This window comes from Somniosus microcephalus, unplaced genomic scaffold, assembly GCF_052327205.1.
Source record: "Somniosus microcephalus isolate GS21.2 unplaced genomic scaffold, FLI_Smic_1.0 unresolved_chr6, whole genome shotgun sequence".
Lineage (NCBI taxonomy): Eukaryota > Metazoa > Chordata > Chondrichthyes > Squaliformes > Somniosidae > Somniosus > Somniosus microcephalus.
In genome coordinates this window covers 12,077,094-12,147,821 of record NW_028225184.1, presented here as the reverse complement: position 1 = coordinate 12,147,821, position 70,728 = coordinate 12,077,094, and the positions used below count along the sequence as shown (strand labels likewise).

Below are 70,728 nucleotides of genomic sequence, written 5' to 3'. Positions count from 1 at the left end.
GTAACCTCCTCCAGCCCCTACACCCCTCCCAATCTCTGTAACCTCCTCCAGCCCCTACACCCCTCCCTATCTCTGTAACCTCCTCCAGCCCCTACAACCCTCCCTATTTCTGTAACCTCCTCCAGCCCTACAACCTTCCCTATCTCTGTAACCTCCTCCATGGCCCTCGCCCCCCTCCCTATCACTGTAACCTCCTCCAGCCCCTACACCCCTCCCTATCTCTGTAACCCTCTCCAGCCCCTACAACCCTCCCTATCTCTGTAACCTCCTCCAGCCCCTACACCCCTCCCTAGCTCTGTAACCTTCTCCAGCCCCTACAACCCTCCCTATCTCTGTAACCTCCTCCAGCCCCTACAACCCTCCCTATCTCTGTAACCTCCTCCAGCCCCCACAACCCTCCGAGATCTCTGCGCTCCTCCAATTCTGTCTTCTCGAGCATCCCCCGATTTCTATCGCTCCACCATTGGCGGCCGTGCCTTCAGCTGCCTGGGCCCTGAGCTCTGGAATTCCCTCCCTAAACCTCTCCGCCTCTCTCTCCTCCTTTAAGACGCTCCTTAAAACCTCCCTCTTTGACCCAGCTTTTGGTCACCTGTCCTAATATCTCCTGATGTGGCTCGATGTCAAATTCTGTTTGATAATCGCTCCTGTGAAGTACCTTGGGATGGTTTACAACGTTAAGGGCTCTGTTATTGAGTGTGTGTACAGATGGACCAATAGATGGCGGTCTATTCATACTTAATAACGTTCAGTTCTGGGCACCAGACCTCAGGAAGTCAATATTGGCCTTCGAGGGAGTGCAGGTAACATTCGCGCCACACAGGTGCCAGGCAATGACCATCTCCAACAAGCGAGAGTCTAACCACCTCCCCTTGACATTCAACGGCATTACCATCGCCGAATCCCCCACCATCAACATCCTGGTGGGTCACCATTGACGATACAAAGATGGGAGGGAAAGCAGTGAGTGAGGAGGACATAAAAAACCTGCAAAAGGACATAGACAGGCTAAGTGAGTGGGCAGAGATTTGGCAGATGCAATATAATGTCGGAAAGTGTGAGGTTTATGCACTTTGGCAGAAAAAATCAAAGAGCAAGTTATTATCTAAATGGAGCGAAACTGCAAAGTGCTACAGTACAAAGGGATCTGGGGGTCCTGGTGCATGAAACACAGAAGGTTAGGATGCAGGTGCAGCAGGTGATCAGGAAGGCCAATGGAATCTTGGCTTTTATTGCAAGGGGGATGGAGTATAAAAACAGGGAAGTCTTGCTGCAGTTATACAGGGTACTGGTGAGGCCACACCTGGAATACTGCGTACAGTTTTGGTTTCCATATTTAAGAAAAGATATACTTGCTCTCGAGGCGGTTCAGAGAAGGTTCACTCGGTTGATTCCGGAGATGAGGGGATGGACATATGAGGAGAGGTTGAGTAGATTGGGACTCTACTCATTGGAGTTCAGAAGAATGAGAGGCGATCTTATCGAAACATATAAGATTGTGAGGGGGCTTGATCGGGTGGATGCGGTGAGGATGTTTCCACTGATGGGTGAGACTAGAACTAGGGGGCATAATCTTAGAATAAGGGGCTGCCCTTTCAAAACTGAGATGAGGAGAAACTTCTTCACTCAGAGGGTAGTAAATCTATGGAATTTGCTACCCCAGGGAGCTGTGGAAGCTGCGACATTAAATAAATTTAAAACGGAGATAGACATTGTCCTATCAGATAAGGGAATTAGGGGTTACGGGGAGAGGGCAGGGAAGTGGAGGTGAGTCTAGGTTCGGATCAGCCATGATCCTATTGAATGGCGGAGCAGGGCCGAGGGGCCGTATGGCCTACTCCTGCTCCTACTTCTTATGTTCTTATGTTCTTAAACTGAACTGGACCAGCCATATAAATACTGTGGCTACAAGAGCAGGTCAGAGGCTGGGTATTCTGCGGCGAGTGTCTCACCTCCTGACTCCCCAAAGCCTTTCCACCATCTACAAGGCACAAGTCGGGAGTGTGATGGAATACTCTCCACTTGCCTGGATGAGTGCAGCTCCAACAACACTCAAGAAGCTCGACACCATCCAGGACAAAGCAGCCCGTGTGACTGGCAACCCATCCACCACCTTAAGCATCCACTCCCTCCACCACCGGCGCACCGTGGCTGCAGTGTGTACCATTTCCATATCCCTGTGACCCCTGGTTCTGGTCTCCCCCGCCATCATAAACATCCTTCCTGCATCTAGTCTGTCCAGGCCTGACAGAATTTTATAGGTTTCGATGAGATCCCCTCTCAATCTTCTAAACTCCAGTGAGTAGAAGCCCAATCGACACAATCTCTCCTCATACGCCAATCCTGCCATCCCAGGTATCAGCCTGGTGAATCTTCGCTGCACTCCTTCCATGGCAAGAACGTCCTTCCTCAGGTAAGGCGACCAAAACTGCACACAATACTCAAGGTGCGGTCTCACCAAGGCCCTGTACAACTGCAGCAAGACAATCGTGTTCCTGTACTCGAATCCTCTCATTCCGAAGGCCAACATACCATTTGCCTTCTTAACCGCCTGCTGCACCTGCATGCTTACCTTCAGCGACTGGTGCACAAGGACACCCAGGTCTCTTTGCACTTCCCCTTCTCCCAATCTATTGCCATTCAAATAATAATCTGCCTTCCTGTTTTTGCCATCACAGTGGATAACCTCACATTTATCCACATTTTAGTGCATTTGCCATGTTTCTGCCCAATCACCCAAACTGTCCAAATCGTACTGGAGTTTCACGACATCCTCTTCACAGCGTACCCTCCCACCCAGCTTTGTGTCGTCTGCAAATTTGGAGATATTACATCCAATTCCCTCGTCCAGACCATTAATATATATTGTGAACAGCTGGGGTCCTAGGACCGATCCTTGCGGTACCCCACTAGTCACTGCCTGCCACTCGGAAAATGACCCGTTTATTCCAACTCTTTACTTTCTGTCCGTCAACCAGTTCTCTATCCAAGTCAATACCTTGCCCCCAATCCCATGTGCCTTAATTTTGCACGCTAAATTCTGTGGCGAGTGTCTCACCTCCTGACTCCCCAAAGCCTTTCCACCATCGACAAGGCACAAGTCAGGAGTGTGATGGAATACTCTCCACTTGCCTGGATGAGTGCAGCTCCCAACAACACTCAAGAAGCTCGACACCATTCAGGATAAAGCAGCCCGCTTGATTGACAGCCCATCGTATGAGAAGAGATTGAGTAAACTAGGCCTGTATTCTCTTGAATTCAGAAGAGGATTTGAGTATAAGAGTACAGATGTCTTACTGCAATTATATAGGGCCTTGGTGAGACCACACCTGGAGTACTGTGTGCAGTTTTGGTCACCTTACCCAAGGAAGGATATACTTGCCAAAGAGGGCGTGCAACGAAGGTTCACGAGATTGATTCCTGGGAAGGCGGGTCTGTCGTATGAGAGGAGATTGAGTAAATTAGGCCTCCATTCTCTTGAATTCAGAAGAATGAGAGGGGATCTCATTGAAGCATACAAAATTCTTACAGGGCTTGATAGGATGGATGCTGGGAGAATGTTTCCCTCAGCTGGGGAGTCTAGAACCAGGGGCCACAGCCTCTGGATAAGGGGCCGGCCATTCAGGACTGAGATGAGAAGACATTTCTTCACACAGAGGGTGGTGAATCTTTGGCACTCTCTACCCCAGAGGGCTGTGGAGACTCAGACATTGGGTATATTCAAAACAGAAGTTGAATGGGCCTCCTCCTGTTCCTGTGTAACAGGCTCGAGGGGTTGAATGGGCCTCCTCCTGTTCCTGTGTAACAGGCTCGAGGGGCTGAATGGGCCTCCTCCTGTTCCTGTGTAACAGGCTCGAGAGGCTGAATGGGCCTCCTCCTGTTCCTGTGTAACAGGCTCGAGGGGCTGAATGGGCCTCCTCCTGTTCCTGTGTAACAGGCTCGAGGGGCTGAATGGGCCTCCTCCTGTTCCTGTGTAACAGGCTCGAGGGGCTGAATGGGCCTCCTCCTGTTCCTGTGTAACAGGCTCGAGGGGACTGAATGGGCCTCCTCCTGTTCCTGTGTAACAGGCTCGAGGGGCTGAATGGGCCTCCTCCTGTTCCTGTGTAATAGGCTCGAGGGGCTGAATGGGCCTCCTCCTGTTCCTGTGTAACAGGCTCGAGGGGGCTGAATGAGCCTCCTCCTGTTCCTGTGTAAGAGGCTCGATGGGGCTGAATGGGCCTCCTCCTGTTCCTGTGTAACAGGCTCGAGGGGCTGAATGGGCCTCCTCCTGTTCCTGTGTAACAGGCTCGAGGGGCTGAATGGGCCTCCTCCTGTTCCTGTGTAATAGGCTCGAGGGGCTGAATGGGCCTCCTCCTGTTCCTGTGTAACAGGCTCGAGGGGGCTGAATGGGCCTCCTCCTGTTCCCGTGTAACAGGCTCGAGGGGGCTGAATGGGCCTCCTCCTGTTCCTGTGTAACATACTTGATGGGCTGAATGGGCCTCCTCCTGTTCCTGTGTAACAGGCTCGAGGGGTTGAATGGGCCTCCTCCTGTTCCTGTGTAACAGGCTCGAGGGGCTGAATGGGCCTCCTCCTGTTCCTGTGTAATAGGCTCGAGGGGCTGAATGGGCCTCCTCCTGTTCCTGTGTAACAGGCTCGAGGGGGCTGAATGGGCCTCCTCCTGTTCCCGTGTAACAGGCTCGAGGGGGCTGAATGGGCCTCCTCCTGTTCCTGTGTAACATACTTAAGGGGCTGAATGGGCCTCCTCCTGTTCCTGTGTAACAGGCTCGAGGGGTTGAATGGGCCTCCTCCTGTTCCTGTGTAACAGGCTCGAGGGGCTGAATGGGCCTCCTCCTGTTCCTGTGTAACAGGCTCGAGGGGCTGAATGGGCCTCCTCCTGTTCCTGTGCAACAGGCTCGAGGGACTGAATGGGCCTCCTCCTGTTCCTGTGTAACAGGCTCGAGGTGGCTGAATGGCAGAGAGGTTTAGGAAGGGAATTGCAGAGCTCAGGGCCCAGACAGCTGAAGGCACGGCCGCCAATGGTGGAGCGATGGAAATCAGGGGATGTTCAAGAGGCCAGGATTGGAGGAGCGCAGAGATCTCGCAGAGTTGTAGCGGCTGGAGGAGGTTACAGAGATAGGGAGGGGTGTAGGGGCTGGAGGAGGTTACAGAGATAGGGAGGGGTGTAGGGGCTGGAGGAGGTTACAGAGATAGGGAGTGTTGTAGGGGCTGGAGGAGGTTACAGAGATAGGGGGGGTGTAGGGGCTGGAGGAGGTTACAGAGATAGGGAGGTGTGTAGGGGCTGGAGGAGGTTACAGAGATAGGGAGGGGTGTAGGGGCTGGAGGAGGTTACAGAGATAGGGAGGGGTGTAGGGGCTGGAGGAGGTTACAGAGATAGGGAGGGGTGTAGGGGCTGGAGGAGGTTACAGAGATAGGGAGGGGTGCAGGGGCTGGAGGAGGTTACAGAGATGGAGGGGGTGTAGGGCTGGAGGAGGTTACAGAGATAGGGAGGGTTGTAGGGCTGGAGGAGGTTACAGAGTTAAGGAGGGGTATAGGGGCTGGAGGAGGTTACAGAGTTAGGGAGGGTTGTAGGGGCTGGAGGCGGTTGCAGAGATAGGGAGGGTTGTAGGGGCTGGAGGAGGTTACAGAGATAGGGAGGGGTGTAGCGGCTGGAGGAGGTTACAGAGATATGGAGGGGTGCAGGGGCTGGAGGAGGTTACAGAGATGGAGCGTGTGTGGGGCTGGAGGAGGATACAGAGATAGGGAGGGTTGCAGGAGCTGGAGGAAGTTACAGAGATGAGGATTGTAGGCGCTGGAGGACTTTACAGAGATAGGGAGGGTTGTAGGGGCTGGAGGAGGTTACAGAGATAGGGAGGGGTGCAGGGGCTGGAGGAAGTTACAGAGGTAGGGAGGGGTGTAGGGGCTGGAGGAGCTTACAGAGATAGGGAGGGGTGCAGGGGCTGGAGGAGGTTACAGAGATAGGGAGGTTTGTAGGGAACTGGAGGAGGTTACAGAGATAGGGAGGGGTGTAGGGCTGGAGGAGGTTACAGAGTTAAGGGGGGGTATAGGGGCTGGAGGAGGTTACAGAGATAGGGAGGGGTGTAGGGGCTGGAGGAGGTTACAGAGATAGGGAGGGGTGCAGGGGCTGGAGGAGGTTACAGAGATAGGGAGGTTTGTAGGGAACTGGAGGAGGTTACAGAGATAGGGAGGGGTTTAGGGGCTGGAGGAGGTTACAGAGATAGGGAGGGTTGTAGGGCTGGAGGAGGTTACACAGATAGGGAGGAATGTAGGGGCTGGAGGAGGTTACAGAGATAGGGAGGGTTGTAGGGCTGGAGGAGGTTACAGAGATAGGAAGGGTTGTAGGGGCTGGAGGAAGTTACAGAGATAGGGAGGGGTCTAAGGGCTGGAGGAGGTTGCAGAGACAGGGAGGGGTGTGGGGGCTGGAGGAGGTTACAGAGATAGGGAGTGTTGTAGGGGCTGGAGGAGGTAACAGAGATAAGGAGGGTTGTAGGGCTGGAGGAGGTTACAGAGATAGGGAGGGTTGTAGGGGCTGGAGGAGGTTACAGAGATAGGGACGGGTGTAGGAGCTGGAGGAGTTTACAGAGATAGGGAGGGGTGTAGGGCTGGAGGAGGTTACAGAGATAGGGAGGTTTATAGGGGCTGGAGGAGGTTACAGAGTTCGGGACGGTTGTAGGGGCTGGAGGAAGCTTCCAGAGATAGGGAGGGTTGTAGGGGCTGGAGGAGGTTACAGAGATATGGATGGTTGTAGGGGCTGGAGGAGGTTACAGAGATGGGGAGGGGTGTAGGAGCTGGAGGAGGTTACAGAGATAGGGAGGGGTGTGGGGCTGGAGGAGTTTACAGAGATAGGGAGGTTTGGAGGTTGCTGGAGGAGGTTACAGAGATAGGGAGGGGTGTACGGGCTGGAGGGGTTTTCAGAGATAGGGAGGGTTGTAGGGCTGGAGGAGGTTACAGAGATAGGGAGGGTTGTAGGGGCTGGAGGAGGTTACAGCGATAGGGAGGGGTGTAGGGGCTGGAGGAGGTTACAGAGATAGGGAGGGGTGTAGGGCTGGAGCAGGTTACAGAGATAGGGAGGGTTGTAGGGCTGGAGGAGTTTACAGAGATAGGGAGGGGTGTAGGGGCTGGAGGAGGTTACAGAGATAGGGAGGGGAGTAGGGGCTGGAGAAGGTTACAGAGATAGGGAGGGATGTAGGGGCTGGAGGAGGTTACAGAGATAGGGAGGGGTGTAGGGGCTGGAGGAGGTTACAGAGATAGGGAGGGTTGTAGGGGCTGGAGGAATTTACAGAGATAGTGAGGGGTGTAGGGGCTGGAGGAGGTTACAGAGATAGGGAGGGGTGTAGGGTTGGAGCAGGTTACAGAGATAGGGAGGGCTGTAGGGGCTGGAGGAGGTTACAGAGATAGGGAGGGGTGCAGGGTTGGAGCAGGTTACAGAGATAGGGAGGGTTATAGTGGCTGGAGGAGGTGACAGAGATAGGGAGGGTTGTAGGGCTGGAGGAGGTTACAGAGATAGGGAGGGTTGTAGGAACTGGAGGAAGTTCCAGAGATAGCGAGGATTGTATGCGCTGGATGAGTTTACAGAGATAGGGAGGGTTGTAAGGGCGGGAGGAGGTTAAAGAGATAGGGAGGGTTGTAGGGGCTGGAGGAGGTTACAGAGATAGGGAGTGTTGTAGGGCTGGAGGAGGTTACAGAGATAGGGAGGGGTGTAGGGGCTGGAGGAGGTTACAGAGATAGGGAGGGTTGTAGGGGCTGGAGGAGGTTACAGAGATAGGGAGGGGTGTAGGGGCTGGAGGAGGTTACAGAGATAGGGAGGGGTGTAGGGGCTGGAGGGGGTTACAGAGATAAGGAGGGTTGTAGGGGCTGGAGGAGGTTACAGAGATAGGGAGGGGTGTAGGGGCTGGAGGAGGTTACAGAGATAGGGAGGGGTGTAGGGGCTGGAGGAGGTTACAGAGATAGGGAGGGGTGCAGGGGCTGGAGGAGGTTACAGAGATAGGGAGGGTTGTAGGGGCTGGAGGAGTTTACAGAGATAGGGAGGGGTGTAGGGGCTGGAGGAGGTTACAGAGATAGGGAGGGGTGTAGGGCTGGAGCAGGTTACAGAGATAGGGAGGGTTCTAGCGGCTGGAGGAGGTTACAGAGATAGGGAGGGTTGTAGGGGCTGGAGGAGGTTACAGAGATAGGGAGAGTTGATGGGGCTGGAGGAGGTTACAGAGATAGGGAGGGGTGTAGGGGCTGGTGAAGGTTACAGAGATAGGGAGAGTTGATGGGGCTGGAGGAGGTTACAGAGATAGTGGGGGTCGTAGGGGCTGGTGGTGGTTTCAGAGCGAGGGAGGGGTGTAGAGGCTGGAGGAGGTTACAGAGTTAGGGAGGATTGTAGGAGACTGGAGGAGGTTACAAAGATAGGGAGGGTTATAGGGGCTGGAGGATGTTACAGAGATAGGGAGGGTTGTAGGGCTGGAGGAGGTTACAGAGATAGGGACGGATGTAGGGGCTGGAGGAGGTTACAGAGATAGGGAAGGCTTTAGGAGCTGGAGGATGTTACAGAGATAGTGAGGATTGTATGCGCTGGATGACTTTACAGAGATAGGGAGGGTTGTAAGGGCGGGAGAAGGTTAAAGAGATAGGGAGGGTTGTAGGGGCTGGAGGAGGTTACAGAGATAGGGAGAGTTGTAGGGCTGGAGGAGGTTACAGAGATAGGGAGGTTTGTAGGGGCTGGAGGAGGTTACAGCGATAGGGAGGGTTCTAGCGGCTGGAGGAGGTTACAGAGATAGGGAGAGTTGATGGGGCTGGAGGAGGTTACAGAGATAGTGGGGGTCGTAGGGGCTGGTGGTGGTTTCAGAGCGAGGGAAGGATGTCGGGGCTGGAGAAGGTTACAGAGTTAGGGAGGGTTGAAGGAGACTGGAGGAGCTTACAGAGATAGGGAGGGTTATAGGGGCTGGAGGAGTTTACAGAGATAGGGAGGGTTGTAGGGCTGGAGGAGGTTACAGAGATAGGGAGGGATGTAGGGGCTGGAGGAGGTTACAGTGATAGGGAGGGTTGTAGGAGCTGGAGGATGTTACAGAGATAGCGATGATTGTATGCGCTGGATGAGTTTACAGAGATAGGGAGTGTTGTAAGGGCGGGAGGAGGTTAAAGAGATAGGGAGGAGTGCAGAGGCTGGAGGAGGTTACAGAGATGGGGGGTTGTCGGGCTGGAGGAGGTTACAATGATAGGGAGGGATTTAGTTCTGGAGGAGGTTACAGAGATAGGGAGGGGTGTAGGCGCTGGAGGAGGTTACAGATGTAGGGAGGATATCGGGGCTGGAGGAGGTTACAGAGATAGGGAGGGTTGTAGGGGACTGGAGGAGGTTACAGAGATAGGGAGGGTTGTAGGGGCTGGAAGAGGATACAGAGATGGGGGGGTCGTAGGAGCTGGTGGCGGTTTCAGAGCGAGGGAGGGATGTAGGGGCTGGAGGAGGTTACAGAGTTAGGGAGGGTTGTAGGAGCTGGAGGATGTTACAGAGATAGGGAGGGTTGTTGGGGGCTGGAGGAGATTACAGAGATAGGGAGGGTTATAGGGGCTGGAGGAGGTTACAGAGATAGGGAGGGATGTAGGGGCTGGAGGAGTTTACAGAGATAGGGAGGGTTGTAGGAGCTGGAGGATGTTACAGAGATAGGGAGGGTTGTTGGGGGCTGGAGGCGTTTACAGAGATAGGGAGGGTTGTAAGGGCGGGAGGAGGTTAAAGAGATAGGGAGGGGTGCAGGGGCTGGAGGAGGTTACAGAGATAGAGAGGGGTGTAGTGCTGCAGGAGGTTACAGAGATAGGGAGCTTTGTAGAGGCTGGAGGAGGTTACAGAGATAGGGAGGGGTGTAGGGGCTGGAGGAGGTTACAGAGATAGGGAGGGGTGTAGGGGCTGGAGGAGGTTACAGAGATAGGGAGGGTTGTAGGGGCTGGAGGAGGTTACAGAGATAGGGAGGGGTGTAGGGGCTGGAGGAGGTTACAGAGATAGGGAGGTGTGTAAGGTCTGGAGGAGGTTCCAGAGATAGGTAGGGTAGTAGGGGCTGGAGGAGGTTACAGAGATAGCGAGGGGTGTAGGGCTGGAGGAGGTTACAGAGATAGGGAGGGTTGTAGGGCTGGAGGAGGTTACAGAGATAGGGAGGGATGTAGGGGCTGGAGGAAGTTACAGAGATAGGGAGGGTTGTAGGGGCTGGAGGAGGTTACAGAGATAGGGAGGTGTGTAAGGTCTGGAGGAGGTTCCAGAGATAGGGAGGGTTGTAGGAGACTGGAGGAGATTACAGAGATAGGGAGGGTTATAGTGGCTGGAGGAGGTTACAGAGATAGGGAGGGATGTAGGGGCTGGAGGAGGTTACAGAGATAGGGAGGGTTGTAGGGCGCTGGAGGAGTTTACAGATGTAGGGAGGGTTATCGGGGCTGGAGAAGGTTACAGAGAAAGTGAGGGTTGTAGGGCTGGAGGAGGTTACAGAGATAGGGAGCTGTGTAGGGGCTGGAGGAGGTTACAGAGATAGGGAGGGTTGTAGGGGCTGGAGGAGGTTACAGAGATAGGGAGGTGTGTAGGGGCTGGAGGAGGTTACAGCGATAGGGAGGGGTGTGGGGGCTGGAGGAGGTTACAGAGATAGGGAGGGTTGTAGGGGCTGGAGGAAGTTGCAGAGATGGGGAGGGTTCTAGCGGCTGGAGGAAGTTACAGAGATAGGGAGGGTTGTAGGGGCTGGAGGAGGTTACAGAGATAGGGAGGGTTGTAGGAGACTGGAGGAGGTTACAGAGATAGGGAGGGTTGTAGGGCTGGAGGAGGTTACAGAGATAGGGAGAGATGTATGGACTGGAGGAGGTTACAGAGATAGGGAGGGTTGTAGGATCTGGAGGATATTACAGAGATAGCGAGGATTGTATGCGCTGGATGAGTTTACAGAGATAGGGAGGGGTGTAAGGGCGGGAGGAGCTTAATGAGATAGGGAGGGGTGCAGGGGCTGGAGGAGGTTACAGAGATGAGGGGGTGCAGGGCTGGCGGAGGTGACAAAGATAGGGAGGTTTGTAGGGCTGGAGGAGATTACAGAGTTAAGGAGGGGTATAGGGGCTGGAGGAGGTTACAGGGTTAGGGAGGGCTGTAGGGGCTGGAGGAGGTTCCAGAGATAGGGAGGGGTGTAGGAGCTGGAGGAGGTTACAGAGATAGGGAAGGATTTAGGGCTGGAGGAGGTTACAGAGATAGGGAGGGGTGTAGGGGCTGGAGGAGGTTACAGAGATAGGGAGGGGTGTAGGGGCTGGAGGAGGTTACAGATATAGGGATGGTTGTCGAGCTGGAGGAGGTTACAGAGATAGCGAGGATTGTAGGCGCTGGATGAGTTTACAGAGATAGGGAGGGTTATCGAGGCTGGAGGAGGTTACAGAGATAGGGAGGGTTGTAGGAGCTGGAGGAGTTTCCAGAGATAGGGAGGGGTGTAGGAGCTGGAGGAGGTTACAGAGATAGGGAGGGATTTAGGGCTGGAGGAGGTTACAGAGATAGGGAGGTGTGTAGGCGCTGGATGAGGTTACAGATGTAGGGAGGGTTATCGAGGCTGGAGGAGGTTACAGAGATAGGGAGGGTTGTAGGGGACTGGAGGGGGTTACAGAGATAGGGAGGGTTGTAGGGGCTGGTGGAGGTTACAGAGATAGGGAGGGTTGTAGGGACTGGAGGAGGTTACAGAGATAGGGAGGGGTGTAGGGGCTGGATGAGGTTACAGAGATAGGGAGGGGTGTAGGGGCTGGAGGGGGTTACAGGTATAGGGAGGTGTGTAGTGGCTGTAGGGGGTTACAGAGATAGGGAGGGGTGTAGGGGCTGGAGGAGGTTACTGTTGAGTCTGTGCTTTCAAATTTAGTTATGCTGAATAACTGGACACAGACTACAGAAATACTTAAACAGGTCTTTAGTAACTGAGGGTCAGGGCTGAACTGGAATACACTTTGCTCCACAGGGTTTATATACCGGTGTGGTCACCACCGGTACTACAATGTACAGGAGCCATCAAAAAGTAGTCCATCACCTTAAGGTATCCTCTTATGGTGGTACAGGTTACATACACTGCAGTTACAGAGATAGGGAGGGGTGTGGGGGCTGGAGGAGGTTACAGAGATAGGGAAGGGTGTTGGGGCTGGAGGAGGTTACAGAGATAGGGAGGGTTGTAGTGGTTGGAGGAGGTTACAGACATAAGGAGGGTTGTAGGGGTTGGAGGAGGTTACAGAGATAAGGAGGGTTGTAGGGCTGGAGGAGGTTACAGAGATAGGGAGGAGTATAGGGGCTGGAGGAGGTTACAGAGTGAAATAAAGAATAGATTTGCCTTCCAAAGCTAGGCTTTATTAACTTTAAAATCTGCAGCACATCTTTCCACATCCAGTCCCAACCAAAGCTGGAAAAGAACTGAATTTAAGGTGATCACCACACATCATGTGACATCAACTACCAATGAGATTACAACATATATCCCAAGGCAGTTAACAAACAACCAATCACAGTACTTTTACTAAACAAGGAATAATCACCACATTCACCCCTCCTTTTAAAATATACTCCAACCTAAATAACCTTTACAATTTATAATTAATTATTTACAACTAAAACTATGCACAACAAGAGTAAAACTGTTTACATGACACAATACTAAGTGAACAACAACAAATAATAACATTGCACTTAAGTATTAAGTATCTCTCAACCAAAACAATATAATATAATATTTCAACAATTTTAAAACATTACTATCAATTTAAAAGTCCATTTTCAATCGGTCGACCGGATACCTTGTTCGTGTCGACCTTCTTAACCTTGGTGAAATTCCTTGCCCTCCCACACCAGAAGGCACAGAAGTATCTTCAGCAGGAAGGATATCCATATCCCGATTTTCAACGGTTTCCGGATTAGAAATCCCATCAGAAGGTAAACTGGGACGGTCATAAACATCCATCAAGGGCTGACTAATAGAAGTATAATTATCTGCAATCAGATTGGAGACATTCGTAGTAACAGCATCCACATTATCTAAATCATGACTATTGTTAATATCCTCAGAAGAGGGCTGGCCACCACAAGGAGCCAAGTCTTTAATTGAAACGGTACTTTCTTTCCCATCTTGGAATCGAATATGAGCATATTGGGAATTTGCCTCTAACAGCTCCACCTCCTCCACTAAAGGATCATATTTTGACAATCTAACATGGCGTCGAAGCAGCACAGGTCCCTGCATAGTAAGCCATGAAGGTACCGAATATCCCGTAGTAGATCTCCGCGGATAGTAAAAGAGCCTTTCATGGGGGGTCACATTAGTAGCCGTTGAAAGCAATGATCTAATGGAATGCAGGGCATCAGGCAGTACCATTTCCCACTGTGTATTCTTAAGGTTCCGGGATGTCAAAGCCAACATAACTGCCTTCCAGATCACCCCATTGTATCGTTCGCACTGTCCATTACCCTGGGGATTATACGGGGTAGTTCTACTAGTAGAAATTCCCCGACTCTGAAGGTATTCCTTCAACTGGGAAGACACAAAAGAACTTCCCTGATCCGAATGGATATACGCAGGCATCCCAAAGATGACAAAAAGTTGAGTCAGACATTTGATAACTGTAGCAGCTGATACATCTGCACAAGGAAAAGCAAAAGGGAACCTTGAAAACTCATCCACAACAGTAAAAATATATCGGTTTTGAGTAGTTGAAGGAAGAGGCCCCTTAAAATCGACACTCAAACGTTCAAAAGGAGAAGTAGCCTTTATAAGATGAGCTCGTTGAGGCTTAAAGAAATTCGGTTTACACCGAACGCAGATAGAACATGATGAAGTCATCCGCTTGACGTCTTCAACTGAAAAGGGCAAATTCTTACTGCGTACGAAGTGTATCATCCTCGTAACCCCAGGATGACATAAGGCATTGTGAAGATTAATAAGCGTATCTCCGTGAATCACAGAACAATAAGCCCTCGACAGTGCATCATCAGCAACATTATCCTTCCCCGGACGATAAACTATGTCAAAATGGTAACATGCCAACTCAATCCTCCATCTCATTATTTTATCATTTTTGATCTTTCCAAAATGTTTAACATCAAACATAAAGGACACAGATTTTTGATCAGTTACCAATGTGAAATGTCGCCCCGATAAATAATGTCTCCATTTACGCAATGCTTCTACTATTGCGTATGCCTCTTTCTCTATTGAAGAATGTCTTTTTTCACTATTGTTCAAAGTACGTGAGAAAAAGGCCACAGGTCTTCCATTTTGGTTCAGAGTAGCCCCAATTGCAAAATCAGAAGCATCCATCTCAATCACAAAAGGAACCTGCTCATCAATAGAATGCACAACTGCTCCTAAAATATCCTTTTTAAAATTCTCAAAACATGTCCTGGCCTCCCATGATAGAGGATATGTCGTAACCCGAATAAGAGGCCGGATCTTCCGTGAAAAATTTGCAATCCAATTAGAATAATAAGAAAACAGTCCAACAACTCGTTGCAAAGCCTTAGAATTAGTAGGACAAGGTAAATCAATCAATGGTCGCAGACGTTCTGGATCTGGTTTAATCTTGTTTCCCGAGATAATATACCCCAATAGATTTACCTCAGTAGTCGAAAAGATACATTTCTCTTTATTAAAAGTTAAACCAACTTTTTCCGCAGCTTGAAGGAATCTTTTTAAATTAGAATCATGCTCCACCCTTGATTTGCCACACACTGTGATGTCATCTAAGTATGAAAAGGTGTCAGAGAGGGAGTTATCACTTATAAAAGCATCCATTGCCCGTTGAAAACAAGCAACACCATTAGTAACACCAAATGGTATTCGGCAAAACTGATACAGCTTTCCACCAGCCTCAAAGGCCGTATATGGTTGATCCTTCTTAACAATAGGAATCTGATGATAAGCACTCTAAGTCAATAGTGCTAAAAACCTTATACTGAGATACTTTATTGATAAGCTCATCAATCTTAGGCAAAGGGTACGCATCTAATTGAGTATACCTATTAATAGTTTGGGAATAGTCTATCACCATTCGTTTCTTGTGTCTCTCGTTAGTCGTGACAACTACCTGTGCTCGCCAAGGCGAACAACTAGGTTCAATGATTCCTTCCAATAAGAGACGTTGAACTTCAGAATTAATAAATTCTCTATCCTGACTACTATATCTTCTTGACTTGGTAGCAATTGGCTTACAATCCGGCATCAAATTGGAAAAAAGTGATAATGGAGAAATGGATAAAGAGGTTAATCCACAAATAGATAAAGGTGGCTTAGTCCCTCCAAATGAAAGACTAAGAGACTCGTGTAACTGAAGCACATCATGTCCAATCAAAATATCCGCACAGAGATTAGGCAAAACAGATAGGCGTATATCAGTATACGTATTACCTAGAAGAATCATTTTCACAAAGCAACAACCAGCTATTTGTGAAGTAAGGGTCGTCTGAGCCATACACACCTGATACGTAACAGGCAAAATTTTCAAATGCTTCTCCTTCGCAAACTGAAGACTTATAAAACTCTCAGTACTGCCCGTATCTATAAGGGCCTTCACTTCCAACCCATTAACTTGAGCCATAACTATAGCTTTGTTTCGGCCATGGGCAAATGCAGCAGAAATCGATGCAATAAATGCCCTATCTAAAGGCTGAATAGTCACAGAGGAGGAGGTGGTAGAGGAGGGCCCTCCCACACCAGGAGAGGAGGTAATTGAACCTGATGATTTGCACACGCGTGCATAATGACCTCTCTTGCCGCATTAACTACACACAGCCTCCCGAGCAGGACACTTCAGACGAGGGTGCCGGATATTCCCACAAAAATAACACTTCTGAATCCTAGAGGCAACAGCCGCCGAAGTAGAAACTGTTTCAGAATCTAGTAAACCACTCCCATTAAGTCCACATAATTCCTTTTCATCCGAAACTGCCGAAACCATAGTCGCAGGCCGATTAAAAAGAGCATAAGAATCCGAACTTCTCTGAGCCACATCCAATGTAGAAGCTTGCTCAAAAGCACTTTTAAGACCCAAAGTCTTATTTTCTAACAACCACTGACGAATTGATCTAGACAGTAATCCATTAATAAAAGCATCCCGTACCGATTCTTCCTTATATTCTTCAGCCGTCACAGCCTTATAATTACAGTTAACACTAAGGCACCGAAGTGCTTGTAAATAAGTATCCAAAGATTCTCCCACCTGCTGCCTACGGGCAGATAGAAGATGACGTGCAAATACCTCATTCTTTGGTTTAACAAAAATCTTTTCCAATGTAGAAATAGCCACTTCATAAGTTTTACAGTCCAAAATATATTTATATACATCCGGAGCAATGTAGTTGATCAGCATATTCAGCTTATTTAGAGACTCTTGATCCAACACGCCCAAAAAGTTTTTAAATGTACAATACCAATGTTTCCATTTATCATCCACTCCAGCAGAATTGGGGTCAGCCTTGAATCGTTCTGGTTGAAGATATCGCTCCATTCTAACATAAAGTTAATAAATTGAAATAAAGAATAGATTTGCCTTCCAAAGCTAGGCTTTATTAACTTTAAAATCAGCAGCACATCTTTCCACATCCAGTCCCAACCAAAGCTGGAAAAGAACTGAATTTAAGGTGGCCACCACACATCATGTGACATCAACTACCAATGAGATTACAACATATATCCCAAGGCAGTTAACAAACAACCAATCACAATACTTTTACTAAACAAGGAATAATCACCACACAGAGATAGGGAGGGGTGTAGGGGCTGGAGGAGGTTACAGAGATAAGGAGGGTTGTAGGGCTGGAGGAGGTTACAGAGATAGGGAGGAGTATAGGGGCTGGAGGAGGTTACAGAGATAGGGAGGGGTGTAGGGGCTGGAGGAGGTTACAGAGATAGGGAGGGGTGTAGGGGCTGGAGGAGGTTACAGAGATAGGGAGGGGTGTAGGGGCTGGAGGAGGTTACACAGATAGGGAGGGGTGTAGGGGCTGGAGGAGGTTACAGAGATAGGGAGGGTTGTAGGGGCTGGAGGAGTTTACAGAGATAGGGAGGGGTGTAGGGGCTGGAGGAGTTTACAGAGATAGGGAGGGGTGTAGGGGCTGGAGGGGGTTACAGGGATAGGGAGGGGTGTAGGGGCTGGAGGGGGTTACAGAGATAGGGAGGGGTGTAGGGGCTGGAGGAGGTTACAGAGATAGGGAGGGGTGTAGGGGCTGGAGGAGGTTACAGAGATAGGGAGGGGTGTAGGGTCTGGAGGAGTTTACAGAGATAGGGAGGGGTGTAGGGGCTGGAGGAGGTTACAGAGATAGGGAGGGGTGTAGGGTCTAGAGGAGGTTACAGAGATAGGGAGGGTTGTTTGTGTGTGTCTCTCTCTCAGTCTCTCTCTCTGTCTCTCTCTGTCTCTCTGTCTCTCTTTCTCTCTCTGTCTCTCTGTCTCTCTCTGTCTCTCTCTCTCTCTGTCTCTCTCTCTCTGTCTCTCTCTCTCTGTCTCTCTCTGTCTCTCTCTCTGTCTCTCTCTCTGTCTCTGTCTCTCTCTCTGTCTCTCTCTCTCTGTCTCTCTCTGTCTCTCTCTCTGTCTCTCTCTCTCTCTGTCTCACTCTCTCTGTCTCTCTCTCTCTCTCAGTCTCCGTCTCTCTCTCTCTGTCCGTGCTCTGATCACAATGACATTTTTCCCTCCTCCAGTCTCCACATTCCTGAGGCGTTGCCTGTGGGAATGCTGGGCTGGGAATTCTCGAATCGTGGACAGGAACATAATCCGTAATCAGGGGCTTGTCCCCGATAAAATGGTAAGTGAGATGAGGGTACGGACCTCCGCCCCCACGGATTGGAGGGGAGGGGATTGGAGGAGAGGGGGATTGGAGGGGAGTGGGATTGGAGGGGAGGAGAATTGGAGGGGAGGGGATTGGAGGGGAGGGGGATTGGAGGGGAGGAGAATTGGAGGGGAGGGTGATTGGAGGGGAGGGGATTGGAGGGGAGGGGGATTGGAGGGGAGGAGAATTGGAGGGGAGGGTGATTGGAGGGGAGGGGATTGGAGGGGAGGGGGATTGGAGGGGAGGAGAATTGGAGGGGAGGAGGATTGGAGGGGAGGGTGATTGGAGGGGAGGAGGATTGGAGGGGAGGGGGATTGGAGGGGAGGGGATTGGAGGGGAGGGGGATTGGAGGGGAGGAGGATTGGAGGGGAGAGGGATTGGAGGGGAGGGGATTGGAGGGGAGGGGGATTGGAGGGAGGGGGATTGGAGGGGAGAGGAATTGGAGGGGAGGGGGATTGGAGGGGAGGGGAATTGGAGGGGAGGGGAATTGGAGGGGAGAGGGATTGGAGGGGAGGGGAGGGGATTGGAGGGGAGGGGAGGGGATTGGAGGGGAGGGGGATTGGAGGGGAGGGGATTGGAGGGGAGGGGGATTGGAGGGGAGGGGATTGGAGGGGAGGGGGATTGGAGGGGTGGGGATTGGAGGGGAGGGGGATTGGAGGGGAGGGGGATTGGAGGGGTGGGGACTGGAGGGGAGGGGGACTGGAGGGGAGGGAATTGGAGGGGAGGAAATTGGAGGGGAGGGGATTGGAGGGGAGGGGGATTGGAGGGGAGGGGATTGGAGGGGAGGGGGATTGGAATGGGGAGGGGATTGGAGGGGAGGGGATTGGAGGGGAGGGGAGAATAAGCACAGAATAAATAGGACCAAGGGAGGCCATTCGGCCCCTTGAGCCTGCTCCGCCATTCAATGAGATCATGGCTGATCATCGACCTCAACTCCACTTTCCTGCCCGATCCCCATATCCCTTGATTCCCCGAGAGTCCAACAATCTCTCGATCCCATTCTTGAATATACTCAACGACTGAGCATCCACAGCCCTCTGGGGCAGAGAATTCCAAAGATTCACCGCCCTCTGAGTGAAGAAATTCCTCCTCATCTCAGTGTTAAATGACCGACCCCTTATTCTGAGACTGTGACCCCTGGTTCTGGACTCTCCAGCCAGGGGGAAACATCCTCCCTGCATCTACCCTGTCAATCCCCCTCAGAATCTTATATGCTTCAATGAGATCACCTCTCATTCTGCAAACTGGACCAGACCAGAACTGTGCACAGTGCTCCAAGTGTGGTCTAACCAAGGTTTATGGAGATCAGAACTGTGCACAGTGCTCCAAGTGTGGTCTAACCAAGGTATGTGGAGACCAGAACTGTGCACAGTGCTCCAAGTGTGGTCTAACCAAGGTATGTGGAGACCAGAACTGTGCACAGTGCTCCAAGTGTGATCTAACCAAGGTATATGGAGACCAGAACTGTGCACAGTGCTCCAAGTGTGATCTAACCAAGGTATATGGAAACCAGAACTGTGCACAGTGCTCCAGGTGGGGTCTAACCAAGGTATATGGAGACCAGAACTGTGCACAGTGCTCCAAGTGTGGTCTAACCAAGGTATATGGAGACCAGAACTGTACACAGTGCTCCAAGTGTGGTCTAACCAAGGTATATGGAGACCAGAACTGTGCACAATGCTCCAAGTGTGGTCTAACCAAGGTATATGGAGACCAGAACTGTGCACAATGCTCCAAGTGTGGTCTAACCAAGGTATATGGAGACCAGAACTGTGCACAGTGCTCCACGTGTGGTCTAACTAAGGTATATGGAGACCAGAACAGTGCACAGTGCTCCAAGTGTGGTCTAACCAAGGTATATGGAGACCAGAACTGTGCACAGTGCTCCAAGTGTGGTCTAACCAAGGTATATGCAGACCAGAACTGTGCACAGTGCTCCAAGTGTGGTCTAACCAAGCAATATGGAACTGAGGATTTTTCTGTTCGTATATGTCCTATTTGTATCTGTAGATGGGCTCGATGCGACATCAGGCTACCTGTGGAGATCTGGTGGAGTTCGATTATGGCCCCTTCCAGCACTGGGGCGTCTACGTGGGTGGAGATAAGGTAGTCCACCTGACGGTACCAGGTAAAGAATGAGGTCATTCACCATCCTGTATTATCTGGAGAGCAAGATTCTAACTACAGGTTAATGGGAAAGAGTCACAGATTAATCTGCCCAGCTCCCCCATCCCTCAACCCCAGGTAACTACCTTCTCCCCAATCCCTCAACCCCACCCACCCACGTTCTCCCCAATCCCTCAACCCCATCCACCCAGCTTCTCCCCAATCCCTCAACCCCAACTACCCGCCTTCTCCCCAATCCCTCAGCCCCACCCACCCACCTTCTCCCCAATCCCTCAACCCCACCTACCCACCTTCTCCCCAATCCCTCATCCCCACCCACCCACCTTCTCCCAATCCATCAACCCCACCTCCCCACCTTCTCCACATATCCCTCAACCCCACCTACCCACCTTCTCCCCAATCCCTCAACCCCACCAACCCACCTTCTCCCCAATCCCTCATCCCCACCTACCCACCTTCTCCCCACTCCCTCAACCCCACCTACCCACCTTCTCCACATATCCCTCAACCCCACCGACCCACCTTCTCCCCAATCCCTCAACCCCACCAACCCACCTTCTCCCCAATCCCTCAACCACACCTACCCAACTTCTCCCCAATCCCTCATCCCCACCCACCCACCTTCGCCCCAATCCCTCAACCCCACCTACCCACCTTCTCCCCAATCCCTCAGCCCCACCTACCCACCTTCTCCCCAATCCCTCAACCACACCTACCCACCTTCTCCCCAATCCCTCATCCCCACCCACCCACCTTTGCCCCAATCCCTCAACCCCACCTACCCACCTTCTCCCCAATCCCTCAACCCCACCTACCCACCTTCTCCCCAATCCCTCAACCCCACCTACCCACCTTCTCCCCATTCCCTCAACCAAGCCTACCCACCTTCTCCCCATATTTCTCAACCCCACTTACCCACCTTCTCCCCAATCCCTCAACCCCACCTACTCACCTTCTCCCAAATCCCACAACCCCACCTACCCACCTTCTCCCTAATCCCTCAAACCCACCTACCCACCTTCTCCCCAATCCCTCAACCCCACCTACCCACCTTCTCCCCAATCCCTCAACATCACCTACCCACCTTCTCCCCAATCCCTCAACCCCACCTACCACCTTCTCCCCAATCCCTCAACCCCATCAACCCACCTTCTCCACATATCCCTCAACTCCACCTATCCACCTTCTCCCCAATCCCTCAACCCCACCTACCCGCCTTCTCCCCAATCCCTCAACCCCAGCTACCCACCTTCTCCCCAATCCCTCAACCCCACCTACCCACCTTCTCCCCAAACTCTCTGTACTGAGGGAGCGCTGCACTGTTGCAGGAGCTGTACTGAGGGAGCGCTGCACTGTCGGAGGGTTAGTACTGAGGGAGCGCCGCACTGTTGGTGGGGCAGTACTGAGGGAGCGCTGCACTGTCGGCGGGGCAGTACTGAGGGAGCGCCGCACTGTCGGAGGGGCAGTACTGAGGGAGCGCCGCACTGTCGGAGGGGCAGTAGTGAGGGAGTGCCGCACTGTCGGAGGGGCAGTACTGAGGGAGCGCCGCATTGTCGGAGAGGCAGTACTGAGGGAGCGCCGCACTGTCGGAGGGGCAGCACTGAGGGAGCGCCGCACTGTCGGAGGGGCAGTACTGAGGGAGCGCTGCACTGTCGGAGGGGCAGTACTGAGGGAGCGCCGCACTGTTGGAGGGGCGGTACTGAGGGAGCGCCGCACTGTCGGAGGGTCAGTACTGAGGGAGCGCTGCACTGTCGGAGGGGCAGTACTGAGGGAGCGCTGCACTGTCGGAGGTGCCGTCTTTCGGATGAGACGTTAAACCGAGGCCCCGTCTGCTCTCTCAGGTGGATGTAAAAGATCCCATGGACACTATTGGAAGAAGAGTAGAGGGGAGTTCTCCACGGTGTCCTGGGGCCAATATTTATCCCTCAACCAACATCATCAGCAGATGATGTGGTCATTATCACGTTGCTGTTTGTGGGAGCTTGCTGTGCGCAAATCGGCTGCCGCGTTTCCTACATTACAACAGTGACCACACTTGAAAAAGTACTTCCTTGGCTGTGAAGCGCTTTGGGACGTCCGGTGCTCGTGAAAGGCGCTATAGAAATGCAAATCTTTCTGTCCATTTGATCAACTTGGTCTCATTTTCCTGCTCTTTTTTCCCTGATCTTTGTCGTAGAGCGGCAGGAGACTTGGAGATGTTCCAGGGTCTTCCCGAGCTCGGGATTTGTGGTCTTCTTCAAGACCCAGGTGCGGCTGCAGTCCGTGTCGGAGGTCAGGGGCCGCCCCGAGGTCAGGGTCACGAACAGCGCCCACGACGGAGTCCTGGGCGAGCCTGACCCCTGGGACCAGATCGAGCGACGCATCATTCGGCTGCTGAATCGGGAGTTCACCTACTCGCTGATCAGCTTCAACTGCGAACACCTGGCGACCTTTCTGCGCTACGGTGTCAGTCATTGTACGCAGGTGAGTGGGCCAGTAAGGTGGGAGATGGAGGATATACTGGAAATTTTTGAGGATGTAACTGGTAGAATAGATAAGGGAGAACCAGTGGATGTGGTGTATTTGGACTTTCAGAAGGCTTTCGATAAGGTCCCGCATAAGAGATTAGCGTGTAAAGTTAAGGCACATGGGATTGGGGGCAAGGTATTGACTTGGATAGAGAACTGGTTGGCAGGCAGAAAGCAACGAGTTGGAATAAACGGGTCTTTTTCCGAGTGGCAGGCAATGATTAGTGGGGTACCGCAGGGATCGGTGCTAGGACCCCAGCTATTCACCATATATATTAATGATCTGGACGAGGGAACTACAGTAGATGTAATATCTCCAAGTTTGCAGACGACACAAAGCTGGGTGGGCGTGTGTGCTGTGAGGAGGATGCCGAGGAACTCCAGTATGATTTGGACAGGTTGGGTGATTGGGCAGAAACATGGCAGATGCAATATAACGTGGATAAATGTGAGGTTATCCACTTTGGTGGCAAAAACAGGAAGGCAGATTATTATCTGAATGGCAATAGATTGGGAGAAGGGGAAGTGCAACGAGACCTGGGTGTCCTTGTGCACCAGTCGCTGAAGGTAAGCATGCAGGTGCAGCAGGCGGTTAAGAAGGCAAATGGTATGTTGGCCTTCGTAGCGAGAGGGTTTGAGTACAGGAGCAAGGATGTCTTGCTGCAGTTGTACAGGGCCTTGGTGAGACCACATCTTGAGTATTGTGTGCAGTTTTGGTCGCCTTATCTGAGGAAGGATGTTCTTGCCGTGGAAGGAGTTCAGCGAAGATTCACCAGGCTGATACCTGGGCTGGCAGGAATGACGTATGAGGAGAGATTGGGTCGATTGGGCTTGTACTCGCTGGAGTTTAGAAGAATGAGAGGGGATCTCATTGAAACTTATAAAATTCTGACAGGACAGGACAGACTAGATGCAGGAAGGATGTTTCTGATGGCGGGGGAGTCCAGAACCAGGGGTCACAGCCTAAGGATAAGGGGTAAGCCATTTAGGACAGAAATGAGGAGGAATTTCTTCACCCAGAGAGTGGTGAACCTGTGGAATTCTCTACCACAGAAGGCAGTTGAGGCCAACTCATTAAATATATTCAAGAAGGAGTTGGATATATTTCTTAAGGCTAAAGGGATCAAGAGGTATGGGGAGAAGGCAGGGACAGGGTACTGAATTTGGATGATCAGCCATGATCGCATTGAATGGCGGAGCAGGCTCGAGGGGCCGAATGGCCTACTCCTGCTCCTATCTTCTATGTCTATGATATAGTGTGAGCTTATTCACTAATTTGGTTAGCGCAATCTACATGTAGATTAAAGTCACCCCTGATAACTGCTGTGCCCTTATTGCACGCTTCTCTAATTTCCCATTTAATGCCATCCCCAACCTCAGCATTACCGTTTGGGGGTCTATATACCACTCCCACTAATGTTTTCTGCCCCTTGGTATTTCTCAGTTCTACCCATACAGATTCCACATCATCAGAGCGAATATCCTTCCTTACCATTGTGTTAATCCCTTCTTTAACCAGCAATGCTACCCCACCTCCTTTTCCTTTTTGCCTGTCTTTCCGGAATATTGAATACCCCTGGATGTTGAATTCCCAGCCTTGGTCACCCTGGAGCCATGTCTCTGTAATCCCAATTATATCATATCCGTATTTGCGCAGCTAATTCATCCACCTTATGACGAATGCTCCTCGCATTAAGACACAAAGCCTTCAGGCTTGTTTTTTTAACACTCTTACACCTTTTAGAATTATTATTTACTGTGGCCCTGTTTGATTTACACCCTTGATTTCCCTGACTGCCACTTTTGCTTTTCTCCTTCCTGTCTTTTGCTTCTATCCTTGCTTCCCTTTCCTCTGTCTCCCTGCACAGGTTCCCAACCCCCTGCCATTTTAGTTTAAACCCTCCCCCCCAGGACATCGGTCCCGGCCCTGCCCAGGTGCAAACCATCCGGTTTGTACTGGTCCCACCTGTAGTGATCAATAGCATGTCATTCTATAGTGGACACTAGGTGGAGCCATAGAGCTGTATATAGCTCTATGTATAAGACTACACTACCCAGCTATATATTATATTAAGACTACATTACCCATGAGGCTAGGCTACCCACAAGGCAGTCAAGATGGAAGCCTCTACAAGATGCTGTACAAGTCCACATGTGCTCAATAAAAGTGTCTAGCAAAAGCCAGCTGTGTTCATAATAAGAATGTCTATATATTAATGAACATAACACCACCTCCCCCAGAACCAGTTCCAATGTCCCAGGAATTTGAATCCCTCCCCCTTGCACCATTCCTCTAGCCACGTATTCATCTGAAATATCCTTCTATTTCTACTCTGACTAGCACGTGGCACTGGTAGCAATCCTGAGATTACTACCTTTGAGGTATTATTTTTTAATTTACCTCCTAACTCCCTATATTCAGCTTTTAGGACCTCATCCTGGTTTTTACCTATATCGGTACCGATATGCACCACAACCGGTAAAAGGGCAGGTGTTGCATCTCCTGCGCTTGCATGGGAAGGTGCCGGGTGATGTGCCTCAGTGAATCCGAGACTCGACGTCAACGGAGCAAAGCAAGGCTTTTATTAACTCAGAAAGTAATACACATTGGAGAAGTGTCTCTCATCCAGAGATCTGCTGTACTGCTGTGAGACACGCTGGGGCTTGCTTAAGTAGGGGCCAGGTATGGGCGGAGCCCTACACACAATACAATACAGGTAAGGAAATGAAACTGAAACTAAACTAAACACAGGGAATACAGTGCCTGATGAATGGCATATTTCATCACACCGGGGAAAGGGGTAGGAGTGTTAGGGGTGATTGAAGAGTGGACCAGGGTGTTGCGGAGGGAGCGGTCCCTTCGGAATGCTGAAAGGGGAGGCGAGGGGAAGATGCGTTTGGCGGTGGGATCACGTTGGAGGTGGCGGAAATGGCGGAGGATGATCCGTTGAATGTGGAGGCTGGTGGGGTGAAAGGTGAGGACAAGCGGAACCCTATCGTGGTTCCGGGAGGGAGGGGAAGGGGTGAGGGCAGAAGTGCGGGAGATAGAACGGACACGGTCAAGGGCCGTGTGGGTGTTCAGAGAGATTTGGGTGTCCTCGTGCAAGGAACACAGAAAGCCAGCATGCAGGTACAGCAAGCAGTAAGGAAGGTAAATGGCATGTTGGCCTTTACTGCAAGGGGGTTGGAGTCTAAGAGTAAGGAAGTCTTGCTACAATTGTACAGGGCCTTGGTGAGACCACACCTGGAGTACTGTGCACAGTTTTGGTCTCCTTATCTAAGGCAGGATATACTTGCCTTGGAGGCAATGCAACGAAGGTTCACTAGACGAAGGGCAGCACGGTGGCATAGTGGTTAGCACTGTTGCCTCACAGCGCCAGGGACCCGGGTTCGAATCCGGCCTCGGGCGACTGTCTGTGTGGAGTTTGCACATTCTCCCCGTGTTTGCGTGGGTTTCCTCCGGGTGCTCCGGTTTCCTCCCACAGTCCAAAGATGTGCGGGTTAGGTTGGTTGGCTATGATAAATTGACCCTTAGTGTTAGGGGGATTAAATACGTGGGGTTACAGGGATAGGGTGGGATATGTGTTGGTGTAGGGGTTACGGGGATTGGGTGGGATATGTGTCGGTGCAGGCTCGATGGGCCGAAATGGCCTCTATCTGCACTGTGGGGTTTCTGTGATTCTGTGATTCTGTGATAGACTGATTCCTGGGATGGGAGGGCTGTCCTATGATGAGAGATTGTGTAGAATGGGCCGATACTCTCTAGAGTTTAGAAGAATGAGTGGTGATCTCATTGAAACATACAAGAATCTGAGGGGGATTGACAGGGTAGACGCTGAGAGGCTGTTTCCCCTGGCTGGAGTGTCTAGAACTAGGGGGCATAGTCTCAGGATAAGGGGTTGGCCATTAAAGACTGAGATGAGGAGGAATTTCTTCACTCAGAGGGTTGTGAATCTTTGGAGTTCTCTACCACAGAGGGCTGTGGATATTGAATCTTTGAGTGTATTCAAGGCTGAGATCGATAGATTTTTGACTCGAGGGGAATCAAGGGATATGGAGATCGGGCGGGAACTTGGAGGTGGTGGTGTTCCCGCGCGCCTGCTGCCCTTGTCCTCCTAGGTGGACGAGGTCGCGGGTTTGGGAGGTGCTGCCGAAGAAGCCTTGGCGAGTTGCTGCAGTGCATCTTGTAGATGGTCCACACTGCGGACACGGTACGCCGGTGGTGGAGGGAGTGAATGTTTAAGGTGGTGGATGGGGTGCCAATCAAGCGGGCTGCTTTGTCCTGGATGGTGTCGAGCTTCTTGAGTGTTGTTGGGAGCTGCACTCATCCAGGCAAGTGGAGAGTATTCCATCACACTCCTGACTTGTGCCTTGTCGATGGTGGAAAGGCTTTGGGGAGTCAGGAGGTGAGACACTCGCCGCAGAATACCCAGCCTCTGACCCGCTCTTGTAGCCACAGTATTTATGTGGCTGGTCCAGTTAAGTTTCTGGTCAATGGTGACCCCCCAGGATGTTGATGGTGGGGGATTCGACGATGGTAATGCTGTTGAATGTCAAGGAGCGGTGGTTAGACTCTCGCTTGTTGGAGATAGTCATTGCCTGGCACTTGTGTGGCGCGAATGTTAACAGCCACTTGTCAGCCCAAGCCTGAATGGTGTCCAGGTCTTGTTGCATGCGGGCACGGACTGCTTCATTATCGGAGTTATACTGGGCATGGGCCTAAGAAAGTTGAAGAAATGGAAACTGAGTGAAATTCTACTTTCATTTCAGATTCGCTTTGGAATGAGCGGAACAGCAACAGAGAAACTTCGTGGAGCATGTGGAGAGGACAAGCGATTGAGCTCCAGAGGCTGAATGGCCACCTCCCCATATCTAACCCCGTGCTGTACCTGCCCTGGGAGTGTTTGATGGGACAGTGTAGAGGGAGCTTTACTCTGTATCTAACCCGTGCTGTACCTGCCCTGGGAGTGTTTGATGGGACAGTGTAGAGGGAGCTTTACTCTGTATCTAACCCGTGCTGTACCTGCCCTGGGAGTGTTTGACGGGACAGTGTAGAGGGAGCTTTACTCTGTATCTAACCTCGTGCTGTACCTGCCCTGGGAGTGTTTGATGGGACAGTGTAGAGGGAGCTTTACTCTGTATCTAACCCGTGCTGTACCTGCCCTGGGAGTGTTTGATGGGACAGTGTAGAGGGAGCTTTACTCTGTATCTAACCCCGTGCTGTACCTGCCCTGGGAGTGTTTGATGGGACAGTGTAGAGGGAGCTTTACTTTGTATCTAACCCCGTGCTGTACCTGCCCTGGGAGTGTTTGATGGGACAGTGTAGAGGGAGCTTTACTCTGTATCTAACCCCGTGCTGTACCTGCCCTGGGAGTGTTTGATGGGACAGTGTAGAGGGAGCTTTACTCTGTATCTAACCCCGTGCTGTACCTGCCCTGGGAGTATTTGATGGGACAGTGTAGAGGGAGCTTTACTCTGTATCTAACCCCGTGCTGTACCTGCCCTGGGAGTGTTTGATGGGACAGCGTAGAGGGAGCTTTACTCTGTATCTAACCCCGTGCTGTACCAGCCCTGGGAGTGTTTGATGGGACAGTGTAGAGGGAGCTTTACTCTGTATCTAACCCCGTGCTGTACCTGCCCTGGGAGTGTTTGATGGGACAGTGTAGAGGGAGCTTTACTCTGTATCTAACCCGTGCTGTACCTGCCCTGGGAGTGTTTGATGGGACAGTGTAGAGGGAACTTTACTCTGTATCTAACCCCGTGCTGTACCTGCCCTGGGAGTGTTTGATGGGACAGTGTAGAGGGAGCTTTACTCTGTATCTAACCCCGTGCTGTACGTACCCTGGGAGTGTTTGATGGGACAGTGTAGAGGGAGCTTTACTCTGTATCTAACCCCGTGCTGTACCTGCCCTAGGAGTGTTTGATGGGACAGTGTAGAGGGAGCTTTACTCTGTATCTAACCCCATGCTGTACCTGCCCTGGGACTGTTTGATGGGACAGTGTAGAGGGAGCTTTACTCTGTATCTAACCCAGTGCTGTACCTGCCCTGGGAGTGTTTGATGGGACAGTGTAGAGGGAGCTTTACTCTGTATCTAACCCCGTGCTGTACCTGCCCTGGGACTGTTTGATGGGACAGTGTAGAGGGAGCTTTACTCTGTATCTAACCCGTGCTGTACCTGACCTCGGAGTGATTGATGGGACAGTGTAGAGGGAGCTTTACTCTGTATCTAACCCCGTGCTGTACCTGCCCTAGGAGTGTTTGATGGGACAGTGTAGAGGGAGCTTTACTCTATATCTAACCCCGTGCTGTACCTGCCCTAGGAGTGTTTGATGGGGCAGTGTAGAGGGAGCTTTACTCTGTATCTAACCCCGTGCTGTACCTGCCCTAGGAGTGTTTGATGGGACAGTGTAGAGGGAGCTTTACTCTGTATCTAACTTTTCAAAATAAAATGAACTGAAATTTTGGGCTTCGATCGGGTGTGTTTGATTTGCGGTTTCTTCATTTTCCTCTTGGCTTGCTCTGTGACCAATCGTTGAAGCTTACACAGGGTGCAATGTGGGAGGTCAGCCAGAAGATCGTCGGAATAGTCGAGTCTGAAGGTGACAGAGGCATGGAGGAGGGTTTCAGCAGCGGATGAGCTGAGGCAAGGGGCGGAGACGGGCGATGTTACGGAGGTGGAAATAAGCGGTCTTAGTGATGGAGCAGTGTTGGAGTTGGAAGTTTGCGAAGAGTGTGTTTCTACCTCAGACAGATGTTGGGGAGAGGGATGGATTCGGTGGCTGGGGAATGGAGTTTGTGGTGTTTGTAGCGTACATTAATGATTTAGATATGAATGTAGGAGGTGTATGATCAGTAAGTTCGCAGAGGACACGACAATTGGTGGAGTGGTAAATAGCGAGGAGGGAAGCCTCAGGCTACAGGACGATATAGACGGGTTGGTCAGATGGGCAGAGCAGTGGCAAATGCAGTTTAACCCTGAAAAGTGTGAGGTGATGCATTTAGGGAGGACTAACAAGGCAAGGGAATACACAATGAATGGTAGGACCCTAGGAAGGACAGAGGATCAGAGGGACCTTGGTGTGCATGTGCATAGATCCCTGAAGGCAGCAGGACAGGTTGATAAGTTGGTTAAGAAGGCATATGGGATACTTGCCTTCATTAGCCGAGGCATAGAATATAAGAGCAGGGAGGTTATGATGGAGCTGTACACAACTCTAGTTAGGCCACAGCTGGAATACTGTGTGCAGTTCTGGTTGCCACACTATAGGAAGGATGTGATTGCATTGGAGAGGGTGCAGAGAAGATTCACCAGGATGTTACCTGGGCTGGAGCGCTTCAGCTATGAAGAGACACTGGACAGGCTGGGGTTGTTTTCCTTAGAGCAGAGAAGGCTGAGGGGGGGACCTGATTGAGGTGTACAAAATTATGAGGGGCATAGATAGGGTAGATAGAAAGGAACTTTTCCCCTTTAGTAGAGGGGTCAATAACCAGGGGGCATAGTTTCAAGGTAAGGGGCAGGAGGTTTAGAGGGGATTTGTGGAAAATGTTTTTCACGCAGAGGGTGGTTGGAATCTGGAACTCACTGCCTGAAAGGGTGGTAGAGGCAGGAACCCTCACAACATTCAAGAAGCATTTAGATGAGCACTTGAAACGCCACAGCAGACAAGGCTACGGACCAAGTGCTGGAAAATGGGATTAGAATAGACAGGAATAGCAACAGAAAACGCTGGGAAAACTGGGGAATGGGGAGAGAGAGAGATGGGGGGGAGAGAGAGAGGGACGGAGAGAGAGAGAGACGGGGGACGGGGGGAGAGAGAGAGAGCGTATAAATACTAATACAAAAGGAAAATACAGCAGATGCTGGAAATCTGAAATAAAAACAGAAAATGTTGGAGATACTCCGCAGGCCAGGCAGCATCCGTGGAGAGAGAAACAAAGTTGACGTTTCAGGTTGATGACCTTTCGTCAGAACTGAGAGCAAAGCAGGAAATGGAACAGATTTTAAACCAAGTATAGGGGCTGGGAAAGGGGAGAGGGGATGGTGGGACACAAGGGAAGGTCTGTGATAGGATGGAAGGCACGATGAGTAAAGAGACATTGAGAGATATTCAAGGCGAGAGGAGATGGTAATGGGACAGGTTAAGAGACAGAGGATGGCTCTAGGTGAGGGCTGAGTTGCGCTGGCAGAATGAAAGACAGCTGCCATGTGGGGGAGAAGGAAAAAAAGGCCAAACAGAAAGTGTGGATAAAAATATATATAGGATAGGGGCCGAGGTTGTGATCTGAAATTGTTGAACTCCATGTTGAATCCTGAAGGCTGTAAAGGGCCTAATCGGAAGATGAGGTGCTGTTCCTCGAGTTTACGCTGAGCTTCCGTGGAACAGCGCAAGAGGCCGAGGACGGCGAGGTCCGAGTGGGAGTGGGGCGGTGAATTGAAGTGACAGGCCACCGGGAGCGCGGGGGTCACCCTTGCGGACTGAACGGAGGTGTTCCACAGAGCGGTCGCCCAATCTGCGTTTGGTCGCTCCAGTGTAGAGGAGACCGCTGCATTGACAGAATAGACAGGGCTTGATGGCCAATGTAATGAAATCTGTTTGTCTTGATCCTGTATTCGTTTTGCACTCATGTATATTACCCTCCCCCACTGTGTATAGTTTCACTTCCTCTTTCCCGACTAACCTGGGAGGTTCCAGGTCTTGGCTCTTGGCTCCGCCCCTGACTTCTCTGACATAAAGATCCCAGGATCTGTATGACTCATTCCTGTGAACCAGTCGGCGTGTTGAGGTGTTAGCTCTGATCTTAGTGATTAAAAGCCAACTTGTTTAAGTCTATAACTTCTAGTTTTGTGGTTATTGAAGGCCCATCAGCCGGCGTGGACACGATGGGCCGAAGGGTTTCTTTCTGTGCTGTGTAACTCAATGGGCTGGATTTTGTCAATGGGGACGTGATGGAGGCGGGACACCCACTTTTTGGGTTGTCGTCCCGCCTCCATCGACTTGTGGCCAACCCACGCGATTTTCCCTTGATTGACCTTGTTAAGTCCGCCCAGCGGGCTCAGCGGGCCAATTAAGGGACACCCGGTTACTGGTGACGTCAGCGATTGACATTTCATCTGTCAAGAGCTTTTGACGGCTGAAAAATCGGCGTTTGACAGCTCTGTCAAGCTGTCAAACACTGACAGTCTGTCTCCTAACTTGAGTCCTTCTACTCAGACTCAGTTAGAAATCTCACCGGCACAGAAAGCTGAATGCTGCAGCCATTGACAGTTCAGCGGCCATTCTGCTTTCTGTGCCGGTGAGCTGAGGGACTCCCAAGAACTGAAGGGAGGAAGCCTGCAGGAGAAAGTAAAGGTAAGTAAAGCTTATTAAAACACTTTACACTTACCTCACACACTTACCTCTGTACACATGCACCCATCACTCACCTGCACACCGGACATCTCGACCCCTCCGACCCCTGCAGACCGACGGACCGCCTCGCTAACTTGGCGTGGTTCGGAGCCGTCGGGAATCCCACACATCAAGGATAAGAACATAAGAACATAAGAAATAGGAGCAGGAGTATGGGCAGCATGGTGGCATAGTGGTTAGCACTGTTGCCTCACAGCGCCAGGGACCTGGGTTCGAATCCGGCCTCGGGTGACTGTCTGTGTGGAGTTTGCACATTCTCCCCGTGTTTGCGTGGGTTTCCTCCGGGTGCTCCGGTTTCCTCCCACAGTCCAAAGATGTGCGGGGTTAGGTTGATTGGCCATGATAAAAATTGACCCTTAGTGTTAGGGGGGATTAAATACGTGGGGTTACGGGGATAGGGTGGGATATGTGTTGGTGTAGGGGTTACGGGGATCGGGTGGGATATGTGTCGGTGCAGGCTCGATGGGCTGAAATGGCCTCTATCTGTACTGTGAGGTTTCTGTGATTTCTGTGAGTAGGCCAACCGGCCCCTCGAGCCTGCTCCGCCATTCAATGCGATCATGGCTGATCATCCAAATTCAGTACCCTGTCCCTGCTTTCTCCCCATACCCCTTGATCCCTTTAGCCTTAAGAAATATAGCCAACTCCTTCTTGAATATATTGAATGAATTGGCCTCTACTGCCTTCTGTGGTAGAGAATTCCACAGGTTCACCACTCTCTGGGTGAAGAAATTCCTCCTCATCTCTGTCCTAAATGGCTTACCCCTTATCCTTAGACTGTGACCCCTGGTTCTGGACTCCCCGACCATCGGGAACATCCTTCCAGCATCTAGTCTGTCCAGTCCTGTTAGAATTTTATAAGTTTCGATGAGATCCCCTCTCATTCTTCTAAACTCCAGCGAGTACAAGCCCAATCGACCCAATCTCTCCTCATACGTCATTCCTGCCATCCCAGGTATCAGTCTGGTGAATCTTCGCTGCACTCCCTCCATGGCAAGAACATCCTCCCTCAGATAAGGCGACACAAACTGCACACAATACTCAAAGATGTGGTCTCACCAAGGCCCTGTACAACTGCAGCAAGACATCCTTGCAATCACATCGCTCCTATAGTGTGGCGACCAGAACTGCACACAGTAGTCCAGCTGTGGTCCAACTAGCGTTTTGTACACCTCCAGGTGGTTGGAATCTGGAACTCACTGCCTGAAAGGGTGGTAGAGGCAGGAACCCTCACAACGTTAAAGAAGCATTTAGATGAGCACTTGAAACGCCACAGCATACAAGGCTACGGACCAAGTGCTGGGAAATAAGAACATAAGAACATAAGAAATAGGAGCAGGAGTAGGCTAATCGGCCCCTCGAGCCTGCTCCGCCATTCAATAAGATCATGGCTGATCTGATCCTAACCGCCAATCCACTATCACAGAACCATCTCCTGAATCTAACAGAATTAGACACACGAAATAGGAGCAGGATCAGGCTACACGGCCCCTGGGCCCGCTCCGCTACCCACAGGGCCATGACCGATCCGAACCTAGACTCATGTCCAAATTCCTGCCCGCTCCCCGTAACCCTTAATTCCCTTTACTTCTAGGAAACTGTCTATTTCTGTTTTAAATTTATGTAATGATGTAGCTTCTACAGCTTTTTGGGGCAGCATATTCCATGGACCTACCACCCTCTGAGTGAAGTAGTTCCTCCTCATCTCAGTTTTGAAAGAGCAGCCCCTTATTCTAAGACTATGCCCCCTAGTTCTAGTTTCATCCATCATCGGGAACATCCTCCCCGCATCCATCCGATCCAACCCCTTCACAATCTTGTATGTTTCAATAAGATCGCCTCTCATTCTTCTAAACTCCAATGAGTAGAGTCCCAATCTACTCAACCTCTCCTCATATGTCCATCCCCTCATCCCCGGGATTAACCGAGTGAACCTTCTTTGTACTGACTCGAGAGCAAGTATGTCCTTTCTTAAGTATGGACACCAAAACTGTACGCAGTATTCCAGGTGCGGTCTCACCAATACCTTGTACAACTGAAGCAATACCTCCCTATTTTTATATTCTATCCCTGTAGCAATGAAAGCCAACATTCCATTGGCCTTCTTAATCACTTGCTGCACCTGCATACTAACCTTTTGAGTTTCGTGCACCAGGACCCCCAGATCCCTTTGTACTTCAGTACTTTCCAGTTTCTTGCCATTAAGATAATAACTTGCTCTACGATTTTTCCTGCCAAAGTGCATAACCTCACACTTTCCAGTATTGTATTCCATCTGCCAAATCTCTGCCCACTTACTTAGCCTGTCGATGTCCCCTTGCAGGTTTTTTATGTCCTCCTCACTCACTACTTTCCCTCCCATCTTAGTATCATCTGCAAACTTTGATATGTTACACTCGGTCCCCTCCTCCAAATGGGATTAGAATAGACAGGGCTTGATGGCTGGCCCGGACATGATGGGCCGAAGGGCCACTCTCTGTGCTGTTTAACTCTATGACACCCTGTCAGCATAACCCTCTATTCCCTTCTCCCTCGTGTGTTTATCCAGCCTCCCCTTAAATGCATCCATACTATTCGCCTCGACTACTCCCTGTGGGAGCGAGTACCACATTCTCACCAATCTCTGGGTAAAGATGTTTCTTCTGAATTCCCCATTGGATTTTTTGGTGACTGTCTTCTATTGATGGCCTCTAGTTATGCTCTTCCCCACAAGTGGAAACGTTCTCTCTGTATCCACTCTATCAAAACCTTTCATAATTGTAAAGACCTCTATTAGGTCACCCCTCGGCCTCTATTCTCAAGGGAAAAGAGACCCAGCCACTGTGCACCGTGATCCAAGTGTGGTCTAACCCAGGTATATGGAGACCAGAACTGTGCACAGTGCTCCAAGTGTGGTCTAACCAAGGTATATGGAGACCAGAACTGTGCACAGTGCTCCAAGTGTGGTCTAACCAAGGTATATGGAGACCAGAACTGTGCACAGTGCTCCAAGTGCGGTCTAACCAAGGTATATGTAGACCAGAACTGTGCACAGTGCTCCAAGTGTGGTCTAATCAAGGTATATGGAGACCAGAACTGTGCACGGTGCTCCAAGTGTGGTCTAACCAAGGTATATGGAGACCAGAACAGTGCACAGTGCTCCAAGTGTGGTCTAACCAAGGTATATGGAGACCAGAACTGTGCACCGTGATCCAAGTGTGGTCTAACCCAGGTATATGGAGACCAGAACTGTGCACAGTGCTCCAAGTGTGGTCTAACCAAGGTATATGGAGACCAGAACTGTGCACAGTGCTCCAAGTGTGGTCTAACCAAGGTATATGGAGACCAGAACTGTGCACAGTGCTCCAAGTGCGGTCTAACCAAGGTATATGTAGACCAGAACTGTGCACAGTGCTCCAAGTGTGGTCTAACCAAGGTATGTGGAGACCAGAACTGTGCACAGTGCTCCAAGTGTGGTCTAACCAAGGTATATGGAGACCAGAACTGTGCACAGTGCTCCAAGTGTGGTCTAACCAAGGTATATGGAGACCAGAACTGTGCACAGTGCTCCAAGTGCGGTCTAACCAAGGTATATGTAGACCAGAACTGTGCAAAGTGCTCCAAGTGTGGTCTAACCAAGGTATGTGGAGACCAGAACTGTGCACAGTGCTCCAAGTGTGGTCTAACCAAGGTATGTGGAGAACAGAACTGTGCACAGTGCTCCAAGTGTGGTCTAACCAAGGTCTATGGAGACCAGAACTGTGCACAGTGCTCCAAGTGTGGTCTAACCAAGATATATGGAGAACTGAACTGTGCACGGTGCTCCAAGTGTGGTCTAACCAAGGTATATGGAGACCAGAACTGTGCACAGTGCTCCAAGTGTGGTCTAACCAAGGTATATGGAGACCAGAACTGTGCACCGTGATCGAAGTGTGGTCTAACCAAGGTATATGGAGACCAGCACTATGCACATTGCTCCCAGTGTGGTCTAACCAAGGTATATGGAGACCAGAACTATGCACAGTGCTCCAAGTGTGGTCTAACCAAGGTATATGGAGACCAGAACTGTGCACCGTGATCCAAGTGTGGTCTACCCAAGGTATATGGAGACCAGAACTGTGCACGGTGCTCCAAGTGTGATCTAACCAAGGTATATGGAGACCAGAACTGTGCCCAGTGCTCCAAGTGTGGTCTAACCAAGGTATATGGAGACCAGAACTGTGCACAGTGCTCCAAGTGTGGTCTAACCAAGGTATATGGAGACCAGAACTGTGCACAGTGCTCCAAGTGTGGTCTAACCAAGGTATATGGAGATCAGAACTGTGCACAGTGCTCCAAGTGTGGTCTAACCAAGGTATATGGAGACCAGAACTGTGCACAGTGCTCCAAGTGTGGTCTAACCAAGGTATATGGAGACCAGAACTGTGCACAGTGCTCCAAGTGCGGTCTAACCAAGGTATGTGGAGACCAGAACTGTGCACGGTGCTCCAAGTGTGGTCTAACCAAGGTATACGGAGACCAGAACTGTGCACGGTGCTCCATGTGTGGTCTAACCAAGGTATATGGAGACCAGAACTGTGCACAGTGCTCCAAGTGTGGTCTAACCAAGGTATATGGAGACCAGAACTGTGCACAGTGCTCCAAGTGTGGTCTAACCAAGGTATATGGAGACCAGAACTGTGCACAGTGCTCCAAGTGTGGTCTAACCAAGGTATATGGAGACCAGAACTGTGCACAGTGCTCCAAGTGTGGTCTAACCAAGGTATATGGAGACCAGAACTGTGCACAGTGCTCCAAGTGTGGTCTAACCAAGGTATGTGGAGACCAGAACTGTGCACAGTGCTCCAAGTGTGGTCTAACCAAGGTCTATGGAGACCAGAACTGTGCACAGTGCTCCAAGTGTGGTCTAACCAAGGTATATGGAGACCAGAACTGTGCACCGTGATCCAAGTGTGGTCTACCCAAGGTATATGGAGACCAGAACTGTGCACGGTGCTCCAAGTGTGATCTAACCAAGGTATATGGAGACCAGAACTGTGCCCAGTGCTCCAAGTGTGGTCTAACCAAGGTATATGGAGACCAGAACTGTGCACAATGCTCCAAGTGTGGTCTAACCAAGGTATATGGAGACCAGAACTGTGCACAGTGCTCCAAGTGTGGTCTAACCAAGGTATATGGAGATCAGAACTGTGCACAGTGCTCCAAGTGTGGTCTAACCAAGGTATATGGAGACCAGAACTGTGCACAGTGCTCCAAGTGTGGTCTAACCAAGGTATATGGAGACCAGAACTGTGCACAGTGCTCCAAGTGCGGTCTAACCAAGGTACATGGAGACCAGAACTGTACACAGTGCTCCAAGTGTGGTCTAACCAAGGTATATGGAGACCGGAACAGTGCACAGTGCTCCAAGTGCGGTCTAACCAAGGTATATGGAGACCAGAACTGTGCACAGTGCGCCAAGTGTGGTCTAACCAAGGTATATGGAGACCAGAACTGTGCACAGTGCGCCAAGTGTGGTCTAACCAAGGTATATGGAGACCAGAACTGTGCACAATGCTCCAAGTGTGGTCTAACCAAGGTATATGGAGACCAGAACTGTGCACAGTGCTCCAAGTGTGGTCTAACCAAGGTATATGGAGACCAGAACTGTGCACAGTGCTCCAAGTGTGGTCTAACCAAGGTATATGGAGACCAGAACTGTGCACAGTGCTCCAAGTGTGGTCTAACCAAGGTATGTGGAGACCAGAACTGTGCACAGTGCTCCAAGTGTGGTCTAACCAAGGTATATGGAGACCAGAACTGTGCACAGTGCTCCAAGTGTGGTCTAACCAAGGTTCGAAAGAAGTTTAGCGTAATCCCTCTACTTTTCAATTCTATCCCTCTAGAAATGAACCCCAATACTTGGTTTGCTTTTTTTATGGCCTTATTGAGCTGCGTCGCTACTTTAATGATTTGTGTATCTGTACTCCCAGATCCCTCTGTTCCTCAACCCCATTTAGATACTTATTTCACATGGTATAGGTGATCTACTTATATATTTCTTACACAGATGGAATACTGCCCAATTATTTGTGTTGAGATTCAGTTTGAAGCTGGTGCTGAGATATCAAGGCGCTCAGTGTGACTGGGCGGGACTTCACATGAATCATTCTCTAGTTTACTGTATCCGCTTAATCAAACTCCGGGAATCATCGAGTCCCAGGAGGAGTGAGGAGGGATCACGGTGGGTCAGACACTGACCTTTCAGATCTCGGGGACCTGGGGTCAGACAGAGAGAGAGAGATACAGAGGGAGACAGTGAGAGAGAGAGGGACAGAGAGAGACAGCGAGAGAGAGAGGGAGAGAGAGACAGAGAGAGACAGAGAGAAAGAGACGGAGAGAGAGAGAGACAGAGGGCGAGGCAGAGAGAGAGAGAGAGAGACAGAGACAGAGAGTGAGAGACAGAGAGCGAGACAGAGCGAGACAGAGAGAGAGAGAGACAGAGAGCGAGACAGAGAGAGAGACAGAGAGAGAGAGACAGAGAGAGAGACAGAGAGACAGAGAGGGAGATAGAGACAGAGAGGGAGTAAGAGACAGAGAGAGAGAGAGAGAGACAGAGAGAGGGAGAGAGAGAGAGAGAGACAGAGAGGGAGAGACAGAGACACAGAGAGAGGGAGAGACAGAGAGGGAGAGAGACAGATAGAGAGAGACAGAGATAGAGAGAGAGAGAGAGAGACAGAGAGAGAGAGAGAGACAGAGAGAGACAGAGAGAGATAGAGAGACAGAGAGAGAGTGAGAGAGAGAGAGAGAGACAGAGAGAGAGAATGAGACAGAGAGAGAGAGACAGAGAGAGAGAGAGAGAGAGTCAAAGAGCGAGACAGAGAGAGAGAGAGAGAGAGAGAGAGAGACACAGAGAGAAAGAATGTTGGAAAACTGTACTTTTTGTTATGTAAGCTTTGGCAATATGGTTCCCTGTAAACTTTCATGCCAATAAAGCATTTGAATTGAATTGAATTGAATTGAATTGAATTGAGAGAGAGAGAGACAGAGAGAGAGACAGAGAGAGAGACAGAGAGAGAGAGAGAGAGAGAGAGAGACAGAGAGAGAGACAGAGAGACAGAGAGAGAGACAGAGAGAGAGAGAGAGAGACAGAGAGAGAGAGACAGAGACAGAGAGAGAGAGAGACTGAGCGAGGGAGAGAGAGACAGAGAGAGACAGAGAGAGAGGGAGAGAGAGACAGAGAGAGACAGAGAGAGAGACAGAGACTGAGAGAGAGAGACAGACAGAGACTGAGAGAGAGAGAGAGACAGAGAGAGAGAGAGAGAGAGAGAGAGAGAGTGGGAGTCTGCCTCAAACACAATGAAGAACCAACACGAGAAGTTATTCTGCGGGTTATTTACTTTATTAAAAGCGCGTCATTCGGTGCCGACAGCATTATGATTTGGCAAAGTAACCGACGATCTACTGGAAGTGAAAGCAGACGCAAGCTGTGGGTGTGGTCCGTGCGTTGAGGGAGGGGCGGAGGGGCGGTGGGGGGGGTGCACGTGGCGAAGACCTGTAAAAGCCTTCACCCTCCCTCCCTCTCGCTGCTCACCCACCCACCCTCCGCCACCGACCCTGCGAGATCTCCCGTCTCCCTCCCCGCCCGTGGTCGGGTTTTCCGGGCTAGAGAGGGGCGCACCCCCCGTCGAAGATCTTGACTCTCTTGCTCTTGAGGTAGGCGACCAGAATTCTCTCGAGCTCGCCCACCCCGATGTCCAGGGTCTCGTAGGGCGCGAGATTCAGCGGGGACAGCGCTGGGCCGCCGGACACACCGCACCGTCCCACGGTGGCGCCGCTCACCCCGTTGGCACAACAGTAGGCCAACCACAGGAGCTCGGGCACCGCCGCCCGACCTTTACCCTTGGCGGGAGCCCAGGTCTCCCGGGCCCGCGCCGCCCGCATGGCGCCGGACACCACGTAAGCCCGCGAGCCAGCGCACTCTCCCCGCAGCCGCCGCACCACCCGGGCCAGCGCCGGTTTCCAGCCCTCGTGGTGGAACCTGCGCGGGTACGGCACGGCATTGGTGACGGTGTAGGTGGCCGAGCGGCTGGCCCGGCTGCGCTGGAAGTTGGGGGGGTTGAGCTGGCCCCGCACGTAGTTCAGCTGGCCCAGCCGCATGGGGTAGCCGCCGCCTGCCGCCTGGGACCGCAGCAGAGCAGGATCCCGCTGGGCGGCGCTCGAGATCGCGGTCATGTTGCCTTCTGCTTGAGGGTCCACCAGCTGTAGGGGGAAGGGAGAGACAGAGAGGAGGGGAGACGTTAACATAGAAACATAGAAACATAGAAACATCGGAGCAGGAGGAGGCCATTCGGCCCCTCGAGCCCGCTCTGCCATTTAATGAGATCATGGCTGATCATCCAACTTCAGTACCCTGTGACTACTCGGCACTTGATCTAAGCATTAAATAAAGCTTTAATCAACTGTTTTACAACATGGAGGTCTAGTTGTGCCCTTCACTAGTTCCTGTTAAGAATGTCCTGCGCAAGCTGGGACCGTGCCCGAGTATTTATACTCTCCCTGGACAGCGCCGCCCGCAGGCCGCTCAGTATTATTTCATAAGTCTTTCTTTCATGAATGACTGATTCATGTCACCCTGTCCCTGCTCTCTCCCCAAATCCCTTGATCCCTTTGCTGTGAGTAGGATGCCGAGAAACTCCAGTATGATTTGGAGAGGTTGGGTGATTGGGCAGATGCATGGCAGATGCAGTAGAAGGTGGATAAATGCAAGGTTATCCACTTTGGTGGCAGAAACAGGCAGACAGATTATTATCTGAACAGCAATAGATTGGGAGAAGGGGAATTGCAATGAGACCTGGGTGTCCTTGTGCACCAGTCACTGAAGGTAAGCATGCAGGTGCAGCAGGCGGTTAAGAAGGCAAATAGTATGTTGGCCTTCGGAGCGAGAGGATTCGAGTACAGGAGCAAGGATGTCTCGCTGCAGTTGTACAGGGCCTTGGTGAGACCGCATCTTGAGTATTGTGTGCAGTTTTGGTCGCCTTATCTGAGGAAGGATGTTCTTGCCATGGAGGGAGTGCAGCGAAGATTCACCAGGCTGATACCTGGGATGGCAGGAATGACGTATGAGGAGAGATTGGGTCGATTGGGCTTATACTCGCTGGAGTTTAGAAGATTGAGAGGGGATCTCATTGAAACTTATAAAATTCTAACAGGACTAGACAGACTAGATGCAGGAAGGATGTTCCCGATGGTCGGGGAGTCCAGAACCAGGGGTCACAGCCTATGGATAAGGGGTAAGCCATTTAGGACAGAGATGAGGAGGAATTTCTTCACCCAGAGAGTGGTGAACCTGTGGAATTCTCTACCACAGAGGGCAGTGGAGGCCAATTCATTAAATATATTCAAGAAGGAGTTAGATATCCCAACCATCGGGAACATCCTTCCTGCATCTAGTCTGTCCAGTCCTGTTAGAATTTTATAAGTTTCAATGAGATCCCCTCTCATTCTTCTAAACTCCAGCGAATATTATCCCAATCGACCGAATCTCTCCTCATACGTCATTCCTGCCATCCCAGGTATCAGCCTGGTGAATCTTCGCTGCACTCCCTCCATGACAAGAACATCCTTCCTCAGATAAGGCGACCAAAACTGCACACAATATTCAAGGTGTGGTCTCACCAAGGCCCTGTACAACTGCAGCAAGACACCCTTGTTCCTGTACTCGAATCCTCTCGCTACGAAGGCCAACATACCATTTGCCTTCTTAACCGCCTGCTACACCTGCATGCCTACCTTCAGCGACTGGTGCACAAGGACACCCAGGTCTCGTTGCACTTCCCCTTCTCCCAATCTATTGCCATTCAGATAATAATCTGCCTTCCTGTTTTTGCCACCAAAGTGGATAACCTCGCATTTATCCACATTATACTGCATCTGCCATGCATCTGCCCAATCACCCAACCTGTTCATATCAACAATCAGGGCCATTCACAACTCCTCAGATAATGAAGCAGTCCGTGCCCACAAGCAACAAGACCTGGACAACATCCAGGCTTGTGCTGATAAGTGGCAGGTAACATTCGCACCACACAAGTGCCAGGCAATGACTATCTCCAACAAGCAAGCGTCTAACCACCTCCCCTTGACATTCAATGGCATTACCATCGCTGAATCCCCCACCATCAACATCCTGGTGGGTCACCATTGACCAGAAACTTAACTGGACCAGCCACATAAATACTGTGGCTGCAAGAGCGGGTCAGAGGCTGGGGATTCTGCGGCGAGTGTCTCACCTCCTGACTCCCCAAAGCCTTTCTACCATCTACAAGGCACAAGTCAGGAGTGTGATGGAATACTCTCCACTTGCCTGGATGAGTGCAGCTCCAACAACACTCAAGAAACTCGACACCATCCAGGACAAAGCAGCCCGCTTGATCGGCACCCCATCCGCCACCTTAAACATTCACTCCCTCCACCCCCGGCGCACCGTGGCTGCAGTGTGTACCATCTACAAGATGCACTGCAGCAACTCGCCAAGGCTTCTTCGGCAGCACCTCCCAAACCCGCGACCTCTTCCACCTAGAAGGACAAGGGGCAACAGGCGCGTGGGAACACCACCACCTCCAAGTTCCCCTCCAAGTCGCACACCATCCTGACTGGGAAATATATCGGCCGTTCCGTCGTCGTCGCTGGGTCAAAATCCTGGAACTCCCTCCCTAACATCACTGTGGGAGCGCGTACACCACACGGACTGCAGCGGTTCAAGGCGGCGGCTCACCACCACCTTCTCAAGGGGCAACTAGGGATGGGCAATAAAGGCTGGCGTCGCCAGCGGCGCCCGCATCCCAGGATTGAATTTTTTTTTAAATGGCACCGTGATCATTTACATAGGATTTGCAATTGGAAAAGCGTGACACGCCCCACCGCGGTCGCCAGCATCGCGTGGGTTTAACCATGGATGCACGGCAACACCCGCCCCCGCGATCCCGACTCGCCTCCCCCCTTCGCGATCACCAGACCGTGAGAACACTGACCTGCGGCTCGTACTTCCAGGTGCGGTCCACTCCCTTCTCCCGCGAGTCATCCTCCGCCCGGTGCTTGTAGAGGAAGGCGGAGTAGATGGGCAGACGCCCAGCCCGGTCGTAGAGAGTGGCGTAGTAGAGCTTCCCTTTCAGGCGCTGGCACAGATGGCTCTGCGAGATGGACACGAACCCAGATGGAGATTGACCCTTGTAGAAAAAGTGCTGACAGCCCGGCAGTGACTGGAAACGCTCGGTCATGTCGCAGCGCAAACAGGCGAGCGAGCAGAGGGCAGCCAAAAGGGCAAGTGGGAGACGAGGGGACATCGTCGATCTTCGTCTGGGTCCCGAGCTCCCAAGTGCTGAATGTCGCTTGGCTCCAGCTGTGAGAAACCAAACCCAACAGCTGGGCGTAATTGGGACAGAAGTCACACGCATCTTAAAGCCACAAACACAAGATATATCACTTTCGAAAATCTGCCAAGTGTGTCGTCACTCTGTTCCGGGAGAGGCCAGCTTTTTCACACGTAACACCTCTCTCTATGAGGACCCTCAACAATGCCCGCACCCCTCACTGTAACATACTGATATACCCCACAGAAACACCACCCACCCCTCACTGTAACACTGATATACCCCGCACCCCTCACTGTAACACTGATATACCCCACACCCCTCACTGTAACACTGATATACCCCACACCCCTCACTGTAACACTGATAAACCCCACACCCCTCACTGTAACACTGATATACCCCACAGAAACACCCCCCACCCCTCACTGTAACACTGATATACACCGCACCCCTCACTGCAACACTGATATACCCCACACCCCTCACTGTAACACTGATATACCCCACACTCCTCACTGTAACACTCCGACATACCCCACACCCCTCACTGTAACATTGATCTACCCCACACCCCTCACTGTAACACACTGATATACCCACACCCCTCACTGTAACACTCTGATATACCCCACACCCCTCACTGTAACATTGATCTACTCCACACCCCTCACTGTAACACTGATATGCCCCACACCCCTCACTGTAACACACTGATATACCCCACACCCCTCACTGTAACACTCTGATATACACCACACCCCTCACTGTAACACTCTGATATACCCCACACCCCTCACTGTAACACACTGATATACCCCACACCCCTCACTGTAACACTGATATACCCCATACCCCTCACTGTAACACTCTGATATTCCCTGCCACCCCTCACTGTAACACTGATATACCCCACACCCCTCACTGTAACACTGATATACCCCATACCCCTCACTGTAACACTCTGATATACCCCACACCCCTCACTGTAACACTCTGATATACCCCACACCCCTCACTGTAACACTCTGATATACACCACACCCCTCACTGTAACACTCTGATATACCCCACACCCCTCACTGTAACACTCTGATATACCCCACACCCCTCACTGTAACACTCTGATATACCCCACACCCCTCACTGTAACACTCTGATATACCCACACCCTCACTGTAACACTGATATACCCCACACCCCTCACTGTAACACTCTGATATTCCCCACACCCCTCACTGTAACACTCTGATATACCCCACACCCCTCACTGTAACACTGATATACCCCACACCCCTCACTGTAACACTCTGATATACCCCACACCCCTCACTGTAACACTCCGACATACCCCACACCCCTCACTGTAACATTGATCTACCCCACACCCCTCACTGTAACACTCTGATATACACCACACCCCTCACTGTAACACTCTGATATACCCCACACCACTCACTGTAACACTGATATACCCCACACCCCTCACTGTAAAACTCTGATATACCCCACGCCCCTCACTGTAACACAGATATACCCCACACCCCTCACTGTAACACTGATATACCCCACACCCTCACTGTAACACTGATATACCCCACACCCCTCACTGTAACACTGATATACCCCACACCCCTCACTGTAACACTGATATACCCCACACCCCTCACTGTAACACTGATATACCCCACACCCCTCACTGTAACACTGATATACCCCACACCCTCACTGTAACACTCTGATATTCCCTGCCACCCCTCACTGTAACACACTGATATACCCCACACCCCTCACTGTAACACTGATATACCCCACACCCCTCACTGTAACACTGATATACCACACACACATCACGGTAACACTCTGATTTAACCCACATCCCTCACTGTAACACTCTGATATACCCCACATCCCTCACTGTAACACTGATATACCCCACACCCCTCACGGTAACACTCTGATATACACCACACCCCTCACGGTAACACTCTGATATACCCGACACCCCTCACTGTAACACTCTGATATACTCCACACCCCTCACTGTAACACTCTGATATACCACCACACCCCTCACTGTAACACTCTGATATGCCCCACACCCCTCACTGTAACACTGATGTACCCCACACCGCTCACTGTAACACTGATATACCCACACACCTCACTGTAACACAGATATACCCCACACCCCTCACTGTAACACTGATATACCCCACACTCCTCACTGTAACACTGATATACCCCACACCCCTCACTGTTACACTGATATACCCCACACCCCTCACTGTAACACTGATATAACCCACACCCCTCACTGTAACACTCTGATATACCCCACACCCCTCACTGTAACACTGATATACCCCACACCCCTCACTGCAACACACTGATATACCCCACATCCCTCACTGTAACACTGATATACCCCACACCCGTCACTGTAACACTGATGTAACCCACACCCCTCACTGTAACACTGATATACCCCACACCCCTCACTGTAACACTCTGATATACCCCGCAGCCCTCATTGTAACCCTGATATACCCCACACCCCTCACTGTAACACTCTGATATACCCCACACCCCTCACTGTAACGCTGATATACCCCACACCCCTCACTGTAACACTCCGATCTACCCCAAAACCCTCACTGTAACACACTGATAAACCCCACACCCCTCACTGTAACACTGATATACCCCACACTCCTCACTGTAACACTGATATACCCCACACCCCTCAGTGTAACACTCAGATATACCCCACACCCCTCACTGTAACACACTGATAAACCCCACACCCCTCACTGTAACACTCCGATATACCCCACACCCCTCACTGTAACACTCTGATATACCCCACACCCCTCACTGTAACACTCTGATATACCCCACACCCCTCACTGTAACACTCTGATATACCCCACACCCCTCACTGTAACACTCCGACATACCCCACACACCTCACTGTAACATTGATCTACCCCACACCCCTCACTGTAACACTCTGATATACACCACACCCCTCACTGTAACACTCTGATATACCCCACACCACTCACTGTAACACTGATATACCCCCCACTCCTCACTGTAACACACTGATATACCCCACACCCCTCACTGTAACACTCTGATATACCCCACACCGCTCACTGTAACACTCTGATATACCCCACACCCCTCACTGTAACACTGATATACCCCACACCCCTCACTGTAACACTGATATACCCCACACCCCTCACTGTAACACTCTGATATACCCCACACCCCTCACTGTAACACACTGATATACCCCACACCCCTCACTGTAACACTGATATACCGCACACCCCTCACTGTAACACTGATATACCCCACACCCCTCACTGTAACACTCTGATATACCCCACACCCCTCACTGTAACACTGATATACCCCACACCCCTCACTGTAAAACTCTGATATACCCCACACCCCTCACTGTAACACTGATATACCCCACACCCCTCACTGTAACACTGATATACCCCACACCCCTCACTGTAACACTCTGATATACACCACACCCCTCACTGTAACACTCTGATATACACCACACCCCTCACTGTAACACTCTGATATACCCCACACCCCTCACTGTAACACTGATATACCCCACACCCCTCACTGTAAAACTCTGATATACCCCACACCCCTCACTGTAACACTGATATACCCCACACCCCTCACTGTAAAACTCTGATATACCCCACACCCCTCACTGTAACACACTGATATACCCCACACCCCTCACTGTAACACTGATATACCGCACACCCCTCACTGTAACACTGATATACCCCACACCCTCACTGTAACACTGATATACCCACACCCCTCACTGTAAAACTCTGATATACCCCACACCCCTCACTGTAACACACTGATATACCCCACACCCCTCACTGTAACACTGATATACCACACACCCCTCACTGTAACACTGATATACCCCACACCCCTCACTGTAACACTGATATACCCCACACCCCTCACTGTAACACTCTGATATTCCCTGCCACCCCTCACTGTAACACTCTGATATACCACACACCCCTCACTGTAACACTGATATACCACACACACATCACGGTAACACTCTGATTTAACCCACATCCCTCACTGTAACACTCTGATATACCCCACATCCCTCACTGTAACACTGATATACCCCACACCCCTCACTGTAACACTGATATACCCCACACCCCTCACGGTAACACTCTGATATACACCACACCCCTCACGGTAACACTCTGATATACCCGACACCCCTCACTGTAACACTCTGATATACCCCACACCCCTCACTGTAACACTCTGATATGCCCCACACCCCTCACTGTAACACTGATATATCCCACACACCTCACTGTAACACAGATATACCCCACACCCCTCACTGTAACACTGATATACTCTACACCCCTCACTGTAACACTGATATACCCCACACTCCTCACTGTAACACTGATATACCCCACACCCCTCACTGTTACACTGATATACCCCACACCCCTCACTGTAACACTGATATAACCCACACCCCTCACTGTAACACTCTGATATACCCCACACCCCTCACTGTAACACACTGATATACCACACACCCCTCACTGTAACACTGATATAACCCACACCCCTCACTGTAACACTCTGATATACCCCACACCCCTCACTGTAACACTGATATAACCCACACCCCTCACTGTAACACTCTGATATACCCCACACCCCTCACTGTAACACTCTGATATACCCCACACCCCTCACTGTAACACTGATATACCCCACACCCCTCACTGCAACACACTAATATACCCCACATCCCTCACTGTAACACTGATATACCCCACACCCCTCACTGTAACACTCTGATATACCCCACACCCCTCACTGTAACACTGATATACCCCACACCCCTCACTGTAACACTGATATACCCCACACCCCTCACTGTAACACTCTGATATTCCCTGCCACCCCTCACTGTAACACTCTGATATACCCCACACCCCTCACTGTAACACTGATATACCCCACACCCCTCACTGTAACACTGATATACCACACACACATCACGGTAACACTCTGATTTAACCCACATCCCTCACTGTAACACTCTGATATACCCCACATCCCTCACTGTAACACTGATATACCCCACACCCCTCACGGTAACACTCTGATATACACCACACCCCTCACGGTAACACTCTGATATACCCGACACCCCTCACTGTAACACTCTGATATACTCCACACCCCTCACTGTAACACTCTGATATACCCCACACCCCTCACTGTAACACTCTGATATGCCCCACACCCCTCACTGTAACACTGATGTACCCCACACCGCTCACTGTAACACTGATATACCCCACACACCTCACTGTAACACAGATATACCCCACACCCCTCACTGTAACACTGATATACCCCACACTCCTCACTGTAACACTGATATACCCCACACCCCTCACTGTTACACTGATATACCCCACACCCCTCACTGTAACACTGATATAACCCACACCCCTCACTGTAACACTCTGATATACCCCACACCCCTCACTGTAACACTGATATACCCCACACCCCTCACTGCAACACACTGATATACCCCACATCCCTCACTGTAACACTGATATACCCCACACCCGTCACTGTAACACTGATGTAACCCACACCCCTCACTGTAACACTGATATACCCCACACCCCTCACTGTAACACTCTGATATACCCCGCAGCCCTCATTGTAACCCTGATATACCCCACACCCCTCACTGTAACACTCTGATATACCCCACACCCCTCACTGTAACGCTGATATACCCCACACCCCTCACTGTAACACTCTGATCTACCCCAAAACCCTCACTGTAACACACTGATAAACCCCACACCCCTCACTGTAACACTGATATACCCCACACTCCTCACTGTAACACTGATATACCCCACACCCCTCAGTGTAACACTCAGATATACCCCACACCCCTCACTGTAACACACTGATAAACCCCACACCCCTCACTGTAACACTCCGATATACCCCACACCCCTCACTGTAACACTCTGATATACCCCACACCCCTCACTGTAACACTCTGATATACCCCACACCCCTCACTGTAACACTCTGATATACCCCACACCCCTCACTGTAACACTCCGACATACCCCACACCCCTCACTGTAACATTGATCTACCCCACACCCCTCACTGTAACACTCTGATATACACCACACCCCTCACTGTAACACTCTGATATACCCCACACCACTCACTGTAACACTGATATACCCCCCACCCCTCACTGTAACACTGATATACCCCACACCCCTCACTGTAACACTGATATACCCCACACCCCTCACTGTAACACTCTGATATACCCCACACCCCTCACTGTAACACTCTGATATACACCACACCCCTCACTGTAACACTGATATACCGCACACCCCTCACTGTAACACTGATATACCCCACACCCCTCACTGTAACACTCTGATATACCCCACACCCCTCACTGTAACACTGATATACCCCACACCCCTCACTGTAAAACTCTGATATACCCCACACCCCTCACTGTAACACTGATATACCCCACACCCCTCACTGTAACACTGATATACCCCACACCCCTCACTGTAACACTCTGATATACACCACACCCCTCACTGTAACACTCTGATATACACCACACCCCTCACTGTAACACTCTGATATACCCCACACCCCTCACTGTAACACTGATATACCCCACACCCCTCACTGTAAAACTCTGATATACCCCACACCCCTCACTGTAACACTGATATACCCCACACCCCTCACTGTAAAACTCTGATATACCCCACACCCCTCACTGTAACACACTGATATACCCCACACCCCTCACTGTAACACTGATATACCGCACACCCCTCACTGTAACACTGATATACCCCACACCCCTCACTGTAACACTGATATACCCCACACCCCTCACTGTAACACTGATATACCCCACACCCCTCACTGTAAAACTCTGATATACCCCACACCCCTCACTGTAACACACTGATATACCCCACACCCCTCACTGTAACACTGATATACCACACACCCCTCACTGTAACACTGATATACCCCACACCCCTCACTGTAACACTGATATACCCCACACCCCTCACTGTAACACTCTGATATTCCCTGCCACCCCTCACTGTAACACTGATATACCCCACACCCCTCACTGTAACACTGATATACCCCACACCCCTCACTGTAACACTGATATACCCCACACCCCTCACTGTAACACTCTGATATACCCCACACCCCTCACTGTAACACTGATATACCCCACACCCCTCACTGTAACACTGATATACCACACACACATCACGGTAACACTCTGATTTAACCCACATCCCTCACTGTAACACTCTGATATACCCCACATCCCTCACTGTAACACTGATATACCCCACACCCCTCACTGTAACACTGATATACCCCACACCCCTCACGGTAACACTCTGATATACACCACACCCCTCACGGTAACACTCTGATATACCCGACACCCCTCACTGTAACACTCTGATATACCCCACACCCCTCACTGTAACACTCTGATATGCCCCACACCCCTCACTGTAACACTGATGTACCCCACACCGCTCACTGTAACACTGATATATCCCACACACCTCACTGTAACACAGATATACCCCACACCCCTCACTGTAACACTGATATACTCTACACCCCTCACTGTAACACTGATATACCCCACACTCCTCACTGTAACACTGATATACCCCACACCCCTCACTGTTACACTGATATACCCCACACCCCTCACTGTAACACTGATATAACCCACACCCCTCACTGTAACACTCTGATATACCCCACACCCCTCACTGTAACACTGATATACCCCACACCCCTCACTGCAACACACTAATATACCCCACATCCCTCACTGTAACACTGATATACCCCACACCCCTCACTGTAACACTCTGATATACCCCACACCCCTCACTGTAACGCTGATATACCCCACACGCCTCACTGTAACACTCTGATCTACCCCAAAACCCTCACTGTAACACACTGATAAACCCCACACCCCTCACTGTAACACTGATATACCCCACACTCCTCACTGTAACACTGATATACCCCACACCCCTCAGTGTAACACTCAGATATACCCCACACCCCTCACTGTAACACACTGATAAACCCCACACCCCTCACTGTAACACTGATATACCCCACACCCATCATTGTAATACTGATATACCCCACACCACTCACTGTAACACTGATATACCCCACACCCCTCAATGTAACACCCAGATATACCGCACACCCCTCACTGTAACACACTGATAAACCCACACGCTCACTGTAACACTGATATACCCCACACCCCTCACTGTACTACACTGATATACCCCACATCCCTCACTGTAACACTGATATACCCCACACTCCTCACTGTAACACTGATATACCCCACACCCCTCACTGTAACACACTGATATACCCCACATCCCTCACTGTAATACTGATATACCCCACACCCCTCACTGTAACACTGATATGCCCCACACCCCTCACTGTAACACTGATATACCCCACACCCCTCACTGTACTACACTGATATACCCCACACCCCTCACTGTAACACTGATATACCCCACACTCCTCACTGTAAAACTGATATACCCCACACCCCTCACTGTAACACTCTGATATAACCCACACCCTTCACTGTAACACTATGATACACCCCACACCCCTCACTGTAACACTGATATACCCCACACCCCTCACTGTAACACTGATATGCCCCACACCCCTCACTGTAACACTGATATACTCCGCACCCCTCACTGTAACACTGATATACCCCACACCCCTCACTGCAACAGATATACCCCACACCCCTCACTGTAACACTCTGAAATACCCCACACCCCTCACTGTAACACTGATAAACCCCACACCCCTCACTATAACACACTGATATACCCCGCACCCCTCACTGTAACACTCTGATATACCCCACAGATATACCCCACACCCCTCAGTGTAACACTGATATACCCCACACCCCTCACTGTAACACTGATAAAACCCACACCCCTCACTGTAACACTGATATACCCCACACCCCTCACTGTAACACTCCGATATACTCCACACACCTCACTGTAACACTGATGTATCCCACACCCCTCACTGTAACAATCTGATATAGCCCACACCCCTCAATGTAACACTCTGATATATCCACACCCCTCACTGTAACACTGATATTCCCCACACCCCTCACTGTAACACTGATATACCCCACACCCCTCACTGTAACACTGATATACCGCACACCCCTCACTGTAACACTGATATACCTCACACGCCTCACTGTAACACTCCGATATACCCCACACCCCTCACTGTAACACTGATATACCCCACACCCCTCACTGTAACACTGATATACCCCACACCCCTCACTGTAACACTCTGATATACCCCACACCCCTCACTGTAACACTGATATACCTCACACCCTCACTGTAACACATTGATATACCCCACACCCCTCACTGTAACACTCTGATATTCCCTGCCACCCCTCACTGTAACACTCTGATATACCCCACACCCCTCACTGTAACACTCTGATATACCACACACCCCTCACTGTAACACTGATATACCCCACACCCCTCACTGTAACATTGATCTACCCCACACCCCTCACTGTAACACTGATATACCCCACACCCCTCACTGTAACACTCTGATATACCCCACACCCCTCACTGTAACACTCTGATATACACCACACCCCTCACTGTAACATTGATCTACCCCACACCCCTCACTGTAACACTGATATACCCCACAACCCTCACTGTAACACTGATATACCCCACACTCCTCACTGTAACACTGATATACCCCACACCCCTCACTGTAACACTCTGATATACCCCACACCCCTCACTGTAACACTGATATACCCCACACCCCTCACTGTAACACTGATATACCCCACACCCCTCACTGTAACACTCTGATATACCCCACACCCCTCACTGTAACACTGATATACCCCACACCCCTCACTGTAACACACTGATATACCCCACACCCCTCACTGTAACACTGATATACCCCACACCCCTCACTGTAACACTGATATACCCCACACCACACCCCTCACTGTAACACTGATATACCTCCCACACCCTCACTGTAACACTGATATACCCCACACCCCTCACTGTAACACTCTGATATACCCCACAACCACCTCACTGTAACACTGATATACCCCACACCCCTCACTGTAACCACTGATATACCCCACACCCCTCACTGTAACACTCTGATATACCCCACACCCCTCACTGTAACACTGATATACCCCACACCCCTCACTGTAACACTGATATAACCCACACCCCCTCACTGTAACACTCTGATATACCCCACACCCCTCACTGTAACACTGATATACCCCACACCCCTCACTGTAACACTGATATACCCCACACCCCTCACTGTAACACTGATATACCCCACACCCCTCACTGTAACACTGATATACCCCACACCCCTCACTGTAACACTGATATACCCCCACACCCCTCACTGTAACACTCTGATATACCCCACACCCCTCACTGTAACACTGATATACCCCACAACCCCTCACTGTAACACTGATATACCCCACACCCCTCACTGTAACACTGATATACACCACACCCCTCACTGTAACACTGATATACCCCACACCCCTCACTGTAACACTGATATACCCCACACCCCTCACTGTAACACTCTGATATACCCCACACCCCTCACTGTAACACTCTGATATACCCCACACCCCTCACTGTAACACTCTGATATTCCCTGCCACACCTCACTGTAACACACTGATATAACCCACACCCCTCACTGTAACACTGATATACCCCACACCACTCACTGCAACACTGATATACCCCACACCCCTCACTGTAACACTGATATACCCCCACACCCCTCACTGTAACACTCCGATATACCTCACACCCCTCACTGTAACACTGATATACCCCGCACCCCTCACTGTAACACACTGATATACCCCACACCCCTCACTGTAACACTGATATACCCCACATCCCTCACTGTAACACACTGATATACCCCACACCCCTCACTGTAACACTGATATACCCCACACCCCTCACTGTAACATTGATCTAACCCTGCACCCCTCACTGTAACACTCTGATATACCCCACACCCCTCACTGTAACTCTCTGATATACCCCACACCCCTCACTGTAACACTGATATAACCCACACCCCTCACTGTAACACTGATATACCCCACACCCCTCACTGTAACACTGATATACCCCACACCCCTCACTGTAACACTGATATACCCCACACCCCTCACTGTAACACTGATATAACCCACACCCCTCACTGTAACACTGATATACCCCACACCCCTCACTGTAACACTGATATACCCCACACCCCTCACTGTAACACTGATATACCCCACACCCCTCACTGTAACACAGATAAACCCCACACCCCTCACTGTAACACTGATACACCCCACACCCCTCACTGTAACACTGATATACCCCACACCCCTCACTGTAACACTGATATACCCCACACCCCTCACTGTAACACTGATATACCCCACACCCCTCACTGTAACACTGATATACCTCACACCCCTCACTGTAACACTGATATACCCCACACTCCTCACTGTAACACTCTGATATACCCCACACCCCTCACTGTAACACTGATATACCCCACACCCCTCACTGTAACACTGATATACCCCACACCCCTCACTGTAACACTGATATACCCCACACTCCTCACTGTAACACTGATATACCCCACACCCCTCACTGTAACACTGATATACCCCACACCCCTCACTGTAACATTGATCAACCCCACACCCCTCACTGTAACACTCTGATATACCCCACACCCCTCACTGTAACACTGATATACCCCACACCCTCACTGTAACACTGATATACCCCACACTCCTCACTGTAACACTGATATACCCCACACCCACACTGTAACATTGATCAACCCCACACCCCTCACTGTAACACTCTGATATACCCCACACCCCTCACTGTAACACTGATATACCACACCCCTCATTGTAACACTGATATACCCCACACCCCTCACTGTAACACTGATATACCCCACACCCCTCACTGTAACACTGATATACCCACACCCCTCACTGTAACACTGATATACCCCACACCCCTCACTGTAACACTGATATACCCCACACCCCTCACTGTAACACTGATATACCACACACCCTCACTGTAACACTGATATACCCCACACCCCCTCACTGTAACACTGATATACCCCACACCCCTCACTGTAACACTGATATACCCCGCACCCCTCACTGTAACACTGAATACCCCACACCCCTCACTGTAACACTGATATACCCCACACCCCTCACTGTAACACTGATATACCCCACACCCCTCACTGTAACACTGATATACCCCACACCCCTCACTGTAACACTGATATACCCCACACCCCCTCACTGTAACTGATATACCCCACACCCCTCACTGTAACACACTGATATACCCCACACCGGTCACTGTAACACTGATATACCCCACACCCCTCACTGTAACACACTGATATACTCCACACCCCTCACTGTAACAATGATATATCCCACACCCCTCACTGTAACTGATATACCCCCGCTCCCCTCACTGTAACACACTGATATACCCCACACCCCTCACTGTAACACTGATATACCCCACACCCCTCACTGTAACACACTGATATACCCCACACCCCTCACTGTAACACTGATATACCCCACACACCCCTCACTGTAACACTGATATACCCCACACCCCTCACTGTACACTGATATACCCCACGCCCCTCACTGTAACACTGATATACCCCACACCCCTCACTGTAACTGATATACCCCACACACCTCACTGTAACACTGATATACCCCACACTCCTCACTGTAACACTGATATACCCCACACCCCTCACTGTAACACTCTGATATACCCCACAGCCCTCACTGTAACACTTATATACCCACCCCACACCCCTCACTGTAACTGATATACCTCACACCCCTCACTGTAACACTCCGATATACCCCACACCCCTCACTGTAACACTGATATACCCACACACCTCACTGTAACACTGATATACCCCACACCCCTCACTGTAACACTGATATACCCCACACCCCTCACTGTAACACTGATATACCCCACACCCCTCACTGTAACACTGATATACCCCACCCCTCACTGTAACACTGATATACCCCACACCCCTCACTGTAACACTGATATACCCCACACCCCTCACTGTAACACACTGATATACCCCACACCCCTCACTGTAACACTGATATACCCCACACCCCTCACTGTAACACACTGATATACCCCACACCCCTCACTGTAACACTGATATACCCCACACCCCTCACTGTAACACTGATATACCCCACACCCCTCACTGTAACACACTGATATACCCCACACCCCTCACTGTAACACACTGATATACCCCACACCCCTCACTGTAACACTCTGATATACCCCACACCGGTCACTGTAACACTGATATACCCCACACCCCTCACTGTAACACACTGATATACCCCACACCCCTCACTGTAACACTGATATATCACACACCCCTCACTGTAACTGATATACCCCGCACCCCTCACTGTAACACACTGATATACCCCACACCCCTCACTGTAACACTGATATACCCCACACCCCTCACTGTAACACACTGATATACCCCACACCCCTCACTGTAACACTGATATACCCCACACCCCTCACTGTAACACTGATATACCCCACACCCCTCACTGTAACACTGATATACCCCACGCCCCTCACTATAACACTGATATACCCCACACCCCTCACTGTAACTGATATACCCCACACACCTCACTGTAACACTGATATACCCCACACCCCTCACTGTAACACTGATATACCCCACACCCCTCACTGTAACACTGATATACCCCACACCCCTCACTGTAACACTGATATACCCCACGCCCCTCACTGTAACACTGATATACCCCACACCCCTCACTGTAACACTGATATACCCCACACCCCTCACTGTAACACTGATATACCCCACACCCCTCACTGTAACACACTGATATACCCCACACCCCTCACTGTAACACTGATATACCCCGCACCCCTCACTGTAACACACTGATATACCCCACACACCTCACTGTAACACTGATATACCCCACACCCCTCACTGTAACACTGATATACCCCACACCCCTCACTGTAACACACTGATATACCCCACACCCCTCACTGTAACACTGATATACCCCACACCCCTCACGGTAAAACTGATATACCCCACACCCCTCACTGTAACACTGATATACCCCACACCCCTCACTGTAACACTGATATACCCCACACCCCTCACTGTAACACTGATATACCCCACACCCCTCACTGTAACACTGATATACCCCACACACCTCACTGTAACACACTGATATACCCCACACCCCTCACTGTAACACTGATATACCCCCACACCCATCACTGTAACACTGATATACCCCACACCCCTCACTGTAACACTGATATACCCCGCACCCCTCACTGTAACACTGATATACCCCACACCCCTCACTGTAACACTGATATACCCCACACCCCTCACTGTAACACTGATATACCCCGCACCCCTCACTGTAACACACTGATATACCCCACACCCCTCACTGTAACACACTGATATACCCCACACCCCTCACTGTAACACTGATATACCCCGCACCCCTCACTGTAACACACTGATATACCCCACACACCTCACTGTAACACTGATATACCCACACCCCTCACGGTAAAACTGATATACCCACACCCCTCACTGTAACACTGATATACCCCACACCCCTCACTGTAGCACTGATATACCCCACACCCCTCACTGTAACACTGATATACCCCACACCCCTCACTGTAACACTGATATACCCCACACACCTCACTGTAACACACTGATATTAACCACACCCCTCACTGTAACACTGATATAACCCCACACCCATCACTGTAACACTGATATACCCCACACCCCTCACTGTAACACTGATATACCCCGCACCCCTCACTGTAACACACTGATATACCCCACACCCCTCACTGTAACACTGATATACCCCACACCCATCACTGTAACACTGATATACCCCACACCCCTCACTGTAACACTGATATACCCCGCACCCCTCACTGTAACACACTGATATACCCCACACCCTCACTGTAACACTGATATACCCCGCACCCCTCACTGTAACACACTGATATACCCCACACACCTCACTGTAACACTGATATACCCCACACCCCTCACTGTAACACTGATATACCCCACACCCCTCACTGTAACACACTGATATACCCCACACCCCTCACTGTAACACACTGATATACTCCACACCCCTCACTGTAACAATGATATATCCCACACCCCTCACTGTAACTGATATACCCCGCACCCCTCACTGTAACACACTGATATACCCCACACCCCTCACTGTAACACTGATATACCCCACACCCCTCACTGTAACACACTGATATACCCCACACCCCGTCACTGTAACACTGATATACCCCACACCCCTCACTGTAACACTGATATACCCCACACCCCTCACTGTAACACTGATATACCCCCACGCCCCTCACTGTAACACTGATATACCCCACACCCCTCACTGTAACTGATATACCCCACACACCTCACTGTAACACTGATATACCCCACACTCCTCACTGTAACACTGATATACCCCACACCCCTCACTGTAACACTCTGATATACCCCACAGCCCTCACTGTAACACTTATATACCCCACACCCCTCACTGTAACTGATATACCTCCACACCCCTCACTGTAACACTCCGATATACCCCACACCCCTCACTGTAACACTGATATACCCCACACACCTCACTGTAACACTGATATACCCCACACCCCTCACTGTAACACTGATATACCCCACACCCCTCACTGTAACACTGATATACCCCACACCCCTCACTGTAACACTGATATACCCCACACCCCTCACTGTAACACTGATATACCCCACACCCCACACTGTAACACTGATATACCCCACACCCCTCACTGTAACACACTGATATACCCCACACCCCTCACTGTAACACTGATATACCCCACACCCCTCACTGTAACACACTGATATACCCCACACCCCTCACTGTAACACTGATATACCCCACACCCCTCACTGTAACACTGATATACCCCACACCCCTCACTGTAACACACTGATGTACCCCACACCCCTCACTGTAACACACTGATATACCCCACACCCCTCAGTGTAACACTGATATACCCCACACCCCTCACTGTAACACTGATATACCCCACACCCCTCACTTTAACACTGATATACCCCACACCCCTCACTGTAACACTGATATACCACACACCCCTCACTGTAACACTGATATACCCCACACCCCTCACTGTAACACTGATATACCCCCACACCCCTCACTGTAACACTAGATATACCCCACACCCCTCACTGTAACACTGATATACCCCACACCCCTCACTGTAACTGATATACCCCACACCCCTCACTGTAACACACTGATATACCCCACACCCCTCACTGTAACACTCTGATATACCCCACACCGGTCACTGTACTGATATACCCCACACCCCTCACTGTAACACACTGATATACCCCACACCCCTCACTGTAACACTGATATATCCCACACCCCTCACTGTAACTGATATACCCCGCACCCCTCACTGTAACACACTGATATACCCCACACCCCTCACTGTAACACTGATATACCCCACACCCCTCACTGTAACACACTGATATACCCCACACCCCTCACTGTAACACTGATATACCCCACACCCCTCACTGTAACACTGATATACCCCACACCCCTCACTGTAACACTGATATACCCCACGCCCCTCACTATAACACTGATATACCCCACACCCCTCACTGTAACTGATATACCCCACACACCTCACTGTAACACTGATATACCCCACACCCCTCACTGTAACACTGATATACCCCACACCCCTCACTGTAACACTGATATACCCCACACCCCTCACTGTAACACTGATATACCCCACGCCCCTCACTGCAACACTGATATACCCCACACCCCTCACTGTAACACTGATATACCCCACACCCCTCACTGTAACACTGATATACCCCACACCCCTCACTGTAACACACTGATATACCCCACACCCCTCACTGTAACACTGATATACCCCGCACCCCTCACTGTAACACACTGATATACCCCACACACCTCACTGTAACACTGATATACCCCACACCCCTCACTGTAACACTGATATACCCCACACCCCTCACTGTAACACACTGATATACCCCACACCCCTCACTGTAACACTGATATACCCCACACCCCTCACGGTAAAACTGATATACCCCACACCCCTCACTGTAACACTGATATACCCCACACCCCTCACTGTAACACTGATATACCCCACACCCCTCACTGTAACACTGATATACCCCACACCCCTCACTGTAACACTGATATACCCCACACACCTCACTGTAACACACTGATATACCCCACACCCCTCACTGTAACACTGATATACCCCACACCCATCACTGTAACACTGATATACCCCACACCCCTCACTGTAACACTGATATACCCCGCACCCCTCACTGTAACACTGATATACCCCACACCCCTCACTGTAACACTGATATACCCCACACCCCTCACTGTAACACTGATATACCCCGCACCCCTCACTGTAACACACTGATATACCCCACACCCCTCACTGTAACACACTGATATACCCCACACCCCTCACTGTAACACTGATATACCCCGCACCCCTCACTGTAACACACTGATATACCCCACACACCTCACTGTAACACTGATATACCCCACACCCCTCACGGTAAAACTGATATACCCCACACCCCTCACTGTAACACTGATATACCCCACACCCCTCACTGTAGCACTGATATACCCCACACCCCTCACTGTAACACTGATATACCCCACACCCCTCACTGTAACACTGATATACCCCACACACCTCACTGTAACACTCTGATATACCCCACACCCCTCACTGTAACACACTGATATTAACCACACCCCTCACTGTAACACTGATATACCCCACACCCATCACTGTAACACTGATATACCCCACACCCCTCACTGTAACACTGATATACCCCGCACCCCTCACTGTAACACACTGATATACCCCACACCCCTCACTGTAACACTGATATACCCCACACCCCTCACTGTAACACTGATATACCCCACACTCCTCACTGTAACACTGATATACCCCACACCCCTCACTGTAACACTAATATACCCCACACCCCTCACTGTAACACTGATATACCCCACACCCCTCACTGTAACACTGATATACCCCACACCCCTCACTGTAACACTGATATACCCCACACCCCTCACTGTAACACTGATATACCCCACACCCCTCACTGTAACACTGATATACCCCACACCCATCACTGTAACACTGATATACCCCACACCCCTCACTGTAACACACTGATATACCCCACAACCCTCACTGTAACACACTGATATACCCCACACCGATCACTGTATCATTGTGCTAACATTTGACAGGCGCAATTGCTGGGACAGACGTTAAAAAATCGCGAAAATATTACCAGTTCTCCGGGAAGTCGAAGGATTTCAAAACAAAAAACAGTTTACGAGGCAGCGAATGTGTCATCAACCTCTCGTAGTCAAAGCAAGGGCCGGACAACTGGAAATGGTGCTTCATGTGGCGAAAACAACATATGAAACCCATCTGAAAATCATTTCACAAGCATTCCCTTCAAAGATAAAGTAATGACTCAGTCGCAATTCCAGCCAAGTCCCTCAGTACCGCCTCTCCGAGAGCGCGGCGCACCCTCGATACTGCCCCTCTGATGGTGCGGCGCTCCCTCAGTACTGCCCCTCTGACAGTGCGGCGCTCCCTCAGTACTGCCCCTCCGACAGTGCAGCACACCCTTAGTACTGCCCCTCCGACAGTGTGGCGCTCCCTCAGTACTGCCTCTCCGACAGTGCGGCGCTCCCTCAGTACTGCCCCTCCAACAGTGCGGCGCTCCCTCAGTACTGCCCCTCCAACAGTGCGGCGCTCCCTCAGTACTGCCCCTCCGACAGTGCGGCGCTCCCTCAGTACTGCCCCTCCAACAGTGCGGCGCTCCCTCAGTACTGCCTCTCCGACAGTGCGGCGCTCCCTCAGTACTGCCCCTCCGACAGTGCGGCGCTCCCTCAGTACCGCCCCTCCAACAGTGCGGCGCTCCCTGAGTACTGCCCCTCCGACAGTGTGGCACTCCCTCAGTACTGCCCCTCCGACAGTGCGGCTCTCCCTCAGTACTGCCCCTCTGACAGTGCAGCACTCCCTCAGTACTGCCCCTCCGACAGTGCGGCGCTCCCTCAGTACTGCCCCTCCGACAGTGCAGCACACCCTCAGTACTGCCCTTCCGACAGTGTGGCGCTCCCTCAGTACTGCCTCTCCGACAGTGCGGCACTCCCTCAGTACTGCCCCTCTGACACTGCAGCGCTCCCTCAGTACGGCCCCTCTGACAGTGCGGCGCTCCCTCAGTACTGCCCCTCCAACAGTGCGGCGCTCCCTCAGTACTGCCCCTCCAACAGTGCGGCGCTCCCTCAGTATTGCTCCCTTCAACAGTGCAGCGCTCCCTCAGTACTGCCCCTCCAACAGTGCGGCGCTCCCTCAGTACTGCCCCTCTGACACTGCAGCGCTCCCTCAGTACGGCCCCTCTGACAGTGCGGCGCTCCCTCAGTACTGCCCCTCCGACAGTGCGGCGCTCCCTCAGTACTGCCCCTCCGACAGTGCGGCGCTCCCTCAGTACTGCCCCTCCGACAGTGCGGCGCTCCCTCAGTACTGCCCCTCCGACAGTGCGGCCCTCCCTCAGTACTGACCCTCCGACAGTGCGGCGCTCCCTCAGTACTGCCCCTCCGACAGTGCGGCCCTCCCTCAGTACTGCCCCTCCAACAGTGCGGCGCTCCCTCAGTACTGCCCCTCCAACAGTGCGGCGCTCCCTCAGTACTGCCCCTCCGACAGTGCGGCGCTCCCTCAGTACTGCCCCTCCAACAGTGCGGCGCTCCCTCAGTACTGCCTCTCCGACAGTGCGGCGCTCCCTCAGTACTGCCCCTCCGACAGTGCGGCGCTCCCTCAGTACCGCCCCTCCAACAGTGCGGCGCTCCCTGAGTACTGCCCCTCCGACAGTGTGGCACTCCCTCAGTACTGCCCCTCCGACAGTGCGGCTCTCCCTCAGTACTGCCCCTCTGACAGTGCAGCACTCCCTCAGTACTGCCCCTCCGACAGTGCGGCGCTCCCTCAGTACTGCCCCTCCGACAGTGCAGCACACCCTCAGTACTGCCCTTCCGACAGTGTGGCGCTCCCTCAGTACTGCCTCTCCGACAGTGCGGCACTCCCTCAGTACTGCCCCTCTGACACTGCAGCGCTCCCTCAGTACGGCCCCTCTGACAGTGCGGCGCTCCCTCAGTACTGCCCCTCCGACAGTGCGGCGCTCCCTCAGTACGGCCCCTCTGACAGTGCGGCGCTCCCTCAGTACCGCCCCTCCGACAGTGCGGCGCTCCCTCAGTACTGCCCCTCCGACAGTGCGGCGCTCCCTCAGTACTGCCCCTCCGACAGTGCGGCGCTCCCTCAGTACTGCCCCTCCGACAGTGCGGCGCTCCCTCAGTACTGACCCTCCGACAGTGCGGCGCTCCCTCAGTACTGCCCCTCTGACAGTGCGGCGCTCCCTCAGTACTGCCCCTCCAACACTGCAGCGCTCCCTCAGTACTGCCTCTCCGACAGTGCGTCACTTTTACTCATTACCCCGAAACTGTGGGACTTCTCACCCCGCAAACTGTGGGGACTCCTTACCTCCCAAACTGTGCGGACTACTCACCTCCCAAACTGTGGGGACTCCTCACCTCCCAAACTGTGGGACTCCTCACCTCCCAAACTGTGGGGACTCCTCACCCCACAAACTGTGGGGACTCCTCACCTCCCAAACTGTGGGGACTCCTCACCCCCCAAACTGTGGGGACTCCTCACCTCCCAAACTGTGGGGACTCCTCACCCCCCAAACTGTGGGGACTCCTCACCCCCCAAACTGTGGGATTCCCCACCCCCCAAACTGTGGGGACTCCTCACCTCCCAAACTGTGGGGACTCCTCACCTCCCAAACTGTGGGGACTCCTCACCCCCCAAACTGTGGGACTCCTCACCCCCCAAACTGTGGGACTCCTCAACCCCCCAAACTGTGGGGACTCCTCACCTCCCCAAACTGTGGGGACTCCTCACCCCCCAAACTGTGGGGACTCCTCACCTCCCAAACTGTGGGGTCTCCTCACCTCCCAAACTGTGGGGACTCCTCACCCCCCAAACTGTGGGACTCCTCACCCCCAAACTGTGGGGACTCCTCACCCCCCAAACTGTGGGGACTCCTCACCTCCCAAACTGTGGGGACTCCTCACCCCCCAAACTGTGGGGACTCCTCACCCCCCAAACTGTGGGGACTCCTCACCTCCCAAACTGTGGGACTCCTCACCCCCCAAACTGTGGGGACTCCTGACCTCCCAAACTGTGTGGACTCCTCACCTCCCAAACTGTGGGGACTCCTCACCCCCCAAACTGTGGGGACTCCTCACCCCCCAAACTGTGGGGACTCCTGACCTCCCAAACTGTGGGACTCCTCACCTCCCAAACTGTGGAGACTCCTCACCTCCCAAACTGTGGGGACTCCTCACCTCCCAAACTGTGGGGACTCCTCACCTCCCAAACTGTGGGACTCCTCACCCCCCAAACTGTGGGGACTCCTCACCTCCCAAACTGTGGGGACTCCTCACCCCCCAAACTGTGGGGACTCCTCACCCCCCCAAACTGTGGGGACTCCTCACCCCCCAAACTGTGGGGACTCCTCACCTCCCAAACTGTGGGGACTCCTCACCCCCCAAACTGTGGGACTCCTCACCCGCCAAACTGTGGGTACTCCACACCCCCCAAACTGTGGGGACTCCTCACCCCCCAAACTGTGGGGACTCCTCAACCCCCAAACTGTGGGGACTCCTCACCTCCCAAACTGTGGGGACTGCTCACCCCCCAAACTGTGGGGACTCCTCACCTCCCAAACTGTGAGGACTCCTCACCCCCCAAACTGTGGGGACTCCTCACCTCCCAAACTGTGGGGACTCCTCTCCCCCCAAACTGTGGGGACTCCTCACCTCCCAAACTGTGGGGACTCCTCACCCCCCAAACTGTGGGACTCCTCACCCCCCAAACTGTGGGGACTCCTCACCCCCCAAACTGTGGGGACTCCTCACCCCCCAAACTGTGGGGACTCCTCACCTCCCAAACTGTGGGGACTCCTCACCTCCCAAACTGTGGGACACCTCACCCCCCAAACTGTGGGGACTCCTCACCTCCCAAACTGTGGGGACTCCTCACCTCCCAAACTGTGGGGACTCCTCACCCCCCAAACTGTGGGACTCCTCACCCCCCAAACTGTGGGGTCTCCTCACCTCCCCAAACTGTGGGGACTCCTCACCTCCCAAACTGTGGGGCCTCCTCACCTCCCAAACTGTGATCTCCTCACCTCCCAAACTGTGGGGACTCCTCACCCCCCAAACTGTGGGGACTCCTCACCTCCCAAACTGTGGGGACTCCTCACCCCCCAAACTGTGGGGACTCCTGACCTCCCAAACTATGGGGACTCCTCACACCCCAAACTCTGGGGTCTCCTCACCTCCCAAACTGTGAGGACTCCTCGCCTCCGAAACTGTGGGTCTCCTCATCCCCCAAACTGTGAGGCCTCCTCACCTCCCAACCTGTGGGGACTCCTCACCTCCCAAACTGTGGGGACTCCTCACCTCCCAAACTGTGGGGACTCCTCACCTCCCCAAACTGTGGGGACTCCTCACCCCCCGAAACTGTGATCTCCTCACCCCCCCAAATTGTGGGGACTCCTCACCCCCCAAACTGTGGGGACTCCTCACCTCCCAAACTGTGGGGACTCCTCACCCCCCAAACTGTGGGGACTCCCCACCTCCCAAACTGTGGGGACTCCTCACCTCCAAAACTGTGGGGACTCCTCACCCCCCAAACTGTAGGGACTCCTCACCCCCCAAACTGTGGGGACTCCTCACCTCCCAAACTGTGGGGACTCCTCACCTCCCAAACTGTGGGACTCCTCACCCCCCAAACTGTGGGGACTCCTCACCCCCCAAACTGTGGGGACTCCTCACCCCCCAAACTGTGGGGACTCCTCAACCCCCAAACTGTGGGGACTCCTCACCTCCCAAACTGTGGGGACTCCTCACCCCCCAAACTGTGGGACTCCTCACCTCCCAAACTGTGGGGACTCCTCACCTCCCAAACTGGGGACTCCTCACCTCCCAAACTGTGGGGACTCCTCACCTCCCCAAACTGTGGGACTCCTCACCCCCCAAACTGTGGGGACTCCTCACCTCCCAAACTGTGGGACTCCTCACCCCCCAAACTGTGGGGACTCCTCACCCCCCAAACTGTGGGGACTCCTCACCCCCCAAACTGTGGGGACTCCTCATCTCCCAAACTGTGGGGGCTCCTCACCCCCCAAACTGTGGGGACTCCTCACCCCCCAAACTGTGGGGACTCCTCACCCCCCAAACTGTGGGGACTCCTCACCCCCCAAACTGTGGGGACTCCTCACCTCCCAAACTGTGGGGGCTCCTCACCTCCCAAACTGTGGGGACTCCTCACCTCCCAAACTGTGGGGACTCCTCACCTCCCAAACTGGGGACTCCTCACCCCCCAAACTGTGGGGACTCCTCACCCCCCAAACTGTGGGGACTCCTCACCTCCCAAACTGTGGGACTCCTCACCCCCCAAACTGTGGGGACTCCTCACCTCCCAAACTGTGGGACTCCTCACCTCCCAAACTGTGGGACTCCTCACCTCCCCAAACTGTGGGAACTCCTCACCCCCCAAACTGTGGGGACTCCTCACCCCCCAAACTGTGGGACTCCTCACCTCCCAAACTGTGGGGACTCCTCACCCCCCAAACTGTGGGACACCTCACCCCCCAAACTGTGGGGACTCCTCACCTCCCAAACTGTGGGGACTCCTCACCCCCCAAACTGTGGGGACTCCTCACCCCCCAAACTGTGGGACTCCTCACCCCCCCAAACTGTGGGGACTCCTCACCTCCCAAACTGTGGGGACTCCTCACCCCCCAAACTGTGGGGACTCCTCACCCCCCAAACTGTGGGACTCCTCACCCCCCCAAACTGTGGGGGCTCCTCACCCCCGAAACTGTGGGACTCCTCACCTCCCAAACTGTGGGGACTCCTCACCTCCCCAAACTGTGGGACTCCTCACCTCCCAAACTGTGGGACTGCTCACCTCCCAAACTGGGGACTCCTCACCCCCCAAACTGTGGGGACTCCTCACCCCCCAAACTGTGGGGACTCCTCACCTCCCAAGCTGTGGGGACTCCTCACCTCCCCAAACTGTGGGACTCCTCACCTCCCAAACTGTGGGACTGCTCACCTCCCAAACTGGGGACTCCTCACCCCGCAAACTGTGGGGACTCCTCACCCCCCAAACTGTGGGGACTCCTCACCTCCCAAACTGTGGGACTGCTCACCTCCCAAACTGGGGACTCCTCACCCCGCAAACTGTGGGGACTCCTCACCCCCCAAACTGTGGGGACTCCTCACCCCCCAAACTGTGGGGACTCCTCACCTCCCAAACTGTGGGGTCTCCTCACCCCCCAAACTGTGGGGACTCCTCACCCCCCAAACTGTGGGGACTCCTCACCCCCCCCAAACTGTGGGGACTCCTCACCTCCCAAACTGTGGGGACTCCTCACCTCCCAAACTGTGGGGACTCCTCACCCCCCAAACTGTGGGGACTCCTCACCTCCCAAACTGTGGGGACTCCTCACCCCCCAAACTGTGGGGACTCCTCACCCCCCAAACTGTGGGGACTCCCCACCTCCCAAACTGTGGGGACACCTCACCCCCCAAACTGTGGGGACTCCTCACCCCCCAAACTGTGGGACTCCTCACCCCCCAAACTGTGGGGACTCCTCACCCCCCAAACTGTGGGGACTCCTCACCCCCCAAACTGTGGGGACTCCTCACCCCCCCAAACTGTGGGGACTCCTCACCTCCCAAACTGTGGGGACTCCTCACCTCCCAAACTGTGGGACTCCTCACGCCCCAAACTGTGGGGACTCCTCACCCTCCCAAACTGTGGGGACTCCTCACCTCCCAAACTGTGGGGCTCCTCACCCCCCAAACTGTGGGGACTCCTCACCTCCCAAACTGTGGGACTCCTCACGCCCCAAACTGTGGGGACTCCTCACGCCCCAAACTGTGGGACTCCTCACCCCCCAAACTGTGGGGACTCCTCACCCCCCAAACTGTGGGGTCTCCTCACCCCCCAAACTGTGGGGTCTCCTCACCCCCCAAACTGTGGGACTCCTCACCCCCCAAACTGTGGGGATTCCCCACCTCCCAAACTGTGGGGACTCCTCACCCCCCAAACTGTGGGACTCCTCACGCCCCAAACTGTGGGACTCCTCACGCCCCAAACTGTGGGGACTCCTCACCCCCCAAACTGTGGGGACTCCTCACGCCCCAAACTGTGGGGACTCCTCACCTCCCAAACTGTGGGGACTCCTCACCCCCCAAACTGTGGGGACTCCTCACCCCCCAAACTGTGGGGACTCCTCACCCCCCAAACTGTGGGGACTCCTCACCTCCCAAACTGTGGCGACTCCTCACCTCCCAAACTGTGGGGTCTCCTCACCCCCCAAACTGTGGGGACTCCTTGTTCCCTGAATCATTCTTGAGTTGTTAACTGGCAGTTTTGGAAATTGCAGAGTTCGATGTTGTTCACTGCAGGGCATTTAGCGGCTAATTGTCAAGCGAGCTCTGACCTTTCCCCTCTGATCCCCTCCCCTCCCCCCGCCAAACTCCCTGGGGCCTCCGGCCTCTGACCTCAGTTGGTCAGTGTGCTTGCTGCCCTGTGGAATGTGTCTTTGTGTTGTGCCTGTTTGCTTCGAGTGGTGTATTTAAGAGGGTTTGGCCATGAGCTGGTTGACGGAGTTTGAAAGACCAGCTAGCCTTTGATCCACTCACCGCCACCCGCGACCCTGCGGTTAAAGGGTTCGGGGGGTGGGCAGGGTGGGGGCATAGAGGGCCGAGTCCCACCCTCGCAGGGGTCTGAGCAGGCACCGGCTCAACTAGCTATTCGACCGCAGCATAAGAACATAAGAAATAGGAGCAGGAGTCGGCCATTCGGCCCCTCGAGCCTGCTCCGCCATTCAGTGAGATCATGGCTGATCTTCTGCGTCAACTCCATTCACCGGCCCTTTCGCCATATCCCTGGATGCCCTTACTAGTCAGAAATCTATCGGCTTCTGTTTTGAATATACCCAATGACTGAGCCTCCACAGCCCTCTGGGGTAGAGAATTTCAAAGATTCACCACCCTCTGTGTGAAGAAATTTCTCCTCATCTCAGTCCTGAATGGCCGGCCCCTTATTCTGAGGCTGTGGCCCCTGGTTCTAGGCTCCCCAGCCAAGGGAAACATTCTCCCAGCATCCACCCTATCAAGCCCTGCGATCATTTTGTATGCTTCAATGAGATCCCCTCTCATTCTTCTGAATTCAAGAGAATACAGACCTAGTTTACTCAATCTCTTCTCATACGACAGTCCCACCATCCCAGGAACCAGTCTCGTGAACCTTCGCTGCACTCCCTCTATGGCAAGTATATCCTTCCTTAGGTAAGGAGACCAAGATTGTACACAGTACTCCAGGTGTGGTCTCACCAAGGCCCTGTATAATTGGAGTAAGACTTCTTTACTCCTGTACTCAAATCCTCTTGTAATGAAGGCCAGCGTACCATTTGCCTTCCTAATGGCTTGCTGCACCTGCACATTCACTTTCAGTGACTCATGTACAAGGACACCCAGGTCCCTTTGAGCATCTGCATTCCTCAATCTTTCACCATTTAGGAAATACTCTGCCTTTCTGTTTTTTCTACCAAAGTGGATAACTTCACATTTATCCACATTATAATCCATCTGCCATGTTCTCGCCCACTCACTGAGCCTGTCGAGATCCCCTTGAAGCCTCTTCACATCCTCTTCGCAACTGACACTGCCACCTAGCATTGTGACATCAGCAAATTTGGAAATGTTGCATTTAGTCCCCTCATCCAAATCATTGAT

At 51.9% G+C, this 70,728-nt stretch overlaps 2 protein-coding genes across 2 annotated transcripts; one reads left to right on the top strand and one right to left on the bottom strand.

Moving 5' to 3' along the window:
- Positions 1-19,698: 19,698 nt before the first annotated feature.
- Positions 19,699-27,255, top strand: LOC147087075 (phospholipase A and acyltransferase 2-like). The gene is made up of 3 exons (XM_085978034.1): positions 19,699-19,895; positions 22,071-22,357; positions 27,172-27,255. The coding sequence occupies exons 1-3, from the start codon at positions 19,778-19,780 to the stop codon at positions 27,253-27,255; spliced, it is 489 nt and encodes a 162-aa protein (XP_085834160.1). The 5' UTR covers positions 19,699-19,777.
- Positions 27,256-39,150: 11,895 nt separating this feature from the next.
- LOC147087074 (endonuclease domain-containing 1 protein-like) lies at positions 39,151-62,346 on the bottom strand. The gene is made up of 3 exons (XM_085978100.1): positions 62,136-62,346; positions 42,804-43,171; positions 39,151-40,032 (listed from the first exon to the last, which is right to left on the bottom strand). Exons 2-3 carry the CDS (start codon positions 43,113-43,115, stop codon positions 39,436-39,438), a joined length of 909 nt encoding a protein of 302 aa, XP_085834226.1. The 5' UTR covers positions 43,116-43,171; positions 62,136-62,346; the 3' UTR covers positions 39,151-39,435.
- Between the last annotated feature and the right edge of the window lie 8,382 nt (positions 62,347-70,728).

Excerpts from the sequence above, each read along its gene's own strand:
- LOC147087075 (XM_085978034.1), top strand. The coding sequence starts at position 19,778 with ATGGGCTCGATGCGACATCAGGCTACCTGTGGAGATCTGGTGGAGTTC. Across the intron at positions 19,896-22,070 it reads AGTCCACCTGACGGTACCAG|AGCGGCAGGAGACTTGGAGA; the intron begins GTAAAGAATGAG and ends TCTTTGTCGTAG. Across the intron at positions 22,358-27,171 it reads GTGTCAGTCATTGTACGCAG|ATTCGCTTTGGAATGAGCGG; the intron begins GTGAGTGGGCCA and ends CTTTCATTTCAG.
- LOC147087074 (XM_085978100.1), bottom strand. The coding sequence starts at position 43,115 with ATGTCCCCTCGTCTCCCACTTGCCCTTTTGGCTGCCCTCTGCTCGCTC. Across the intron at positions 40,033-42,803 it reads CCTGGAAGTACGAGCCGCAG|CTGGTGGACCCTCAAGCAGA; the intron begins GTCAGTGTTCTC and ends TTCCCCCTACAG.